Raw genomic sequence first — 72089 nt, 5'->3', positions numbered from 1 at the left:
CTCATAGCAAACGGGAAAAGCATGAGCCTGTAGACGTCAGGATCTACTCCATTAGTCTTAACAGTATCACAAATCTGCAAAAATTCAGTTAAGAACTGAAAAGGATCTTCAGATGGAAGTCCATGGAACTTGCAGTTCTGCTGCATTAGAGAAACTAATTGAGGTTTCAGCTCAAAATTGTTTGCTCCAATGGTGGGGATAGAGATGCTTCTTCCATGTAAATTGGAATTAGGTGCAGTAAAGTCACCAAGCATCCTCCTTGCATTATTATTATTTTCGGCTGTCATCTCCTCTTCCTGTTCAAAAATTTCTGAAAGGTGCTTGCTGGATTGTTGTAATTTAGCTTCTCTTAGTTTCCTCTTCAGAGTCCTTTCAGGTTCTGGATCTGCTTCAACAAGAATATTCTTGTCCTTGCTCCTGCTCATATGAAAAAGAGGGAACAGAAAAATAATAATAATAGGGATCCTTTTTGCCCAGGTATAGAGGTTCCCCTGTGTGAGTAGAAGAAGAAAAGAATGTAATGTAAAGAAGGGAAGAAGAGAAAATTCGAACACAGATGGAAGAGGGGGTTCGAATTTGGGTGAGATGAAGTGTTAGTAGATGAATAAATAAATAGAAGGAGATGAGAGAGAAAGAGGATTTTCGAAAATAAAATTTTGAAAAGGGGTTAGTGATTTTCGAAAATTAGGAATGAAATCAAATTAAAATTAAAAAATTGAAACAATTAGTTAATTAAAAAGAATTTTTGAAAAAGAGGGGGGAGATTTTCGAAAATTAGAGAGAGAGAGTTAGTTAGGTAGTTTTGAAAAAGATAAGAAACAAACAAAAAGTTAATTAGTTAGTTGAAACAAATTTGAAAATCAATTTTGAAAAGATAAGAAGATAAGAAGTTAGAAAAGATATTTCAAAGTCAAATTTTTGAAAAAGATAAGATTTTAAAAAAGATATGATAGGAAGATATGATTAGAATTAGTTTTGAAAAAGATTTGATTTTTAAAATCACAATTAATGACTTGATTCACAAGAAATCACAAGATATGATTCTAGAACTTAGAGTTTGAATCTTTCTTAACAAGTAAGTAACAAACTTGAAATTTTTGAATCAAAACATTAATTAATGAGAATATTTTCGAAAATTATAAGATAAAATTAAGAAAAGATTTTTGAAAAATAATTTTAAAATTTTCGAAAAATAAATAAGAAAAATGAAAAAGATTTGATTTTTGAAAAAGATTTTGAAAAAGATAAGATTTTTAAATTGAAAATTTGATTTGACTCATAAGAAACGACTAAATTTTTAAAAAGTTTTGAAAAAGTCAAACCAAATTTTCGAAATTTATGAGTGAAAAAGGGAAAGATATTTTTTTTATTTTTGAATTTTTAATGATGAGAGAGAAAAACATAAAAAAATGACTCACAACATGAAAATTATGAATCAAAACACATGATGCATGCAAGAACACTATGAATGTCAAGATGAACACCAAGAACACTTTGAAGATCATGATGAACATCAAGAACATATTTTTGAAAAAATTTTGATGCAAAGAAAACATGCAAGACACCAAACTTAGAAATTTTTCATGTATAAACACCATGAATGCAAGAATGCATATGAAAAACAAGAAAAGACACAAAACAAGAAAATATGAAGATCAAATAAGAAGACTGGTCAAGAACAACTTGAAGATCATGATGAATGCAATGCATGAATGCAATTTTTGAAAAATGCAAGATGAGTATGCAATTGACACCAAACTTAAAAATTGACTTAAGACTCAAACAAGAAACATGAAATATTTTTTTTATGATTTTCTAATTTTTTTGGATTTTTTGAAAATTATTTGTGAAAAAAAAAATAAGGATTCCAAAATTTTTAATATGAATTCTAGGAATCTTGCACTCTTAGTCTAAAGCTCCAATCTGAGGGTTAGACATGGCTTAATAGCCAGTCAAGCTTTAGCATGTAAATCAAGTGGATCAGGAACAGCAGCAGGTGGATTAGCAACAACTAGCTTGCTCTTGATAATGTTGGGTTGGAAGCCCCAGTCCAAATGAGTTTAGACATGGCTTTAAAGCCAGTCAGGCTTCAACATGCTTCATGAAACACTAGAATTCATTCTTAAAAATTCTGAAGAACATAATAGAAATTTTTGAAAAGAATTTTTAATTTTTTTTTTCGAGAATAAAGGAGAAATTTTTGAAAGATTTTTTAAAAAAAAATTTTGAAAACTTTTTGAAAATAAAATAAGAAGAAAATTACCCAATCTGAGCAACATGATGAACCGTCAGTTGTCCAAACTCGAACAATCCCCGGCAACGGCGCCAAAAACTTGGTATGCGAAATCGTGATCACTCAGATTTAGATTTGTAAAATTATTTGTTCGTTCTTTCCCTGGCAATGGCACCAAAAACGGATGCACAGAACCATGGTCCAAACATAACTTCACAACTTCGCACAACTAACCAGCAAGTGCACTGGGTCGTCCAAGTAATAAAACCTTACGTGAGTAAGGGTCGATCCCACGGAGATTGTCGGTATGAAGCAAGCTATGGTCATCTTGTAAATCTCAGTCAGGCGGATATCAAATAGTTATGGAGTTTTCGAATATTAATAATAAATAAACAGAAAATAAAGATAGAAATACTTATGTAATTTATTGGTGGGAATTTCAGATAAGCATATAGAGATGCGTTCGTTCCTCTGAACCTCTGCTTTCCTGCTATCTTCATCCAATCAGTCTTACTCCTTTCTATGGCTGGCTTTATGTAAGGACATCACCGTTGTCAATGGCTACTTTTCATCCTCTCTGTGAAAATAGTCCGATGCGCTGTCACTGCATGGCTAATCATCTGGAGGCATCACCGTGGTCAATGGCTGCATCCCATCCCATTGTGAAAAAGGTCCAAATGCTCTGTCACAGCACGGCTAATCATCTGAGGTTCTCGATCATACTGGAATAGGATTCACCCTCCTTTTGCGTCTGTCACTACGCCCAGCACTCGCGAGTTTGAAGTTTGTCACAGTCATTCAATCCCAGAGTCCTACTCGAAATACCACAGACAAGGTTTAGACTTTCCGGACTCTCATGAATGCCGCCATCAATCTAGCTTATACCACGAAGATTCTGATTAAGAGATCCAAGAGATACTCATTCAATCTAAGGTGGAACGGAAGTGGTTGTCAGGCACGCATTCGTAAGGGAATGATGATGATTGTCATGTTCATCACATTCATATTGAAGTGCGAATGAATATCTTAAAAGCGGAATAAGTTGAATTGAATAGAGAAACAGTAGTACTTTGCATTAATTCATGAGGAACAGCAGAGCTCCACACCTTAATCTATGGAGTGTAGAAACTCTACCGTTGAAAATACATAAGTGATGAAGGTCCAGGCATGGCCGAGAGGCCAGCCCCCATGATCTAAGAACTAAACGTCCCAAGATGTCTAATACAATAGTAAAAAGTCCTATTTATACTAAACTAGTTACTAGGGTTTACAGAAGTAAGTAATTGATGCATAAATCCACTTCCGGGGCCCATTTGGTATGTGCTTGGGCTGAGCTTGAAGTTTCCACGCGGAGAGGTCATTCTTGGAGTTGAACGCCAGTTTGTAACGTATTTCTGGCGTTCAACTCTGGCTTGTGACGTGTTTCTGGCGTTTAACTCCAGACTACAGCGTAGAACTGGCGTTCAACGCCCTTTTGCGTCGTCTAAACTCGGCCAAAGTATGGACTATTATATATTGCTGGAAAGCCCTAGATGTCTACTTTCCAACGCAATTGGAAGCGCGCCATTTTGAGTTCTGTAGCTCCAGAAAATCTACTTTGAGTGCAGGGAGGTCAGAATCCAACAGCATCAGTAGTCCTTCTTCTACCTCTGAATCTGATTTTTGCTCAAGTCCCTCAATTTCAGCCAGAAAATACCTGAAATCACAGAAAAACACACAAACTCATAGTAAAGTCCAGAAATGTGAATTTAGCATAAAAACTAATAAAAACATCCCTAAAAGTAACTAGATCCTACTAAAAACATATTAAAAACAATGCCAAAAAGCGTATAAATTATCTGCTCATCAGTCATCTAACCTAAGTTTATACAAAACATTATATATTATATACGAGAAACCGAAACCATACCTTGGCCGATTTCTCGTAAAACCTGGAATGTCACAATTTGTCACCGTTCCATGACACCCAAGGTTCCAAAGTCTCACCAAACGGGTCTCCGGCTCCCCAGAGTCCAATACCAAGTCTCTAACACCACCAATTTGTTTCCAAAGTACACAATCCAAACTAATTTCACAAAATAACACTAAAATTACTATAGGGTTCACTAATTAGATAACTTGAAAAGGATTAAACATTCCTCACCTTGCCAACATGAAATTGGGACAAAACCCAGTAAATCCACAAAGCTAATTTGCTCCGAAACACCAAAATTCAATAAACTCTCAACACCTAATCTCAACAAATTTCGAAACTGAGATGAGAATATTTGGGTAAGAAAAATCGATTTTCTTACCAAATAGTTGAATGGGTTTTGTAGAGGATTCTAAGACGAATGCGTGGCCGCTGACGGCTTGTCAATCGGAGCTCCGGATCAAAAGTTATGGCAATTTGATTATGGGGTTTGGTTGCATGGAAGTGTTCTTCCTCTCCTCCAATTCAGTTTCAGCGTGCTTCCCACTTTGAAAGGGGAAAGAAGGCTGATCCATGGGTTTTAATGTGTTTTGGGTTGGAGCTTGGGCCCAATACGGATCCGGTTCACTCGGTTCGGTCCGTTTGGCCCAATCTTGGGCCAAATTCTTTAAAATTAGTGTCAAAATTCCTATTTTAATTTTCTTTACTCTATCAAACTATAAAATTCCATTTTCTAATTTCTTAATTAATGACTAATTTATTTACTAATTACTCAGAGTTTACATTCTACCCCCCCTAACAAAAATTTTCGTCCTCGAAAATTCGCGCTCAAATCTACATATACACTCTTTCAATACCAACCAACCTCATACCCAATTTCTACCATTCTCCAATATTAATTCAAGCACAATTCCACATTCTTCATTCTCATGTGCAAGTTTATTAACTCAACCAAATTCAAGCCTAAATTGTACCCGTTTGTTTCATTTCTTAGTTTCGTCTAACTCTTTCTCAATGACCACAACTTCCTTAGCCTTCCAGAGTTCCATCAAAGTCAAATTAATCTCAAATTCTTCTCAACTATCTCGAACACTAATCAATTTTCCAATCTTTTAGTCTAATTCAATCCATTATAGCCTAAATCACACACTCACACTTTCCATTTCTGACCTTATGACAGCCATCGAAATCGTTCCATATCCCAAGTCTCCCTTCTCTCGTCTCTATAATTCTAAAGCCACCAAATCCACTGTGCTTTCACAGCATTACTCTAATTATAAGCCACTTAAGAACTTAATCACTCGTCTACTCTGTAAGAACATTCCTTGAATTCCCTTATCTCTCTAACTAGCACTATCGACCTTTACTCCAGCTACACAAGTTATAGTCCCTTGGTTTAGTTCATTACCAGGTCCATTACTGCCTCCATAACCATTCCTAATTTGTTCGCTCCATCCCTTCAGCAGAAGCTTGCACATCAGCAGTCAGGGAGTCAATCATATTTCCTCACTCGCACCCATGAGACGCCATTTGGGTCTTGTCCACACCGAATAACTGATATTAAGGTGATCAATCTTAATATCTAAAGTCTAGTGCTTTGAATATCCAAAAGTATGCTCATGAACATTTATGCTATATATGTCAAGCAGACATCCTAAATAGTATGTACACACAGCCAAAGTATGCCCAGAAGCATAGTTAGTCCATTCCCTAGGCTCTACGGAAACGAACTGTTCTGATACCATAATGTAATACCCTACCACACAGAGTCTTATGCTTAAGTCATAAAACAGAGGTGGTGAGATATTACGACCTCTAAAAGTAAAATTATATATATGTAATATAGTTGAAAAAGATTTTTTTTAACTAGGAGCCTTTTTAAAGAAGTTTTATAAAGAAAGTGTAAGCAAAATAGCGCGTCTGTCGTGTAAATGTGAACGTAACGAAGTAGGATAAGAGAGTTTCAAGATATAGATAACAAGGCTCCTAACCCGACTCGAGAAGTTAAAACCGGACAGAGCATATAAACATATGTACATATATAGATGAGAATCCCAAAATGAACCAAAGCAGATAAATGACAACTTGTTTCTCCAAGTCAACCTCTAAAAGGGACAAACATAAAATACAAGGTGGAGAATCTATATTCCTGCATAAATATAAACAAAATACGCCCCTGAGTCCCAAGAGTTCTTCGCTTCATCCGAGTCTCCAGAATATAGAGTGGTGCTTCTCAACCTGCATCTGAAAAAAATACTGTATGGGATGAGAAGCGGGGGTTCTCAATATGGTTAAGGTGCCCACATAAATAATAAATAAGGTCCTAGGAAAGTCGAAGGTAATCCTAGATTATAAAGCTTAAAATACTAAACAGCAACCATAGAGAAGGGTGATCTTCTAAGGGTTATTCAACCTAACTTAAACTTAATTTAAATACTAAACTATTTCACCTTTCCTCCATTACTCCATCTCCACTAATTCGCATAGACAAACAAACAGACAAGGCAAGCACAGGTAGAAAATAAGTAGTTCAAGTAATAATTACAACAGTTAGCAGAATATAATCAATTAGGCATTCCCAATTAATGTATATCAAACAAAGCACACATATGCATATGAGGAATGTCTATCCAACTGGCCGTGAGCTCACGTGTCGGTTACTTTGCCAGAACCCGACACATCTGGTAGCTAACCCAGACATTGGTCTCTAGGTTATGCATCTCCAAGAGGATCATAAACAAAGGAGAGTGGATTTCCACATCTAAGGAGTGTGCCTTCCCGCCTTCTCCTGGAGGAGATACGAAGGAGAGCGCTTTTCCACATCGAAGGAGCATGTCTTTCCACCTTGCAACCAGAGAAGAATGTGGGGAAACAATACGAAGGAGAGTGCCTTTCCACTTTTCCCACTTCCTCATCACGACAAGAGAGGGAACTTCCGTCCCTAACTTGTCATCCGAATACATTTTCAAGTTAACAAGCAAGCGGGATCGCACCCAAACCTTGCCCTCTCGACCATTCCGGCCCCACACACATCTCGACCGTTCCGGCCACACACACATCTCGACCATTTCGGCCTCACACAGTCATCCCCAATCTCATCGTTTTCAACATTTACTTTATCTCCAAGTTTCCTTAATTTCCTAACTCTATTTTATTACTAAACTTACTTTCCAAATTTAGAACTAACAGTGTGAAAACAGAGGTTTAGGAGGACAAATTGACTTAAAAACACAAAATAATGATTTGCTGAAAAACAGGGGTATGCGTACGCATGCAAGAGGTATGCGTACGCATACGCACTGGACAGAATAGAACGCATGTGTATGCCCCCTGTATGCGTACGCATGCAAGGACATTTGGCAAAAAATTTGGCTAAGTCTGAAATCTACAGAATTTCAATTTAAACCTCAAACTTCCGACACGCATAATTTTTCGTTTTAAATCATTTTCCATCCGTTCTTTGAACTGTGTAAACATCACGGACCCAATTTTATACAAAACAAGTTTGAAATCATTTGGGGGTCTGGAAGCCAAGTTATGGCTTGCCGAAGTTTGGTCAAAAATCATATTTTCACAAAGCTTTTCAAACCTCTATTTTCACCAATGTCATATCTCAATACTAAAACTCTAAACCTTTTTGACAATATCTAACCTTATCAAGTCACATTTCAATATCCAATTTATGTCCCAAAACATCCCTAATCAATTCTCATTGTCAACTCTCTTAACCCTCTTCAACTCAAGCCACACATAAATCATTAGTCATACAAGCATCACTCTTATAAATTCAATATCATCATTATCATCGCTTATACAAGCATCATTCACCTTTCTTACCTTTTTCCGGCCTCTGGCCCAATTTCACGGCCTCCGGTCCCAATTCACGGCCTCCGGCCCAACATTTATCAATTTATTAACATTCATAAGTTCACATTCAAAATCCTCATCCATTAGCATCAAATCATCATATAGTATCCTATTTTCATCATATAATAATATTCACCAATTCATACTCAACTTAAATCAACAATCATCATTAAGAACACTAAACCTTTAATACAATCATGCATTCCAACCTATCCTATGGTCATCTAACCTAAATTTTTACAAAACATTATATATTATATACGAGAAACCAAAATCATATCTTGGCCGATTTTCCGTAAAACCCGGAACGTCATAATTTGTCATTGTTCCACGACACCCAAGGTTCCAAAGTCTCACAAAACGGGTCTCCGACTCCCCAGAGTCCAATACCAAATCTCTAACACCACCAATTTGTTTCCAAAGTACACAATCCAAACTAATTTCATAAAATAACACTAAAATTACCATGGGGTTCACTAATTAGATAACTTGAAAAGGATTAAACGTTTCTCACCTTACCAACACGAAATTGGGACATAATCCAGCAAATCCACAAAGCTAATTTGCTCCTAAATACCAAAATTCAATAAACTCTCAACAAATTTTAAAACTGAGATGAGAAGATTTGGGTAAGAAAAATCATGTTTCTTACCAAATAGTTGAATGGGTTTTGTAGAGGATTCCGAGACGAACGCATAGCCGCTGACGGCTCGTCAATCGGAGCTCCAAATCAAAAGTTATGGCAATTTAATTATGGAGTAGGGGTTTGGTTGCTTGAAAGGGTTCTTCCTCTCCTCCAATTCAGTTTCAGCGTGCTTCTCACTTTGGAAGGGGAAAGAAGGCTGATCCATGGGTTTTAATATGTTTTGGGTTAGGTCTTGGGTCTAATACGGGCTCGGTTCATTCGATTCGATCTGTTTGACCCAATCTTAGGTTAAATTCTTTAAAATTAGTGTCAAAATTTTTATTTTAATTTTCTCTACTCCATCAAACTATAAATTTTTATTTTTTAATTTCTTAATTAATGACTAATTTATTCACTAATTACTCGAAATTTACACATAACTCTCAATTTTTTAATTAACTTCTTTAGGCTCATTTTAAATTTAGCTTTTAATAGGGGTACAATTGCCAAAAAAGTATTTAGACAACTAAGCATATGAATTAATGTTAATTTGTTCACTTGGTGTATTATTAGTGATCCATATAATATAAATATTGCATACTTTTTCAAATATTAGGACATGGGAGCAATCACCTAAGTTTATTATTACCCCGTCTTAAAAAAATAATGAATTTATTATCCCCACACACAAGACTAAAATATTAGAAAGGTAAAGATTTTCATGAATAGATGTTATGTGATGATAAAATTTCTGAAATCTTAAGAGATCTTTGTTAGCTCAATAAGAGATCTTAAGTTCATGTTTTGGATATGCAAGTGTGTCAAAACTCAAAAGGAATAATTTGAAGAGAACAACTCGAGTTTCAACTAGAAGAAACCTATTGAAATGCCACTTTTGCATTTGAAGAAGCCCATGAAAATCCCATCATTTGTGACCTTATTTTTTGTCGTCTAAGCGTGTCTCTAGCATTGACCTGTCCTGCACATAATTGCATTTCTTCTAAGGCCTTCCCATGCTTGAGGAGAAATTTTGCAAGTGTAACTTCATTCTCACAATCCAGAAACCCATGGATTTTCACCACTTTCAAGTGTTGTAAAAAGGGCTTTAGACTTGGTATTTGAGATTCCCAATATTGCTCTTCCTCCGTGCTTGTCATGTCCCACAAGTCCCTGTTCCATTGCTGAAGTGCATGAAAAATGAAATCAAACTTTGAAAATGTTCTTCAAATGTGAGCAAAGAAAGTCTTGGGAGTCAATTAGAGTTGTATATTTTAAATCCAAAATATGATTCATCCTTTAAAAATTCATAACCACATTTTGGATAACCAGTATTTTAAAAGAATTTTAAAATCCATAACCAATTAACCAAAACCAAATTTCATCCTACCATAATGTCAAACTGTTTTCACTCTCGGCAAACACTCTCCCCAAGTCTCTCGGTTTCTCCACTCTCTTCTGCTCTACTCTCTCCACCTCGGCCTCCCATGCTCGCCGCTATTCTGATTTTGCCTCTATTTCTCCTTCTTCCTTTTTTATATCAACTATTTTTGGGGGACAATGATGATGATAAATGGGTTTTTGGTCAAACTTGAAAATTTGTTTGCTTTCTTCTCCTTTAGAATGCCGGATTCATTTCGTGTGTCACATTTGGATTCTTGAACTTGTTCCGTTCAATTGAAGTTTACTGTTTGTGTTGCATTTGGTAATAAGGAACTAAGGATATGTAGATCGACGGATCTAGAAATTTTAAATCCTGGGGCAAAAATATATAACACATGAAACTAACAATTTTTTTTTGTAAACTTATCAAAGTATGTAGACTTAAATAACATAAAATGTTAAATATTAAATAATTTTTTATTTATTCATTATTAATACTGATATATTAATAGCTACTAACGTAGTTATTAATTTACATTTTTATAAATTAAATACATATAATAATGGTAAGGAGGAGATTAATCAAGATAATAAATAGCTTATTTTTTAATCAGAACATTTTTTATACAAGTTTTCGAAATAGCAAAATATGATTTTTATGAATTATATAAGATGAAAGTATTTAAAAGAAAAATACACTAAACTCTTCATATCCCATTATATATTTTATAGTTTACCTAATAATTATTTAACTATTTAATAAAAAAAGACAAAAATAAATTTTTGATTTAGTAACAATATCACTACCAAAAACAACATCAATAAAGTTTGTTGGTTAAATAGATAAATAGGTAAATAAATAGAAATATAAAATACTTTATTGATTGAACTAATTTTTAAATAATTTTTAATTTGATTTCTGTTTGAGAATTAATCATCAAAACTGAATACAAATTTTTTTAGTTTACAACTAAATATTAAAGTTTAATAAAAAAAATTTAAGAATATAAACTTCAATTAAATAAAATTTCTAATTAAATGGTATCATAATATTCTATTTTTATTAAATTAATTTAATATATATTATACTTTTGGATGAAATTTAATAAAAAGATTTTATTATTGTGTGAGATTAAATTTAATAAAATATATATTATACTTAATTTGGTAAAACTTTTACTTTTTAAAAGTAGCTTATAAAAGCTGACTTTTAAAAGGCAGCATTTTAAAAGCTACGGTATCTGTGTTTTGTAAAATCAAATAAAAAATTATTTTCGATAAGCACAAACACCATACTTATATTTGGTAAAATAACTTTTAAAAGTTAAATAAACCATAATAGACATATATATAATAAAAAATAGGTTTAATTACTCTGCTGGTCCCTATAGTTTCGCAAAATTTTCAATTAGGTCTCTATACTTTTTTTTTCTTTTAATTGAGTCCTTGCACCAATTTTTTTTTAATTGGGTCCCTACACTTTTTTTTCTTTTATTTAGGTCCCTGTACCAATTCTTTTTTTCTAGTTGGGTCCCTATAAAATTAAGCCAATTACTACTAAGAGGGACTTAATTGAAAAAAAAATTTAGTGCAGACCTAATTATAAAGAAAAAAAGTATAGGGACCTAATTGAAAATTTCACGAAACTATAGAGACCAAAAGAGTAATTAAACCTAATGAATAATTTCCTTTTTTTGTGCTAATAATTAATAAGGATAATTTTGGATATTTATTATTATATAAGGTCATATTGAACTTTTTAATTTTGATAAACACAAGTCAACTTTAAAAAGTTTCTCTTTAGATGCTTTTAAAAGTATCCCTAATTTTTAAAAGCTACATAAACACATAAGCTTTTAATTTGCCAAATATAAAATGAAGTGCTTGTGCTGTTAAAAAGCACAAGCTCCTCTCTAAATGAAATATCTGGTTTTTTTTAAGGAAAAACTCAGTTTTCAAATAAAAATATTTTTAAAATGAATTTAATTTTGATGTAATGTCAGCGTAAAATAGTTTTACATGTGCTTCCAATCACATCATGTCATATCATAAAAAATAATTACTATTTTCATTGATTGCATGTATGGTCATCTAAAAAAAGGGATAAGATTGTACGATTATGCAAAATATTTTACATTATAGTGTATCAAAATTAAATTCTTTTAAAATTATTTTTTATTTTTAAAATTGGTTTATTAATTTGTAATTGGTCAATAACTAGTTTTATTAATGAAAACCAATTTGGGTTCTCAATGTAAATCAAATTTTTAGTTAATTAAAACTCGGTTTAGTTTTTTTGTTAACCTTAATTATGTGCAACCCTAGAGTGAATATCTCTCCACCGATATTGTAACTAACATTATTCATCACTTGAAATTGAACATAAAAAAAATTTTGAAGCTTAAATAAAAAATATTTGAAAGTCAAATAAAGTAAAATCAATTTTAAAGTATAGAACTTAAGATTTATAGTTTAAGATTTAAAATATAAAATTTAAAATTTAGAGCAATTGGAGGTAACAACGGTGGTAGCTGGCGAAAGAAAAACGAAATTGTAGTGTTAGAAAGAATAAAAAAAATGAAAAAAAAATAAAAAACATAATTTCTTATAAAATGCTTTTTTTTTTTCTATTTGTTTTATTGAATTTTTTGGCTGACAAGTAGTTATTAGCCAAAGATATTGGCTACAATATTTGTTCCTTTCATGGTTGAAAGAGAAATTTTAGAAAACTAACTCCATATGTAGCCAAACAGTTAATTTTTTAAAAAATTTTGATTTTTAAATTGTAAAAATTAATTTTATGCTAAAAAAATATGCAGTTTTCACCTTCTTCAACTCTCTTCGCTTCTTTCATGTCTCCTCTTTTTTTTCTTCTTTTTTTTTTGTGCCGCCTCTTCCTCCCTGCTGGTTCTCCTCCATTTCTTTTTCTTTTCGGATCATTTTTAGAAGTTCTTATACAACATTTTATTATATGTTTCTTTCTGTGATGTTTTAAATATTTTTTTTGTTATGATTTGAATATTCTTTTTATTATGATTTTGGATGTTTCTTTTTATTTAATTTTAGATATTTTTTTGTTATATTTTAGATATATTTTTATATTTTTTTAAATCAAGAAACAATAAAAAAAATCAAAACATAAAATCATCATCTAAAAACTCTAAAAAAGCATTTAAAATCATAAATAAAACAACATCCAAAACCTCCCAAAAAAATTGAATCTACTTCCCTCCAAATGCTCAAATAAAAAATCTAAGAAAGATTCACAGTAAGTCATAGAACTTGGAGCTTCACAGTGGCAATGAAGTAATGGCAGTAGAAAAAAGCGCACATACAGCAAAAGGAAGCGCATAAATGGTGGAAGAAAGCGTTGCGGAAGGAGGGTTTTGTTTTGGAAAGAAAGATGTGGGAGAGAGAAATGAAGTGATTAGGAATTTTTTATTTAAATAAATTAAAAAATATTTTATTTACTAAAATAAATAATTTTTAAAATTATTACGAAAATATGTAGGATGACTTATCTCGTTTACCGTGTAAACGAGATAAGTTTATAGGTATCTCGTTTACATTATAAACGAGATATGGCAGTGCGCGTGATACGTGTATATCTCGTTTACAGTGTAAACGAGATAAGACTGGATGAAGTCTATATATAGATGTCGTTCACTGCGACCTTATAGGCCTCATTTCCAACCTTTCCACCACTTTCTCCTTTCTTCTATCCTTTTCTGACCATATTATTGAGTAAGACGAAGATGGTGCGCGCAGATGCACGTAATCCGGATATCAATCGACTGAACGCGACATGACACGTCGCCGGGACAGCCGACTTCGCGGTTAGTTTTGTTATCTTGACGTTTATGTTATCCCATATATGTATAGCCATGGTTGGGATACTTGCCAAGAACTAAAATATAATTTACGATTTAGGTGGCTAACTGATAAGGTATGATTTTAGGAATGTGGTTCTAATTTTTTTGTAATTAAGTTTTTAAGTACATAAATATTAATTTAGATATTAAATGTTGTGGTAGGGATATTCCAACCCTTGAAGTTAATTTATTAGTTGCATGTTTCTTAATTTATTAATGGGTAAAGTATATTTATTGTCCATGAAATTTGGCAAAAACTTTAAAAATATCTTTAAATTTTATTTTGTTTTAATTTTGTCCTAAAAATTTTTTATTTGCATCAACTATACTCCTGGCCCCTAATTTTTCAAAAAATTTAGGACCAATTCAATAACAATTTTATAAGAATAACCTTCAATACAAGCAAATCAAACATAATTTTCATACATTTTTGTTGGATTGGCCTTAAATTTTTTGAAAATTTAGCTATCAAGGGTATATTCGATGCAAATCGAAAACTTTTGAAAAAAAACTGAAACAAAATACAACTTAAGGGTATTTTTGAAACTTTTGCTAAATTTTAAGGATAAAAAATATATTTAACCCTTTATTAATTTAGTTATTAACTATCCAAGTAAAAGTTATTTTTTAAGTGAACAATTATATAATTTTGTGTCTACCTAAATTAAATTATTAAGTAAAAGTTTGTTAATTAGATTATTAGTTACTTTAGTTAATGTTTTTATTTTAAGTAATGTATTGAGAAAATATTTATTAATTAACTAAATAAATATTAATATAAAAAGTTTTATAAACATAAATTCAATTAGTACATATGTATAAATTTCTGAAAAATAAATGTATATAATCGTTAACTCGGTTTGTTATGTCAATGCACGTATAAAATATTTTTCTAATTGTGATTTTTTTTTTTTGTCAGAGTTTCGCTTGCTTCTGTCTCGACGAGTGAGTCACACGGAGACTCCATGGACATCCAATTGCAGCTTGGCGGCAATACACATGGTACTTTAATCGATCCGATTCGATTACTCGGTACTCAGCACTTCTGCGAATGTTGTAGTTCTTCACACACTACATCTCTACTTTTGAATTTGTAGCCGACCCGAAAATCCACACCACCGTTTAGGTTGTAATCGTCTTTCCATGTATTGGAAAACGGAAATTTCTCATGCATTGCGTCTAGATCCAATGCATGATAGTGACTTGGTACATCTGATAGTGCCAAAATCGGATGGGAAGGAGGCAAAACATAGTACACCGCTGTCTTTACTGGCGTCTCTAGTACGAACTCCTCCTCCTCGTCATCATCTTCAGAAGAACCACTTTCGTTGCTATCTGCAACATAATCTTCATCGGAGTCTTCATCATCCACGTCCATGTCTTTCATTGGACTAGCAACATAAATCGGAGGTGGTGCGAGAGGTGGGTCATCTTGTACAAAGGTCGAGTGGACAGATCCACTGCCACCAACATCACCAGCCTCGACAGAAAGCTCCATCACATGTTCCGCCATTATTCTCTCATGGATGTCAAACATGAGGCGCACATGCTCGTCCTCCTGGAGCTGAAACAAACGAATCCGAAAAATTCCGTTCCCCAATGGTGCTAGCAACCTATACCCCATCTTTCTGATCTCTTTTCTTCCTACACCACCAAGGTTACTCAATATCAGACTCTTCAACTCAGACAAGGAACTTCCTCGCCGAGTGTGCAGCAGTAATGGATTATCACACTCAAATATCACCCCATTGTCACTGTTTCTAATATGACAATTGAGATACACACAGACGGGAATGGATCCTCTCAATTGTGAAAAAAAATTGAGAGTGTAAAGTGTGATCTCTAACCTTTTATTGCTCTCTCTCTCTCTCATATTTATGTTTGGTCCCACTTATAAAATTAATGGTGTGAGATCACACTTTACTCTCTCAATTGTTAAAAAAAATTGAGAGGATCCATTTCCCACACAGACAACCATATATTCGCTACTATACTGGACATTTTTGCCTATTTTTTGGAAGAAAAACAAAGGAGAAAAAGATATGAAATGTGTGTGGAGAATGTCAAGGGTGTTGTACATCTTTTTATAGCTGTTAAAAATTTGTCTTAATGTATTTCGTTTATACTGTAAACGTTATAATTTACCACGTATCTCATTTACAGTGTAAACGAAATAAGTTTACACGTATCTCGATTACACTATAAACGAGATATACACATGTCATACACACTGTCATATATCGTTTACAGTGTAAACGAATTACACTGTAAACGAGATAAGTAGTCATTCTACGTATTTTCGTAATAATTTTAAAAATTATTTATTTTAGTAAATAAAATATTTTTTTAAGTTATTTAAATTAAAAATCTAGTAATTAGAGTTTTAGATGGTTTTTATTTTTTATTGTGGTAATAAAATTGATTTTTTGGAGTGAATTATATGTTGTTTTCGGAGTTTTTTAAACTTTTTTGCAACTCAACTAATAGTTCACTATAATTGACTGGTATTCTAATTGGTTTTCTAGTAAGATTGTTGTTGAAAATATAATAATAGCATAAAATATAATTTATTCTGAACTTTTAGTTATGTGCAGTTTACTTTCTAAAATTTTTTAAATGTGTAATTCGATACATAAATTATATACACAAAAGATTTAATGTTAAGAGTTAGAGGGTCAATTGGCGATTTTAAAAGTTAAGATCAGAGGATAAAACAGCGCAGCACATGAATAAAAAATGAGAGGGTAAAATATATTTTACCCATAAATAAATTCAAGGTGCAACTTACTTTTCTTTCAATCTGGAAATCGTTAATGATCTTGAGAATTAGAGTGTGGAGTGTAGGAGAGCTCCTGAATAGGCATGCTAATCCTTGAACATTACTTTTGTTGAAACCAGTATGCAGCTCTAATGATTTAAGACTATAAAATGGCTGAATAAAGAATTTATTATTTGATAGAACCTGAAATTGAAAGCGAGGGGGGAAGTTGTTAAATCTATTTTCACTTTCAAAAGAGAAATACACGAGTGAATAAGAGTAAAATTATTATCATGTACTACCAGATTTTTATATCTGTATTAGATTTTGCTCATGAAATATATTCTCTAAGAAAACAAAGTTTAAGAAAAAAAAAGACTTAAAAATTAGGAAGTAGTCAATCTTTTAGTTATAAGATATTAATAATTAATAGAATAAACTACTAACAGTATTAAAAAAAATTTACTGTTGATAAAATCATTCTAAAAAACTGAAACTAATTTATATTTTACAACCTCTAAAGGATGACAATTATTTAATATAGTGGTCCAATCATCAACTTGAATCTAATTTCATTGTTATCTATGGTTATTTAGCATGTTAAATCTTAACACTAATATATTTGTGTGATAAACGAACTTTGATTGACCTTAATGTTCCAAAAGAAACCCCTAATCTGTCAACTCTTATAGCTTTTCAATTTTTCCCAACACATTGAGCTATTCTGTCAAATATTTGATGACAACTTTCGAAGGTCATCATATTAATTTTTTTAACTATGTTATATATACACTAAAAATTAGTTATTAAATTAGTTATTAATATAAAATATATATTAAAATATAAAATATACATTAAAAATAAGTTAAATAATACATATACTTATAGTTATACATAAATATATGGGCAATTTACTTAAATAAATAGAATAGAGAAAACCTTTACCTAAATGTGCAAAACTAGTTCTTGTTACCTGCATGTGCAAAAAGCCATTTCTATGTAATCCGTGGCAACCCACCACGGTTTCAAAATGTGCATAAACCGTGGCAGGTCCCAGCGGATTATGGCCAAAAGATATAGAGTGTAAACCGTGGTAGGTCACCACGGTTTACTAAGGAGAGATGGCGTGCATAAACCGTGGAGAGTCACTACGGTTTATGAAGAAACTTGTTTGCACATAAAACCTTGTGGGTCACCACGATTTATGTGTGGTAAATAATGGCCAGAAAACCTTGTTAATTTTATGTCCAATAGAAAATAAATTTATTAGCACAATAAATTTATGAGCAGAATCTTAAATTATGTCTTATCAACAACAGCTTTTTATAATAGAAAGAGTACAATAGAAAAAAAAATCAGATAATACTAAGAAAATGATTTTTATAGTGCTTAAAAAATTGATGTCTATTTACTAAAAAATAAAAAATTAATATTTAATTTAAAATGATGAAATTTAATAAATTTAAAATATTTAAAATTTTTTATGTAAAATAAATTAGAAAAAAATTAGACTCCAATAATAAACACCATGAAATTTTTGGATTTTTTTCTATTATAAAATAAAAAAATATTTTTAAAAATAAATTACACTAACATTAATGTTTGGAATCTGTGTTTTTATTTTTTATTTTGAATTTTTATGAAGTTTTCAAAATCTTAGACGAACTTATAAAAACTACTCAAAAGTTCGTTTAAGCTTAAGATGACCTCTCTCATTATATTCATCTTTATTTTTTCATTTATAAAATAAAGATTCATTACACTATAACATATTAATGAGCACAATAAAATAATTACTTGTTAATATTGGTATATTAATATTCATTAACATGCTTATTGATTAAATCTTTTATATAGATTTAATAAATTCACATATAAGTGTATATTGATACATTAGTATTTGTTAAATTTAAAATAAAAAATATTTATTATATTATAAGAATATTAATGAGTATTCTAAAAATTATTAATAAGTAATTATTTTATTATGTTCATTAATATTTTTTATAGTATAATAAATATTTAAATATAGTGTAAAATGAAAAATAGGGATAAACATAATGAAAAAATAATTGATAATACATGTAAAAATTTTATAGTATATATTAGTCAATAATACATAAAGAGAACGAAAAAATTTTATTATAAATATTCAATAGAAATAGATGATTTTTTTTTTCTTTATAAAATGTACTATACAGTGTGTATTTATTAGGCTGCCTTTGTTTTTAACAACAAAATAGGATAAGACACTGAAAATAGGATAGGACAAGACACTGATGGACAGAGACACAAAATTTTGTGTTCTTGTAATTCTGCTTGGTGATAAACTAGAAAAAATTATGAAAATCTAATTTATTCTCATTTTTTTCATTAAAAAAATTTGAGATGAAAAATATAATAATAAAAAATATAATTATAAAAAATTAACAAGAATAATAAAAAAAATAAAAAATAAGTTGTGTCTCTTGGACATAAAATTAACAAGATTTTCTGGCCATTATTTACCACACATAAACCGTGGTGACCCACAAAGTTTTATGTGCAAACAAGTTTCTTCATAAACCGTGGTGACTCTCCACGGTTTATGCACGCCATCTCTCCTTAGTAAACCGTGGTGACCTACCACGGTTTACACTCTATATCTTTTGGCCATAATCCGCTGGGACCTGCCACGGTTTATGCACGTTTTGAAACCGTGGTAGGTTGCCATAGAAATGACTTTTTGCATATGCAGGTAACAAGAACCAGTTTTGCACATTTGGATAAATATTTTCTCTATTCTATTTATTTAAGTAACTTGCCCTAAATATATTATAACTAATTTTTAGTATGTATATAATATTTTTGTATTTTTAAAAGTCGAAATAATCTAGTCTTAAGACAAATGTAGAATTTATTATTTTTAATATTTTTTAAAAATTATTTTGACAACCATAAAATCTTTCTAAGAACTATTTGACTAGTTTACTCTTTTCACTAGTTTGTTCTCTAACTTGAAATAGGAAAATATATTGGCATGCCTTTGTAAATTAACATCTCAACAAACTACCAACATAACAATGAGAATGGAATTTCATATTTGATAGCAACCATTAATTATTCCTATGCACGCATAACTTGAACTACTTTACCTCAATGGTTTGGCTTTCAAGAGTCAAGGAACGAGCATGAGAGAGTCCAGACAAAAAATTATTCACACTTTGAAGCTTACCAATACTAACATCCTCATTCAGTATGAAGAAACCAACTGAAGCATCACCACAGAACAACGAAAATGAATTCGACGAGGACTGATGATGATAATGATCCTCAAACATACTCATATCTGTAACCGCATTATAGTGCCAAACCAAATTTTGAAGCTTCGGGGCACTAATTCTCACCCAACTCTTCTCACTATAAGCGTCAAAACAACTCGCCACCTTCAAATTCTCGAGCTTCGCACACGAGATATCCAACCCTTGTAACTGAAAACATTTCTGTAAACTGAAATCTTCAAGAGCCTTGCAGCCAACACGGAGGTATTTCAAACCGAAACACATGTCCAGGTGCAAATTCTTGAGAAGAGGAAACGATGATTCGGAGAACAAATCGGAGAGAAAAGGCTGATTATACAGAATTACTAGCGATAACGAGAGTGTTTGCAAAGACTGGAAACCGTCCCTCATGATAGAGGACGGTGGGAGACGAAATCCGGACTTCAATTTTAACACTTTTAAGGATTGGCTGCCGATGACGCAGCGAGGGAAGTTGAAATAATCATCTGTAACGACTTCCGTTGCGACTTCGACGTCCAGTTCTTTGACGTTGTGACGGATGGCGCTTCGGATCAGGTTGTTGAGCCTTGAGAAGCTTAAACGGGCGCGAAAACAGAGGACTCTGATGTCGGAATTCTTCTCGCGGATCGAGAAAACTTGCGTGATGAAATCCGGCTTTCTTGAGGAGGCAGAGTGGCGGTTGACGGTTGAGAATTTGTAACGGTTTTTTGTTGTCGGCGGGGATATTGTGAAAGGGCTGATGGTGGTGAAATCGAGATCTGGAAACGTTGTCCAGAGGAATCTCCACCTCTTTGAAAGAACACTCATCTGTGCAATGCATTTGATGGGAAGGAGGAAGAGAATGCGGTGAAGAATCGCGTCAGGGAGATCACTGATCCTATCAATGGCCTTCTTTTTGTTAGCGCCTTTCGCTGTCGTTTGATTCCGATGAGCAATCTTCTTGCGCTTTGTGGATCGTGTTTCCATTGCGGATCTTTTCTTGACTTGCTTGCTCTGATTTGGTTTGCGTTATGAAACACATGCAGCAATAATAATAATGTAGGAGCAGTTTTTGTTCTTTTGGTTCTTCGTGTTTTTGTTGATTGTTAGATTTTGAAAATTTCAAAAGTAAACACAGTTAATTAGGAGAGTTTGTTTGAGATCTGGAAAATGAAACTGTTATCTACGTAGTGAGTGAAGAATCACAAATTCTATCAAATTAGTCTGAAGACTCGGACCTAAAAACATATTTAGAATAATGGTATATACACAATTTTTTTCTACATATTTTTATAAGAAGTAAAAGAAGATAAAAAGTTTATTTTATTTTAAGAAGAGAGTAGGACTAGTAAATTTTGTGATTTGTAGTCATTAATTAATTATTATAGGTGTTTTTAATGGTGTGAGATTTCATCTAATAGTGTGAGATTACTCATTCTTCTTTTACTAGTTAAGTACTAGCCAAATTTTAATAAAAATGCTCGTCTTCTAGATTTGCTCTTCTTTTACTATAAAAAAACTAAAAGAGTATATAAAAAAATGTATAAAAAGTGTTATAAATATTATTTCTCAACAATATATGATAAAAAAAAATATATAAACTAAAATTGCTAGGTTATATGGTTTTTTTTTGTGGATCTTATTAAAAAAAAAAAGGCCACGCCATTCAATAATTTTTAGTTATATAGCATATATAACACAATTAATGTGTAGATTTTTTTTATCACGTGAAGAATGTGTTATTTATTCTCAGTGAATACTAAGAATAACAAGATGTTATCGATATTTGTTATAACTCCATGTGACAACAAGATCTTAAATTTTTATAATGATTCATGATATTTACATAATTACTTGATTTTGTCTTCGAGATTTCAATTTTTTTTATAGTAGTCTCACCATAGTAGTTTCTATTGTTATTTCTAATGCTTAGTCAGAGTTTAGAGTATTGATATGACCATCTTGTGCCACGCTGGACAGTCCCAAAACGACGTCGTTTTGGTTTGACACTCAATCTTGGCCAAAACGACGTTGTTTAGAGGTTTCTTTTGCTAAAAAATACATTGTGATCAAATACAAACATTCGTTCATCTTATTCACTTTCACTCTTCTTCTTCTTTTTTTTTTTCATCAACAACGCTACTTTAGGGCTTGGTTTCTTAAGCTGCATACCTCACGATGACTACGACAACGTTGAAGAACCGAGTGATATCATCTGCTCCTTAGTTGAAAGGTTAGTGTGGCTCCAACATCCTTGACAGTGAAGGTATGATTCAAAATTTTTTTTTCGGCAATGAAGTAACGCTTCTTTCATGCAATCGTGGTGTAAATATTGTTTGAAAACTGTATTTTTGTTTGTTCTTTTTTGTTACTAGGGTTTAATTGTGTTATTGCTAAGTTGGGGTTTATGCTCTGTTTTTTTGAATAAAACAAGGGCAAAGTGCATAGGCTAGAGTAATATGGTTTATTTGGTTTGTGATATTGTTACATTATTGTAAATAGCCAAAAAGTTCAATTGTTTTCACTGTTATTGGATTCTGGAGTAATCATTGTAGAAATATTTGCATATAGATGAGCTACTGGACATCCTGTTTCACCATGACGGTAGTTTCAAAAAAAATGAAGAAGGAGTGTTGGTTTCTTCACCAGATCGATAACAGGAGCTGTCTCGATGATCTAAATGTAGACACCTTGGATGTGTTCTATGTAAGAAACTATTATAAAGACCTTGGTTACAGTGAAATAAAGCATTAATGGTGGCATGATCCTGGTAGAGGGCTAGAGAATGGTCAAAGAAACTTGAATAGTGACAAAGAGCTAATTAAAATGGTGAGATGTGGTAAGAAGAATGAAGGGGTAGTTGACATATATTTTGAGCATGGTATATCAGTTCCAAAGATATTAAAATGCGCCTTATGATGGTCTACAGATCCATCAGGGTTGTATTTTACTTTGAAAACACATTTGCATCCTATAGCTTTCTTCCCAGGTGGCAAAGAGGTGATCTTCCAAGTCTTGATATCATTAAGTGAATCAAGTTAAGATTTAATAGCCTTTTTTCAACAAGGTTGAGACATAGCCTCTTCATAGTGCTTGGATTCATTATTTGTGGACAATACAATCAAAAATGCTCTATGATTTTTAGAAAGTTTTTCATATGAGAAAAAATTAGATAGAGGATACTTACAGTGGGCATTGATGGAAGATATGGGATTGGTGGTGAGATTTAGGTACTGATAGTGTTAAAGATAAGAAGGAGTCTTATTCTCGAGGTCCTTCTTTGCGTATTCTATTTAGCAATAGGTATTAGAATACTTTTTTTATTATTAGCATTAGTGTTAGAGGTAGTAAGTGGTGGTGAAGTATTAGAAAGTTCAATTTGTGTTGAGTCTGCATTATTGAAAACATCATTATGTGAAGAATGACCAATAAGTTCATGCTCGTTTGGGTGTGACTCAAGATTAGCTAAATTTTGGTGTTATATATATATATATATATATATATATATATATATATATATATATATATATTAGAGGGTCCATAAGATTGAAAAATGTCATATGAAAAGGGATCGATACTCATAGATTGTTGCTCATTAGATGCAGTAGTAGTTCAGGAGTCAGGTTCATGAGAAAAAGAAAAGTGATCTTCATAAACATAGTTATAAAACTGAGCTGGACTGGTCGATTTGACCAAAAAGCCAATAAACTAGATTCTAAACCAGTTTGATTTACTTCTTGGACCGTTTAAAAAAGAGAACCGGGGTGAACCAATAAAAACCGGAGAAAACAGGTCAAAATCGATAAGAATTGTAGCCAAAGTTCAAACCAAGAACCTTAGTGTTGCAGCATCTTCCCCTTACCAGTCAGTCATCATGCTTCTTATTATTATATATGACAAATAGTAATTATATAGTATACATTTAATTACATAATTTTATAGATATCTAATTTAATTAAATTTTGTATTCTCTATTTTTCGAATTAATTATATTTTAATTATGTATCATTATTAATATAAATATAAATTTTACTAAAAATTTATTAATCTGCTTGATCTATTTTAATGCTAATATTATGATTAAGGTTATTTGTTTTGATGCTAGTGCTAAAATATACTGATATTATAGTTAGATGATAGGTTTTGTGAATTAATTGTTACTTTTATTGTGTAACACCCTAACTTTTAGCACGTCATGATCGTGCTAAAAGTAAGGCATTACTAACCTGTTTTCCTTATTAACTATTTAATATTGAGCCTTTAGTTCGATATCACGTTTCAGTTTTTAAGAAAATTTTAGAAAATAGATTTTAGTATTAAAATCACATAGCAAAAGATCTTCAAATAATAATAATCACATAATTACTGATAATAATAGAGGTTATACGATTAAATTCAATGTAAAACTCAAATACAATACCTATCCCTCTGGATAAAATAAAAACCCTAAAGCAACAAGGACGAGGGAACTCTATAAAAACAACAGGAATCACAAGTAAATCTACAAATCGTCTGCAACTTCTTACTGAGTCTCCGAACCTGTGTCACTGAAAGGGTGGAAGATTTGGGGTGAGAACAAACCACACGTTCTTAGTAGGGAATGGGAATGCCGTAAAAGTAATGAAATAAAGTGCAGATAATTAACTTTACTCAATAAAAATATATTTTTATCAAACCCTTTGAAAATACTCTTGGTTCTACTTTAGATAATTAATTACCTCCTTTTAAAATCTCTTAACTCAAAACGAAACTTAAATATAAAATTAGTCACATTTTCTGTCTCTCAGCCACATATTAATCCTCAGTCAAATGTCAACTCGTAATCACTTTAATACACTCACAAACAAGTAGTGCAAGCAAGAGATTCAATTCAATGTACAAACAAGTCACAACAAGACAAACAATACAATCACAAAGTAATAAGATAAGCAAGCGCAATCAAATGCAAATGTGCAAACAACATGATGCATGTCTATCCCTAACGCAGGGCATGAGCTCATGTGTCGGTTGCCTACCCGCTCCTGACATTACCCGGGCACAAGTCCCAGATATGGCTTTCCAGATGCATCAGTGTGCTTATAAGTCGTACGACTAGGCCGCATCAGTGTGACTTTCCAAATCAATAAGCGTACATCTGGAAAACAGTTCTCAGTGTGTGGGCGTCCCCACTTTACATTTGGCACTAAGGCCCAAATAATGTCACCTCTGCTCTCCTGTGGCAGACACTTCATTAATTAATATATTCTTTAAATCCTTGTTCTCTGCTCTCCTGTGGCAGAGATTTCTTTTCTTAATAAATCGAGCTCAAATCTTTACTTAAAACAAAATCTCTCCTTAAAAGATTGGGTTTAAAACATTATATTTTTCTTAATAAATCAAACTTTAAAATAGAGTAAATATTTTCTTAACTAAATATATTTTAAATAATTTAATTTTCCAAAACCAAATCTTTTAAAAATAACTTTTCAAATAAAACCTCAGATTTTATAAAATTTCGGCGGCATTTTCTCTAAAATTCGGTCTAAACCACCCTTACGGGTTCCCTATTCCTCAACAATTCACCAGCCCTTTTCTCAATAATTCTCAAATCAATGAAATTCTTAATAATCAGAAAACAGTCACATTCACAGCAATAATCCATACTCAATAACATTACTATTATATATATATATATATATATATGCAATTATTCAATTAATTTTGTAGGCATTCTAAATTAAAAACGTTTATCTTTAAAAATAAATCCCCTACTTCCGTATGAAATCAAAGTCAACAAAAATTCTGGAGGAGCTTTTTGACCGAGCTGCTGAAAAAGAAAACGTCAGAAATCATCTGTGCTTCCTAGAACTCCAGTTGGTCGAAGTCAAGAGGAAGGAGAGCTACGTCACCATCAACTTCTACCAGACAAAAATAACGCTAACGTGTAGAAGAGGAGGATACGAACACTTTTACCGGATTAAATTTTTTTATTGAGATTACGAATCGGGAGAAATCGAAGGTGGAAAGCCAAAGAAGTCGCGGTTTCCCTCCCTCGCCCACGATCTCTCTTTTTCTTATTTTCCTTAAGCTTGGTTCGGTGGTAAAATGAAAGGAACAAAGGTGATTGATGATGATTCCTCCAAGTGTTATTAGTTATTAAACGAATGAGGTATATGTGTCATGATCACATACATACATATATAGCCAGGTTGCTTCTTTTAATTTTCTTTGATTTTTCTTAATGGCCTTTGCCAAATATAAATTAGACTAAGAAAATAATAATAATAATAATAATAATAATAATAATAATAATAATAATAATAATAATAATAATAATAATAATAATAAATTTAAATTTTTATCTAATAAAATTATTTCTAATAAATAATTCAAACTAGTAAAATAAGTAATAATTAAATTAAACTTCATTAATCATAAAATTCTATTTAATTATTTTTGTTAAAAATAATTTTCTTAACTAAATAAAATCTCAACAAATATAATAACTCATAAATAACTAATTATTTAATTTTCGAAAACTTAGGGTCTTACATATTGTGTCAAATTAATATACTATTGTAGTAGTACTGACAAATTTTATATTTTTTATATTAGTTATTTTTAGAATTTGAGATTTGATTCTTTATAAAATGTTAGTGAAGATATGTATTTCAAATTTTAGTTTAAGTTTTTTACTATTTTTTATTTTTTATTTACGTGAGATCGGTTTTACCGGTTCAACCAATAATTTATCGGTTGAATCAATAAACTAGTGAACCAGTAGCTTGACTAGTTCAATCACCGGTTCGATTCTGACAACAATGTTCATAAAAGTGTACATGTCTTAAAACAAAATTTGTCTAGTTTGTAAGTCCATGAGTACATAACGTTTAACACCCTCCCTGAATTCCAAAAATACTGATTTTCGAGCTCTTGAATCAGGTTTTGATCTATTTGAGGTGATGATGCTAGCATAAGCTAAGCAACCAAATACTCTAAGAGTCGAGATATCAGGGGTGGTATTATGTAAGATTTGAAGTGGTGATTGATTGTTTAGAAAAATGCTTGGAACTCGATTTATGACATAAACTACATGAAGGATCGCAAAATTCCAATATCATTTTAGAATTCCAAATTGAAAGAACAAACTGCTTGTGACAGCTAATATATGTTGATGTTTTCGCTCAACAATTTCATTTTGTTGAGGAGTCTCAACACAAAAAGTTTGGTGTATTATCCCAGTTTCAGCATAGTAAGTTTTCATTGAAAATTCTGGTCTATTATCTATTCTAATGTACTTTACTTGGCTGCTGAACTGAGTTTTTGCAAATTGAACAAAATTTTTTACTATTGTGCTAGTTTCAGCTTTGGTTTTCATTAAATGAGTCCAAGTGAATTTGGAGTTGTCATCCACTATTGTTAGAAAGTATCTGTGACTAACAACGGAGGAAATTGCAAGAGGTCCTCAGATATCAATATGAAGAAGTTCAAATATGCTTGCTGAAACAATATTGCTATTTGAAAAACTCAATTTCTTTTGCTTTGAAAAATGGCATGTATCACATGGATTAATTTATGTGTTACAATCTATAAAAGAAAAAATAGATTTCATTACATGGAGTCTTTCAAAAGGTAAATATCCTAACTGAAAATGTCAAAGATTTATTCATTTTATTTCTGACTTTGGCAAGGTAAGAATGCTTGCTATTTATGCAAAGTTGGGCCTCATTGCTTCATTGTTCAGTGTGTAAAGTTCCCGACAAGCTCTAGCTACTCCAATCACTTTGTCCAAGTTGAAATCATGTATCTTACATTTTTGGTCATCAAAATTCATATGACAATGCAGATGTGATGTGGCCTTGGAAATAGAAATTAGTTTGAAATTAAAAGAAGGGATGTATAATGCATCAACAAGGTAAAGTTCATTTGTGAATATGATAGTTCTAGCAATTTTACAAGGATTAGAGCTATCTCATGATATGCATGAAAGTCATTGAGTGAGTAAGACACATGATCAATTTCCCCGTGTCCATTACCCATGATGTAGACTTCTTATTTGAAACATTTAATGCGAGAATGTTTGATGTGAAATGCATAATATGTATTAACTTACTTGGATGAGGTGTTGGCAAAGGCTCTTTGTGAGGATCAACACTATGACTTGGGTTTTGCACTTCCTTATTGAGAAGTGCTAATAAGGCTGATTTTTGTTCAGATGTAAAATCAAAACTTGTTACATCACTATCTTATCCACTGTAAGCATTTCTTAGATTTTCATTGCTTTCCTCAGATTCAGTTGCACTCATGTTAGTGAATGCTGTGTTATATCTTTGCTTAAGATGTAGTGACAATCCATGCTTTTTGTAGCATGTATAAACATGTCCCATCTTGACACAATATGAGCATTGCATCTCGCCTCTTCCTCTCTGTCCTCTTCCAAAGCCTGGATTTTTGCCTCCTCTGCCCTCCCTCTCCTTCTGCCTTGAGAGGCCTCTGTAGTGTTCAAAAGAGTGGCAGGTTGAGTGATTGTCTGAGCTAACATTTTTGGTTTTGAGACAAAATCTAGGCTTTGAAACTGTCTTTCTTATTTTGTGACAAGAGAGAAAACAGTGTTGATATTTGTGAGTAGATCCATAAGTATGACTTGTGACCTAACTCCAGTATATTGTTCATTCAATCCTTTAAGAAATCAAGTAACCTGATCTTAAGTTCTAAAGTTTCTTATGACTCCTAGTCCACAATTGCAATTTCTTCCACACTCGCATGATGGAATTGCTCTAAAGCTATCCAGATCTTTTCATATCGTCTTCAATTTTGTGAAGTACACGTCACACTCATGTCTCCCTGCTTAGTCACATATAACTCTTCCTGTAGCTCAGCAATTTGAAAACGGCCACCTTGGTAATACTTATGTTTTAGGTCTTCCCAAAGATCTAGTGCTATAGTTCTAGCTCACACTTTTGAAAATGTCAGGCTCTAGTGAACGATTGATCCATGCAACTACATATGTGTTACATTGTTCCCACGCCTCAAATAGGGAATCTTGCTTTTCTGGCTTATTTAAGCTACCATCAATAAACCTAAGTTTGTTCTTTTATTTTAGAGCAAGATTCATAGCTCTACTTCAATCTCCATAGTTCCTTCCATTTAGAATTTCATGAGTTATGGATATACCTAGATTTTCGGAGGGATGTAAGTAAAAGGGACTCGTAGGATCTTGGCTTGGTCCTCTGTTGCTTTTATTTATGTGCGCTTGAATTACAGAAAGTTGATTCAAAAATACTGAAATTACTTGAGGATCGAGATTCTCCAATGGTGATCGTGCCTGTAACACCCTAATTACCCTAAGCCTTACCTCTAGCCGTAAGGCAAAGGTTAATCAGAGGTTACGACAGTTCTAAGCCTTATACATATTGATATACAGAAGGAAATAATATATTCTAGAAGCCCAATGAAGGATACAGCTCAAAAACAGGATTTCAAAAGCGCAAAACGTACTAGCGAAGCTACTAACTTAAAGTACCAGAAACAGATACAGTATAATAAAAGATAAGTATATAATGTCGTAAGAAACTAGCCACGGCTCGTGGAGTTTAAGCCGGCTAGCTATATATAGACTAAAAGAATAGCTTATACAATTTTTTTCTCTCAAATACAAGCCTCTAGGCAGAACAAAATACAAAAGTGAGAAACGTATACAAAATAACCCATCATGACTCAAAAGAAGTGTCTGGATCTTCCGCTTCTATCACCAACCAGACAACTCACCAAGGTGGGTTGCGACCTACATCTGAAAAATACAACAGAAATACGGTATGAGAATCGGAGGTTCTCAGTATAGTAACAGTGCCCAGTGATGTAGGATATATGACCCGGAGATGCCAAAGGCAATCATAGACTCCATATCCATTACAAGAATTTAACTTAAAGCATCCTAAAACAACAAAACATAATATATATAAATCTTAACATAGTTAAACAGGGTACTCTATCTTAATGGATTTCTATTCTAACCAAACACCGCTGTCCCACAGCCTTTACCAACCTATCCTCCATGCGATCTCATCGCTACCGGCTACCTAACCTCCTCAGCACCGGACAATCACAATTAATACAAACAAATAAAACACAGATAATATTCATATACGACAAGTAGGTCAAGAAGCAGGTATGCATGTTATACAATTAGGCAAACTCAAGTAAACAAAGCAAGCAAGCATATAAAAGATGTACATGACGAATGTCTGTCCTATTGGTTGTGATATAACATGTTGGTTAATGCCAAACCCGACAGAAAATCCGGCCGACAACTCCCAGATTAGTCTCTCTATTGCGCATAAGGAGGAATAGTTCCGAGGGAGAGTGCCCTACCACCTTCTCCTTTCAGAGAAAAATATTCCGAGGGAGCATGCCCTACCACCTTCCTCTGGTTGCCGCGTAATTCCGTGGGTTAGTGCCCTACCACCTTGCAATCAGAGAGAAATCGCATTTTCAGGAGAAATAATTTCGAGGGATGAGTGCCCTACCACCTTCTCCTTTCAGAGGAAAATATTCCGAGGGAGCGTGCCCAACCACCTTCCTCTAGTTGCGAGAAATATGAGTGAGATGCCCAGCTTCAACTCTCACATCCGAACGTAGGTGGGAGACTACCACAGCCCCTACGACGGAGAACACTACATATCGTAATTATATATTCCGTCTTAGAGGCCACTCCTCTAAACACACTTTCCCTCATACTCATCACAACCATCATCAAGTCATAAGTTCCATTTCAAACTCTCTAGTTCATCAGTTTCTCAATTTCATTATCAGAAATCACCATATTCACCACTCTTCCATCTCTCTCAACCAACTCATCTTCACTACACCAGAAACCTAAACCTCCGTTTTCTAACTTTTCAAAGTAAAACCCAAATTAAACCTCTTAAGACCTTTCCCATATTCTAAAATCCAAAATTGAGCCCAAGAGTCTTAAAATGGTGTATAGAAGCTTACAACCTTGTTGGGAAGATAGAATAGTTGAAAATAAAGAAAAAATTGAGAAACATGGCGTGTGCGTCCGCACAAGGGTGTGCATGCGCACGCCCAGGATATTATGAAAGTATGCGTACGCATAGGAGTGTGCGTATGCACAGGTATAAAAACTTGTAAGGTCTGTTCACTCGCATAGGGTGTGCTAGCGCTCCCAACAGACGACCCTTTTGAATTGTGCATGCGCACAGGGCTGTGCATCCGCACAGGTTGCAATTCTTCATTGATGTGCGCACGCACAAGCTGTGCTAACGCTGCAAGCAGTAAGCCTTTACCTACCTGTGTGTACGCACAGGTCTGTGCGTCTGCACAGAATGAGATTTTTGCAGGGTTGTGCGTGCGCACATATAAAAAATCCTGAAATTTTGCAATGTTGCAAAATTTCAGATTTTCAACACCAACTTTGAATGATCATAACTCCCTCTACAAAATTTCAAATTTCACAAACTTTATATCGATTTAAAGGATTTTCAAAGATCTTTAATTCTAGATAAGTTTCATCAGATTTTGAAAACTGAGGCAAAAGTTATGATCAGACAAAGTTCACAAAAAAACTACTTTTACCAAAATCACAATTTCCATAATTTCTTTGTAAGCACACAACCAAAACCAAACCAACCCATTCCAAACTCCATTTCTCACCCAAATCAACCCTATAGGTCATATCATACCAATTTTACCACATTTTCCCTTATATTTCATCATCCTCAACTTCAACATCAACATATCACTTATATCACATTTTGATCAATCTCTTTTCTCATTTTCCAACCATATCATCATTTCATTAATTCCAACATCACACAAATTATCACATTTCACTTTTCAAATTCACACAATCAGTCATCATCACCATATCATCATCAAATCATAATAATTCATCATACATCAATATTCACAACTCATCAACCATTATAATTCAAACCTATCCTATAGGTCACTAGCCTAAGTATCCATAAATATTATATACTACATAGAGAAAACTGAAACCATATATTGGCCGATTTCCAATATGTCCTTAACTCACAATGAGCACCACAAGGTCACCAACAAGCTTTCCAACACAATCCAAGCTTCCAATAATCATCAACAAGCTCCAAACTCACAATAATCAAACTATATATGCATAAACCACCACAAATCAACCTAGGATTCCATTTAAACATAATATCACAAGGGTTTAATATCTCTTACCTCTTCCAACATATTTGATAGCCAAAATCCAATGCTAAGCAAGAATTAGAGCAAACCTAAACATCCAAAATCATAAAAACTCACTTAATCAAAAACCCTAAATACCCAAAATTTTGAGGAGAGGAAATGGAAAGATTTCAAACTTTACTTATCAGTTTCTTATATGGGTTTTGTAGTGCTCTTCTCAAGGAATGCGTAGCCACAAACGGTGCGGCGATCGGAGCTCTGTAGCTCAAGATATCGCGAAAAGAAGAGAGGTGTGAATAGTGAAAATGGAGGTTCTCTTCTCCTCCTTAGCAGCTACGTGAGTGTTGTGTTTTGAGAGAGTTATGGCTGGTGGGTTCACTTAATGAACCCATTTATATGTGAGGCTTAGGTCCAACTTGGGCCCGGTCTAACCCGTTAGCATTTTTTTAGCCCGTTTGGCCCAACTTCGGGCCAAACCTTTAAAATTAACGCCCGATTTTTCATTTCTAATGTTTTTCTATGGTTGTGGACTTTTTCCACTTGTTCTCGTGTGGTACCAGGTATACTTGAACCGGTTCAACTGTCGGTTTGTAATTTTTCACGATTTTTCACAGAAAACACATTTTCTTACTCGAAAGGACCTACTGAGTCAAAAAATCATATTTAAATCCCCAAATTCTCATCCTAACTTTCCGGAATTTAATTTATGCATTTAAATTATTTTTATTCGTAAGAACCAACATTCTCGCCTCCTTAAAAAGATTTTCGTCCTCGAAAATCCGATTCACGCGATGTAATACATATATATATTACATATTCTCCACGAAGCATCCTACTCCCAACGTTACCAACCCAACAAGTTGCTAAAGCATCTCATTCTCCAATTCCCAAGTATGCTCTCCAAGTTCTGCTCTTCTCCAAGCAACCTTAACCAATGAAACTTCGTTTCCTCATAGCTTCTTCACACGAGTGTCGTCGATTCATACTGGTGTCACTTGGAATGTCAAGTTCTCTCTCAAGTCGACCGACTCAGGCTCTAACACATGGGCCGCATCCGACGTGTACTTACGGAGTTGTGACACATGAAATATGTCATACAAGTTAGACAGATGGGGTGGCAAAGCTACTTGATACGCCACCGGCCCGAATCACCTTAGAATCTCGAACGGTCCTATATATCTCGGATTCAACTTCTTGGTCTTAATCGTCCTTCCAATCCCAGTTGTCGGTGTAACCTTTAGGAATACATGTTCCCCCACTTCAAACTCTAACGGTTTTCTTCTCTGGTCTACATAACTATTCTGTCGACTCTGAGCAGTCAAAATCCTTTCCCGTATCTCCTTAATCTCTTCTGTAGTCTCTGCTATCAAATCTGAACCCAAAACACTTGTTTCACTGGACTCATACCAACAAAGTGGAGATTGGCACTTCCGTCTATACAAGGCTTCATACAGAGACATCCCAATGCTCGCATGAAAGCTACTGTTGTACGCAAACTCCACCAATGGCATGTAGCGGTCCCAACTTCCAGGTTGATCCAAAACACATTCTCTCAGCATATCTTCCAACGTCTGAATGGTCCTTTCCGACTGTCCATCTGTTTGCGGATGATATGCGGTACTGAGACATAGTCCCGTACCGAAAGCTCTTTGGAAAGCTCTCCAAAACCTTTAAGTGAATCGGGGATCACGGTCCAATACTATGCTCGACGGCATACCATGCAACCTTACTATCTCCTTTAGATACAACCTCGCTAACTCCTCCATAGAACAGTTCACCCAGATAGGCAGAAAATGAGCAGATTTGGTTAAGCGATCCACGATCACCCAAACCGCATCAAATCCCGACCTAGTCTACAGTAAACCAGTCACAAAATCCATTGCAATTTCTTCCCACTTCCATTGAGGAATTTCAAGAGACTATAGCATCTCCGACGATTTCTGATGCCCTACCTTCACCTTCTGACACGTCAAACACTTGGATACCGTTGAAGCTACATCACCTTTCATCCCAGGCCACCAGAACCTCTTCTTTAAGTCTTAATACATCTTCGTGCTTCCTGGATGAATAGAAAATCCGCTGTTGTGAGCCTCCGACAACAAGTCTTGCCTCAAACTCCCGACATTCGGTATGCAAATTCTTCCCTTATATCTCCACAACCCTTCATCTTCCTTGGTGAATTCTCCACGCCTCTTATCACCCACTGGTTGAAACAATTGCTGAAGCTTCTGTTCATCTTGCTGAGCCTTTTGAATCTCCGTCTTAAACGTATTTGAAATTTGCAACTGACACAAATAAGCTCTTCCGATGATTTTACCAATATTCAACTTAAGATCCACAAACTTATCCATTAACTCCTCCTCCTTGATTCTCATCCAAGCTATTGTCAAGGACCTTCGACTCAATGTATCTACTACCACATTTCGGTGTTGCATCCACACGCAACCCAAACCCTTCAGAGAAGCATCACAGTATATTTTAAATGGTTCATGCGGTTCTAGCAAGATTAAAACAGGTGTTGAAGTTAACTTCTGCTTCAAAGTCTGAAAACTCTCTCGCCTTCTGTTGCGTCACTCTGATTAGCGTGGTTAAGAATCCGAAAATTGTTCCTTAAACCAAATACCGATTTTTCAATATTTTTCAAAATCTTTAAAACAAGTTCAATCTAAATGAGTCCATTGTTAAAACCTTACCAAAAGAGTCAAAACCTTTTATTCATAAATCAATCACTTTGAAGCACAATTTTTCTAAATTCATTAAAATCCTTAAATCAAAACCTTTCCATTTGAATCTCTTTTTGATAATTCATATTTACAAACTAAAATTACAAGTTAACAAAATCTTAGAACTTACTTTCCTGTTTAAACCGTGTCATTTGATCAAAAGTTTCTAGTGCTAGTTTCCAAACCAAATCATTCAAACCAGAGTTTTCAAACCAAGTTTAAAAATCAATTTGAGCTTTAAAAATTTTTCAATACGAACGACGATAGTCTATACTATGAAGATAAGTTGAGGTTTGGTCATCGGCTTCATAATTATCTCAACCCTGTTGTTGTGATCTATCTGCCCCACGTGTTCCTCGGTGTGGACAATCTCTAACCAAATGTCCGGGTGCGCCACACTTGTAACATAGTTTCTTACCCAACTGGCATGGCCTATTCGGATGGTATTTCCCACACTCCTGACATTTCATATCAAGGGAGTAAGCTCTTGACTGCTTCCCTTCACCATATCTCCTGAAGTTCTGTCCCCTTGGCCCAAGGTAATCGTCGCATTCTCTAGTAGTGTTTCCTCCATGAGTGTCCCTTGACGAGGCTACCGTCTTTGCATATTCCTCAACCACTCTTGCCTTGTTCACCAGATCGGAGAAAATCCGAATCTCCATAGGAGCCACAGCAGTCATGATGTCGTCCTTCAAGCCCCTTTGATACTGAACACACTTCCAACTTTTGTAGGTCTCCGGGGCACCCCGACACGCCCTAGAGAACCTACAGAGTTCCTCAAATCGGCTGGTGTAGTTCGCCACCGATAAGGAACCTTGCTTCAGCTGCAAAAGTTCCATCTCCTTCACTTTCCTTTCAGACTCAGGAAAGTACTTCTTGTAGAAGGCCGTTCGGAATACATCCCAAGGAACATTGGAGTTCTGAAGTTGAAGAAAGCGGCATTCTACCCGCCACCAATGCTGGGCCTCTTCCAGAAGTTGATAAGCAGCAAACTCCACGTATTGGTTGTTCGAGACATGCTGTGCTTGCATGCACGCTTCATAGCTTGGAACTAGTTATCCACTTCTGTGGTATTGGTCGATCCTCTGAAAGTCGGTGGGTGAACTTTCAGAAATGTAGCTAGGGTCATCGGAGCACCCCCAAGTCATCACCATTTCCGTCTCCATTCCCCACTGGTTGGCCTAACCTCTGCGCAGCTTGCAGAGTCGCAACAGCATTCGCCTCCATGGTGTTCGCAAGATTCGCCATTGCCGCCATGAACTAGGCATGGTTATCGGCCGGTTGCTCGTTTCTACTCTCTCTACGTGAACGTGTACGACCTCGTCCGCGAGTAGCTATTAGGGTTTCTATCCATACCAAACAATCGATATCAAGATGATCAGTCTCAATATCAAAAGCCTAGTGTGTCAATTATCCCAAACAGGCACTCGCAAACAAGCATGCTATGCAATATCAAGTAGATAACCTAAATAGCATGAAAGAAAAATGACCAGAGTGTGCAACGAAGCACAATCGGTCCATCCCTCAGGCTCAAGAGAACGAACCGCTCTGATACCACTAAACGTAACACCCTAATTACCCTAAGCCTTACCTCTAGCCGTAAGGTAAAGGTTAATGAGAGGTTACGACAGTTCTAAGGCTTATACATATTTATATACAGAAGGAAATAATATATTCTAGAAGCCCGATGAAGGATATAACTCAAAAACAGGATTTCAAAAGCGCAAAACATACTAGCCAGAAATAGATACAGTATAACAAAAGATAAGTATATAATGTCATAAGAAACTAGCCACGGCTCGCGGAGTTTAAGCCGGCTAGCTATATACAGACTAAAAGAACCAGACAGAGTTAAAAACAGCTTATACAATTTTGTTCTCTCAAATACAATCCTCTAGGCAGAACAAAATACAAAAGTGAGAAACATATACAAAATAACCCAACATGACTCAAAAGAAGTATCCGGATCCTCCGCTTCTATCACCAACCAGACAACTCACCGAGGTGGGTTGCGACCTGCATCTAAAAAACACAACACAAATATGGTATGAAAACCGGAGATTCTCAGTATGGTAACAGTGCCCAGTGATGTAGGATATAAGACCCCGGGACGCCAAAGGCAATCCTAGACTCCATATCCATCACAAGAATTCAACTTAAAGCATCCTAAAATAATAAAACATAATATATATAAATCTTAACACAGTTAAACATGGTACTCTATCTTAATGGATTTCTATTCTAACCAAACACCGCTGTCCCACAGCCTTCACCAACCTATCCTCCATGAGATTCCATCGCCACTGCCTACCTAACTTCCTCAACACCGGACAATCACAATTAATGCAAACAAATAAAACACAGATAATATTCGTATACAACAAGTAGGTCAAGAAGCAGGTAGGCATGTTATACAATTAGGCAAACTCAAGTAAACAAAGCAAGAAAGCATATAAAAGATGCACATGATGAATGTCTGCCCTATTGGCTGTGATATCACATGTCGGTTAATGCCAAATCCGACAGAAAATCTGGCCGACAACTCTCGGATTAGTCTCTCTATTGCGCATAAGGAGGAATAGTTCCGACGGAGAGTGCCTTACCACCTTCTCCTTTCAGAGGGAAATATTCTGAGGGAGCGTGCCCTACCACCTTCCTCTGGTTGTCGCATAATTCTGTGGGTTAGTGCCCTATTACCTTGCAATCAGAGAGAAATCGCATTTTCAGGAGGAATAATTCCGAGGGATGAGTGTCATACCACCTTCTCCTTTCAGAGGGAAACATTCCGAGGGAGCGTGTCCTACCACCTTCCTCTAGTTGTGAGAACTATGAGTGAGAAGCCTAGCTTCAACTCTCACATCCGAATTTTGGCAGGAGACTACCACAGCCCCTACGACGGAGAACACTGCATATCGTAATTACATATTTAGTCTTAGAGGCCACTCCTCTAACCACACTTCCCCTCATACTCATCACAACCATCATCAAGTCATAAGTTCCATTCCGAACTCCCTAGTTCATCAGTTTCTCAATTTCATTATCAGAAATCACCATATTCACCACTCTTCCTTCTCTCTCAACCAACTCATCTTCACTACACCAGAAACCTAAACCTCTGTTTGCTAACTTTTCAAAGTAAAACCCAAATTAAACCTCCTAAGACCTTTCCCATATTCCAACATCCAAAATTGAGTCCAAGAGTCTTAAAATGGTGTATAGAAGCTTACAACCTTGTTGGGAAGATAGAATAGTTGAAAATAAAGGAAAATTTGAGAAACATGGCGTGTGCGTGCGCACGCCCAGGAAATTATGAAAGTGTGCGTACGCATAGGAGTGTGCGTACGCACAGGTATAAAAACTTGTAAGGTCTGTTCACTCACACAAGGTGTGCTAGCGCTCCCAACAGACGACCCTTTCGACTTGTGCGTGCGCACAGGGCTGTGCGTCTGCACAGGTTGCAATTCTTCATTGATGTGCACGCGCACAAGCTGTGCTAACACTGCAAGCAGTAAGCCTTTACCTACCTGTGCGTATGCACAAGTCTGTGCGTCCGCACAAAATGAGATTTTTCCAGGGTTGTGCGTGCGCACATATCAAAAATCCTGAAATTTTGCAATGTTGCAGAATTTCAGATTTTCAACACCAACTTTGAATGATCATAACTCCCTCTACAAAATTCTAAATTTCACAAAATATATATCGATTTAAAGGATTTTCAAAGATCTTTAATTCTAGATAAATTTCATCAGATTTTGAAAACCGAGGCAAAAGTTATGATAGAACAAAGTTCACCAAAAATCTACTTTTACCAAAATCACAATTTCCATAATTTCTTTGTAAGCACACAACCAAAACCAAACCAACCCATTCCAAACTCCATTTCTCACCCAAATTAATCCTCTAGGTCATATCATACCAAGTTTACCACATTTTCCCTTATATTTCATCATCCTCAACTTCAACATCAACATATCACATATATCACATTTTAATCAATCCCTTTTCTCATTTTCCAACCATATCATCATTTCATCAATTCCAACATTACACAAATTATCACATTTCACTTTTCAAATTCACACAATCAGTCATCATCACCATATCATCATCAAATCACAATAATTCATCATACATCAATATTCACAACTCATCAACCATTATAATTCAAACCTATCCTATAGGTCACTAGCCTAAGTGTCCATAAATATTATATACTACATAGAGAAAACCGAAACCATACCTTGGTTGATTTCCAATATGTCCTTAACTCACAATGAGCACCACAAGGTCACCAACAAGCTCTCCAACACAATCCAAGCTTCCAATAATCATCAACAAGCTCCAAACTCACAATAATCAAACTATATATGCATAAACCACCACAAATCAACCTAGGATTCCATTTAAACATAATATCATAAGGTTTTAATGTCTCTTACCTCTTTCAATAGATTTGATAGCCAAAATCCAATGCTAAGTAAGGATTAGAGCAAACCTAAACATCCAAAATCACAAAAACTCACTTAATCAAAAACCCTAAATACCTGAAATTTTGAGGAGAGAAACTGGGAAGATTTCGAACTTTACTTACCAGTTTCTTATATGGATTTTGTAGTTCTCTTCACAAGAAACGCGTAGCCGCAAACGGTGCGGCGATCGGAGCTCTGTAGCTCAAGATATCGCGAAAAAAAGAGAGGTGTAAATAGTGAAAATGGAGGTTCTTTTCTCCTCCTTAGCAGCTGCGTGAGTGTTGTGTTTTGAGAGAGTTATGGCTGGTGGGTTCACTTAATGAACCCATTTATATGTGGGGCTTGGGCCCAACTTGGGCTCAGTCCAACTCATTAGCGTTTTTTTAGTCCATTTGGCCCAACTTCGGGTCAAACCTTTAAAATTAACGTCCGATTTTCTATTTCTAATGTTTTTCTATGGTTGTGGACTCTTTCCACTTGTTCTCGTGCGGTACCGGGCAGACTTGTACCTGTTCAATCGGTTCAACTGTCGGTTCGTGGTTTTTTACGATTTTTCACAGAAAACACATTTTCTGACTCGGAAGGACCTACTGAGTCAAAAAATCATATTTAAATTCCCAAATTCTCATCCCAACTTTCCAGAATTTAATTTGGGCATTTAAATGATTTTTATTCGTGAAAACTCCGGTTCTTACAGTGCCTCTAGTTGTGCGATTCTGCGAACTGGTTCTATCACTACACGCTAACTAGCGATTCAGAACTTGCGTTTATGATTATCAAGTCTGAATGATTAAGCCCCTTCTTCAATTCAATCTCTTGGTGCATTCTTCGATTTTCACATTCACCGCATCATGTGAAAGAAGGTGAGCGAAGCAGAGAGAACACACGCTAACAGAGAGAATTGAGAGAAGAAATGGAATTGGCATATACTCTATCTGCAGTGAAGGAACTCAACTAACTATCGCTATGGCAACAAGCTTATATAGTGCTAATTCAATTCTAACTAATTACTTCCAGATGGAAATAATAGTAACAAACTCAATAACTAATCTACTTAAGTTATAATCTGCTGTGTGTTGCTGCATGATATGTATATGAGTCTGCATAAGATTCTCTACAAGTAACAGTTTATTCTTAAAAATTACTCATCTTGTCACCTTTTTTCTTCCATCATTTGTTCAACCTCTGCCTATCTGCCTCATCTAATTCGACCCAAGGTGATATCTACCAAGACTATGCTGCTCTTCACTAACGACACTAGTATTTTTTTGTACAGTAAATAGATTGAAATAATTATCTATATCTAAGTATATTGTTATTATGAAGAATTTCAACTGCAAACATTCAATTTTTATTGTGGTCACAAGTTCTCTCCTTAATAGCACCTCTTTTTTCAAGTTAATAATGAAAGAAAAAATATATTATGGATTAGAAGTACAACATAGACAAGAGTTCAAGAAATAGAATGCATGGAAATAGAAGAACCAAAATTTTGAAGAAATAAATACTGAAAAAAGTAAAATTTATTAGACAAACAACTAAGATAACTCAAATACTAACCTTATAGATTAGCATAAAAGTTGACTGTATCATATTACCAACTACGGTGAGATATTCTCTAGTTTGCATGTATAGCACTAGTGTGGGAGAGGGAGATGTGAGAGCAGATGAAACAGACAAAAAGAGGATGACAAGTGTCGGGATGACAGCATATATCTTACATGCAGGTATCCAATCTTATCTAATCTGGTCGGATAGGGTTGTCAATTCGATCATCCACACCCTATATGTTATAAAAATATGTTATAAGTAGGTGTTGAACCAAGGACCTCTTAGTACAAAATTTTTTAATCATTGAGCCAAGATCATAAGTTAATAATTTAACATTTTTATTTATATAAAAACCATTTCTATTATAGTAATATATAAATACATTATATCACAATATCTTATTTGTATTTATATTATTACTTTAAGTAAAGACTTTTATATAGAATTGAACATTTGATAATTATATTATTTATGGGACCATTGTGCTGAGATGATTATGTTGTTTGTATTGAATTTTTAATTTGCATGCTCATTCGGTTATATAATAATATTGCATATTTGTAAAAAAATTCGCGGATAAAATCGAATACCTACATGTTGACCACATATAGGGTTAGGGTTAGGTTGTTTTTAATCCGCAAATAGGATAGAGTTAAATTTTAATAACAAATTTAACCTGCAGATAGGACTAGAGTTAGGTTTAAATCCTATCCTACCCCATTATCACTTTTAGATAAGTGAGAGGGTTAATTTTATCTTTATAAAAACAAAAAAAAAAAATAGACAAGTAGAAATTCAAAAATATTAAAGTATCTTTAATTTAAGAACGAAATATTTTGTTATATCAAATATTTTTGTTATAGTAGAGACCAATTAAAAAAAATTTTAAAAGTTTAATTAAAAATAAAAATATAAAAACTAAATTAAAAATTTACCAAAATTATAAGACTAATAGAATAATTAACGTTATTTTTTAATAGATTTAATTAGTGACCTTCAATGAATCCTTACCCTAATAGCAATGCGCATGAAGCACCATTTTGAAAAGGATCCATACTAGACAAGCTCCTTCACTTACCAGAAGAGTGCACAAAAATGCCAGAGAAACACAGATCAGCACCAGATCAGAACCACATCGCAGACGCAGAAAGCAGCAAAGAATTCATGAATTTTCAGCCTTCACAAGTAAAGAAGAAGAAAAGAAGCACATATTAATTTTCTTTTTCTTTTTGTTTTTCAAAGAAATAAAAGAAAGAGTGATGGATAGAGAAATAGAGAGGTTCCTGAAGAGGCTATCGTTCGTGGCCATAGCAATAGCATCCACCACTCTCATACTTCTCTTCCTCCAAACCCCCGACACGTGTGTCCCTTCCGACGCCCCACTCAAACCCCACCTTCGGTTCCCCAAATCAACCTGCGATTTTACCACGCGCATCCACGCGCCGCTCCATAAGAAGAACCAGCGCCTCTGGTCCACGCGTGACTGGAACTCCAAGGTCCAGTCCTTCTCCTCCGCCGTCTTCCTCCCGCTTCGCCGCCTTGGCATCCTCGCCAACCACTCCAAGGTTCTCTGCGTCTCAGCCGGCGCCGGCCACGAGGTCGCCGCACTCTCCGGTTCCGGCGTCGAGGACGTCACCGGTGTGGAGCTCGTCGATTCGCCGCCGCTCGTCCAGCGCGCTGATCCGCACAACCTGCCTTTCTTCGACGGTGCGTTCGACCTCGCGTTCTCCGCAAGGCTTGATGAGGCGCTGTTCCCGGCGAGGTTCGCGGCGGAGATGGAGCGCACTGTCAGGTCCGGCGGTTCGTGTGTTGTCGCTGTCGCGGAGTGCGGGGACGATGAGGTGAGGGAGGTCGTTGGTCTGTTCAGGAAATCGAGGTTTGTTAGTTCCAGTAATGTTACCTTGATTGGAATGAGAATGACAAGTATTGTTATGAGAACTAGTAAATCTTCTTGATTAATGCTTAATTTTTCATTATTTTTTCCTTCAAATTTTGTATATTTGGTTTCATGTGTTTTTGTACATGTCTTTCTGAATTTATATCTATAATTGTAGGTGTTGATGTTGTACTGTAAATTATGCATGGGGTTCAATTAATCAATTCTAGTGATTTGAATCAAATATTGTTCAGATTTTTAGGGTAATTAGCTTGTGAATTTAGGGCCTTCTAACACAATGGTTCTGTATTTTGAAATAGGGTCTTGGTTTTCTTGTGATTTGTGGGATCTGATGCAAGTGTTATAGTTATTAGTGAGGAGGTAGAAGTAGGATAGGTAAAATCTTATGAGATCTTAGTCTACATTTCTTTACAATGGTGTTACTCTCCATGAAGGGAGAGGAAACTTGAGGAAGAAGAAAAGAGCTTGAGATTCTGGAGTAGTGTGTTATTGCAGAAATGAACAATCCAGCTCTCCGAATTCTGTGGTGTACATTGTTTATATACTCTCTAGATGAGTTACATAAACAACTAACTATAACTAGTTCTAAGCTCTATCGACTATCATAACACAGTAGCTAATGAGTAACTACTTTTAACTACCACATCTTTGTGCAATTGAGTTATGAAACAAAAATGTGGACAGTTGGTTAAGATTATTTTTATGCATTCACTTTGATAAATTCCTTTTGTAGTTATAAGATGGAGATTTGGTGTTGATTGCTTATAAAAAAAAGAATAAACTAATCATGTTGTTGATTTGCTTTATTATTTCCTATTTCAGTTTCTGTAGCAGTTTTTGAATGGACTGTGCATCATACTTGATAATATTATAGGGAAAACTTATAAACTTGAACCTATTGTCCTGGTCCTGATTGGTTTATGAAATGCATGTAAAGCTCTTGTTCTGTATGAGTCATGAGCTTATGTTCTGGATTATATGAATAATGTTATTTTTTTTTCTTTTAAAGAGCAAGATGGAGGTCTTTCTTATACTAAGTTGATATGAACCCATGGGTTTGCATTGTATGTTCTAGAAGGAAGTTCAGTGAGTAACTAAATTAGGAGGATCGGAAGAACTGTGTCCAGGGGACTCAAGTCCTAGTGTGCATAATAGAATCATGAGCTGGTATGGTGGGAGGGAACAGAGAGAGTGGACATTGCGTGGTTCGGTAGAATCATAGATAGTGAATGTATGGGAAGGAAAAAAAGGTAGGCTGAATATTGGAACCAGGCCTGGAGAGATTGATCTGAGTAGTGCTCAGAACTTGTTTTCTTTTGTTTGTATGGATATCCATTCCTGTACTGATTCCTCGCTAGAGCCAGATTCAGAAGAGTAATGTGTATGATCTTACGTTACTGTTACAATTCAATAAGGAATCTGTTTTCAGTATTAGAAACAACAGACTAGAATAAAATGATGATTATTCAATGAGTGTATTGTCTGCTTGCTGCTGTAAAGAATTGATAACAAATTATGGCCGGTTGTGAATATTGAACACAATGCGATTTGAACTATCAAGGATCATATATTTATATTGAGGAAGTTACATTGCTGTTTATTTGTTAATTGAAAAATTGTCACACATTATATGAGTTCAATGACTTGATTGACTGAACTGTGTTCGGATCATTTCAACACAATCTGTATCATTTGAATGTCTCTTCTCTGAAGCTGGGCTGGGCAGGGCAGGGCAGGGCAGGACAGGGCAGTTTTATTTAGAGGAACCCTAATAGTAAAGTGCTTAGATTCAAATTTTGGTGGATGGATATGTAGTATTCTTTTGCAATAGGTCTTAATCTTTCAAGAACACCTAATATACTGTATCAACTCGTATGTGTGACTTGGGGTAAGTTGTCCAATATTTGCTACTTTCATGCTTCAAATTAAAAGTTGTCGTTTAAGTTATGGTTAAGATTACTTCTATAGAAACTTAGGCATCTCTCTATTTGAACTAATTTATGGAAATCTTAAGAGGCATTTTACACATATGAGAAGTAATTAAGGGAGCTATAGTAATAATTCATATAGTTGAGTGAGAAGCAATATTGGAGGACCTTGAAGTTTCTTGCTTAGCAGTTGTTACGACCCCTTTTCCAGATTTTACAGCACCCATAGTCCGACTGAATAGCTTGTGTACAATGTAATACCTCGAATGAAAAAACAAAAGTCTGTATAGCAAATCATTGATCTTAATCTTCGAGTAGTGGGATTTGGCAAGTATTCTAGCTGAGTAATATTAAGCTCCAAAAAACCCCGGGATTTACAAATTAGTCAAAAGTTAGAATCCCATAAGCTTCAATATCTTATGCCTTTCATGTCATCAGTTTTAAATATCTTCAAATCGGGCATCAACTTCTTTGAGAAAACTGTAGCCGATAGCTGAGTGATAACATAATTCTCAAGCATGGCATAGAGGTACTTGTCACATTCTATTTAGTAAATCAAAACACTTATAAAATGTTAGGGGTGATAGCAGAATGTAGTAAGTTCTAGAATATCGTTAAGAGTGATTGGTTAGGGAAGTTAGTTAAGAGTTTGTTATGACAGCTAGTAGTCTAACTTACTATAAATATGTTGTAAGGAACCCGCTGTAACCAACTAATCATTTGTAACTCTTAATAAGAGTTTTCATAGCTCTCAATTCTCTCTCAGCTCTCTCTTCATTTCGATTGTTCTTCATCCTCTATATTCTTCTTCCCCCAACTTCTTCATTGCCTGATACCTTTCATGGTATCAGAGCTCTAAGTTCTGATCAATCATGGCAGCAAACATACCAATCGAAGTTCCTAGAGCTCAAACGAGCTCAACACCTAATTTCACGTCTTCTCTGATCTCTATGAAGCACAATGAGGACAATTTCCTTCAATGGAAAGATCAAGCAAAGTCAACAATCGAAGGGCATGATCTTGAGTCACATAACAGGAGAAGGTATACCAGACCATTCTGATGCATTGGGAGTGGCAAATCCAGAGTTCTTCAATGGAAGAGACAAGATGCGTTGCTCAAGTTGTGGCTGTTGGCCTCAATGACAAAACCGTTCACCACGAGGATGGTATGGTGTGTATACACTTATCAGATTTGGAAAAGGTTAGAAGATCACTTTGCATCTCAAATTAGAGCTTAATATGCAACTAAAGAGTAAATTGAGTAGCATTCGAATTGGAGGTTCAGTAAATGAATATGTCTTAGCGTTGAAGGAAATGATAGATGCATTAGCATCGGTAGGTGAACCAATGAGAGAAACAGATTATATTAATGCAATTCTTCATGGCTTAACAGAAGAGTATGCTCCATTAATCACTTCTGTAGTTGCCAGATTCACAAGTATATCTGTTGGAGAGTTAGAGGCATGGCTTCTTGCACATGAAAGCATGTTAGAGAGGTTTCGAAGGTCAAAGTCACCTATCTTAGCTAATACTGCTCCAAATTCACATAATTACAATATGAAAGGAGGTTTTAGAGGAGGTTCTCAAGGTGGCTATAGAGGAGGTAGATTAGGAGGCAGGTTCAATAGGTCGGATGATCAATTTTAGTATGGCTCTAGCTCGAGTTTTGAAGGAACTGAGGCATGATTTGGAAATGATGCAAGGTTTGGCGGATATGATGCACAGTTTGATAGTCGTCGTGGAAGGTTCACTGAATCACTGGAGGTGGTTCAAGATTTAGTAGAGGAGGTAGATTTTATATAGGCTATGGCAATGGAAAAAGAAGATTTCGTAATAGATCAGCAGGCAGGTTCAATAATGGAGCCAAGGTTATGTGTCAAGTGTGTGAAAAATTAGGACACACTGTTCTAAGGTGCTGGTATAGGTATGATGATTCTTATGATGAAAGAAGTAGTGCTCACAATAGTTCTAGTTCCAATTTCAGGTCTCAACAGAATTTGACTCAAATACAAGTGCCACAAGCACTACAAGCTAATCAAGCCAATATTGATAACACCATAGCTACACAAACAGTTTATGATCAAAGTTGGTATCCTGACTCAGGTGCAACTCACCACATGATTCTAGACCCTCAAAATTTGATGGAAGGAGAGAATTATGAAGGCAACAACCAAGTTATCGTTGGCAATGGCTCAGGTTTGCATATCACCGCTGTTGGTAAAGCGTATTTTCAATCTGATTTGAACTCAGAGATTTTTATGCAAAAGTTACTTCATGTAATTGAGATAACAAAGAATCTGCTAAGTGTGTACAAGTTTTGCTGTGACAATAAAGTCTTTGAATTTTGTGCTGACAAATGTTATGTCAAATCTCAGAAAACTAGTGAATTAGTCCTACATGGAAGAGTAGCAAATGGAATGTATAAGTTTGAGAACTTCACAGTTCACACGCTCAATAAAGGTTGTTGCCTATCACACTACCTTGACTGCAAATGATAAATTTCTTCTCTGGCATTCCAGATTGGGACATGCAGCTCGTGCTATTGTTGCCTCAGTTTTAAAAGCTTGTAATATTTTAGTTGATGAGAACAAGTCTGTGTGTACGACTTGTATAGAAAAGTCTCATCAGTTGCCTTTTCCTGTATCCAACACTGTATATACTACATCTTTAGAACTTGTCCATTCAAATACATGGGGTCCAGCACCAACCTCAGATCTGAATGGAAACTATTACTTTGTGAATTTTATAGATGCTTACTCTCATTTCACTTGGTTGTATCTGACTAAAAATAAATCTCAGCTCAAATGGTTGAATCGCAGCTTAATGCCAAGATCAAAATGTTTTAGTCTGATAATGCAGCTGAATATCTCAGTTTCTCTAAGGATTTCCAGGCTCAGGGAATCTTCATAGGTTCTCATGTCCATATGTTCATCAGCAGAATGGTTGTGCTGAAAGGAAGCATCGCCATGTAGTGGAAATGGGGCTTACTTTGCTGTCAGGTGCAGGCATGCCAATCACATATTGGGAGCAAGCTTTTACTACTGCAATTCAATTAATCAATACTTTTCCTACTCCAGTGTTGCATCATGTCTCTCGAACTGAAAAACTGCTTGGGAAGGAGTCTTCCTTTGAGAGCCTAAGAGTATTTGGGTGCTTGTGCTTTTCACATTTGAAGCCTTACAATAGGCACAAGCTGGACTTTCGATCTGCTCCTTGTGTTCCTTGGCTATGGCACTGCTCACAAGGGATATACGTGCTTGACACAACAAGGAAAAATCATCATCACTAGGAATGTTGTGTTCAATGAAACACATTTTCCTTTCAAGAATGGTGACTTCTTGAACAAGAATCATCATATGTCTATGACTCATCTCAAATCAACTCCCATCATACCAATAATTCCAATACTACCTCCTTCTGTACCAACAATTTCTACTGCTCCAATTCCATCCTCACATCACTCACAACCTGCTTCAAATCAGTCACAATTTGTTCCACCAAATCACCCTTTACTTCCTACTCCACCTCATACAAACTCTCTGATTCCTCGTCTCAGCCATCCCTAGCTCATGATTTTAATACAACCCACTCTACTGCTGTCAACAAATCATCTCCAGCCCTCACCCCCTTGGTGCCATCAGCTACACCCATCATTGTTCCAATTTCAGACTTTGAAATGGTCTTACCTTTCTCGGATCTTACACCACAGCAGACTAACACTCATTCAATGATTACCAGGAGTAAGGCTGGTATTTTCAAACCAAGGTGCCTTAATGCAGTGCTTGAGCCTAGAACTGTTAAGGAAGCTTTGCTGCAACCACAATGGAAAGTAGCCATGGATGCAGAATTTGATGCCTTACAAAGGAACCACACTTGGAAGCTAGTGCCATTACCACCAAGGAGAGATGGTATTGGGAGTAAATGGGTGTTTCGTGCCAAGTGTAACTCTGATGGGACTCTTCAGAAGTATAAAGCATGGTTGGTGGCTCAGGGTTTTTCTCAAAGGCATGGCTTTGATTTCAATGAGACCTATAGCCTCGTGGTGAAACCAACCTCTATTCGCATGGTCTTGTCCGTAGCATTAGCGAATTCTTGGTGCATTAAGCAATTAGATGTAAATAATACATTTTTGCATGGTGATCTTATTGAGGATGTGTATATGAAGCAACCTCAAGGCTATTCGGTTGGAGACTCAAATTTGGTTTGTAAACTAACCAAAGGTTGTATGACCTGAAGCAGGCTCCAAGGGCCTGGTACAGCAAGCTGTCCACAGTTCTGAGGCAGTTGGGTTTTTCTTCCACAAAGTCTGATGTTTCTATATTCAGTAGATTTTGCAAAAGCTCAGTATTATTTGTGTATGTGTATGTTGATGAAATCATCATCACTGGAAGCTTAGAAAGAGAGATGGTTGAGGTTATCAAACAACTGAGTGTCAGGTACTCTTTGAAGGACATGGGTGATTTGCACTATTTCTTAGGCATTCAAGTAACAAAGGATGCAAATGGAGGGTTATTGTTAAGTAAGGAAAAGTATGCTACTGATATATTGATCAAGGTTGGCATGAAATGATGAAAGGATGTAGTTCTTATAAAACCCCTCTGCCTTCTTCAATGAAATTCTCAGCTCTTGGTGGTAGCGTTTTTGAAGATCCAAAGCTATATAGGTCTGTTGTTGACAGCCTTCGATACTTGACTGTACAAAGCCTAAGATCTCTTATTGTGTGAGCAAAGCCTCTCAATTTATGCAGTCTCCTCTAGATACTCACTGAGAGCTAGGGGTGTTCAAGACCAACCCAGCTCGAAACCTGGCACGGACCCGATGCATATTTTGTCGAGTTCGGATTTGCCATTTCTATCCGGTATTATTTTCGAGTTGGGTTAGGTTATGCTTTGGTCACCTTGCCCGGCTTGAAGTTTTTTACAATAAAAATATATATTTTAGAGTGAAATTAGTAATATCATATACTTTTATATTTCAATTACTATTTTTTATATTATATGGTATTATTTTTGTTTTAAAATAATTTATTTTGATATAAATATAATATAACATTTGTTAAATTTTATTTTTAAAATAAAATTTTATTATTTTAATATATAAAATTTACAAATTTGTATATACTAATTTTATATCGGTTCGATTCGGTTTAACCCGGATTATTTCGGATCACTTTCAGGTCAGGTCAAAATGGACCCGGCCTCGCCCATGAACACCCCTACTGGCAGCTAATCAAGCGAATTTTGAGGTATATTAGTTGTACTTTGAGCTATGGATTACACTTACACAAGAATAGCACACTTGATCTTACAGCATATAGTGACTCCGATTGGGGTGGAGACCCTGACGATAGAAAGTCCACCCTGGTTTTTGTGTGTTCTTGGGCAAGAATCTGGTTTTGTGGTCATCCAAGAAGTGTAGTGGCAAGGTCCAACACTAAGGCTTAGTATCGGACCATGGCAGACCTTGTAGCTGAGCTCATTTGGGTGAAAAATCTCCTATGTGAGCTCAAGCATGCTGTTTTTGAACCTCCAATGATTTACTGTGATAATTTGAGTGTTATGTTATTGGCTGCTAATCCAATACTTCACTCAAAGTCCAAGCGTTTTGAAACTGATCTGCACTTTGTAAGGGTATAGTATAGTTAAGGTCAGTCATGTGACGAAAGGTATAGTATAGTTAAGGTCAGTCATGTTCCAGGCTATGTTCAAATGGCTGACGATTTAACAAAAGCACTGCCTTCAGCAGCTTTTCTTAATTTTCGGTCATCCCTTCAAATTACAAATGTAAATGTTGGTTTGGTGTCAATGTTTTGGGCATATAATCCTTCAAAAAGTTGTGCTGTACATAAAAAATTGTGTACACCAAAAATTGTGCTGGGCACCAAAATTTATGTGTTGTGCATTAAAATTTTTGTGCTTTAGTGTTTTGAACATTTATAGGAGAAGAAAATGATGACGACCAGAATGATGATGATGATGATAATGATAAAAGAGGACGAGGAGGAAAAGAAAAGAGGAAACGAAATTAAATAACAAGACATTAGTGGTAACAGCAACGACGAAAGCAACGGTGGCAACAGTGATGAAGGCAGCGGTGGTGGCAGCGATAACGACCATGTTGAAGCTTGGACGCTTTATTGATAAGAATATATCATATTCTTTTTTAGAAATTTGGAGAGAGGGGTTTCACGGGAACAAACTTTTTGTTTTTGGAAAGAATTAAGTTTCATGGAGATATCTTAATTCAAACACAATATTAGATGTTAATGGTCCAAATAAAAAATATATAAAATAATTTTACAAAATGTTTTTTTTTTAATCTCCTTCTCGATCATTTCTTCCATGATAATACTTCTGCAACTACTATCAATAACACCAAGAATACTATTAGTGGCAGCACCACCATTGCTCTCGTTTTTTTTTTCCAAGATTGTTTTTGTTGTTATACATCCAAACTTTGAGAACACCATGATCAACGCCAACCTCACCACAAAACCACGAATTCATCATCTCTCTTCTGCATTCTTTGTTGGAGATGCTTAAGCTGCGGCGGCAAAAATTGGTGGCGCGGTGCTCCACAGTGGCATTGCGATGCCAGCGCTGAAAGGACAAGAAGCATGTGAGATTCTACTGAGGGTGGTAATAATAAACAGAAAGAGACCGGCTACGAATACTGAGTTATGCCTTCGGTTTGGCATGGGAGAAGGTGGTGGTGATCTTGTAAATGAAACTCGAAAGCGGGGGAGATGAGCCAGTCCTCTGGCTTACGGCAGTGAAAATGGTGGTGGTAGTAGCAGGTAGCACTAGATGGTGCAAGATCGTCGACAATAGCAGTGGGTGTTGGCAACTTGGCATGACTTTCCCGTAGCCGTTGAGAGTGTGGCCGTTGAAAGCAACAATATGGTTCTTCAAGCATTTCTCATATATAACGAGTTGTTGGTAGTTAGCAACGGTGATATAGTGAGGATTGGAGTGCCGATGAATAAGGAAGGTGTTTTAAACTTTTAATAGTGGTGATACTGATTCTGATTGTATGGAGTGGGAAAAAGAAAAAAGAAAGAGAGAAGGACAAAAATAAAATTTCACAATACAAGTGTTTTTAAAATATTTAAATATAAATATTGATTATTATATAATTTTAAAATGTGTTAAATTCTAGTCATCAATTCAAAATTTCAATAGCCGTAATTTATAAGGAATCTTGATCTTTGAAGGATCAAAATATACTTTCTCTATTTAAGAAAATTCTTTCAAAGTGCAACTACAAGCCACAATAAATTTAGCCACACCAATAATTATAATATTGGTGTGTTTTATGGTGTCTAATTTTTCAACTATTTTATACAAAAATAAAGAATGAAATCCACCTTTATTTCTCTTAATTTTTAGGCAAATTAAACATCTATATATATATGTTAGACATCATAGAATTTTCCTATAGTTTATTATAAATTATCTAAGGACACATGTAGATCCTTTACTGCCTTTATGGGTTTTTAAGTGTGATAATATCCTATTTCATTTTTGTATTCCAACTTTTGATAAACCCGACTTTCAGATTTTTATCCTATCATGTGCACGATATCTAAACCTATTTTATTCAAATAATTATGTTAAGTATACATTAAATTAAAATACTAAAATAAATTATTAAATATAATATATTAAAATATAAAATATATATTAAAAATAATTTAAATTATACATATTTATACACAAATATTATGACTAATTTTAATATTTACATATTATTTTTGTTGCTCAAATTATGGGAAGTACCTCTGAAGAATCATAAATTCATATATTTGGTTTTGATCATCTTAGTGTGTTTTAGTGTAATTGTGTCAACCAATTTCCACTTTGCTATACTGGGCCGAAGTTAAAAAAAAGAAATAACAAAACAAATAAAGTTATTTAATATTACAATCAATGATTTGATCTAACTAGAGTTTGAAATGGGGCTGATAATGGTTAAATCTGGGCGATTTAGTATCAATTCCCTTGAGTAATTAACATATGTCTAGCCAATAATAAATTAATAAGTATTTTTGAGCTGTATTCTATATTAATTAATTATTATTTATTAATAATTATTTAAATTTAGTTGGTTAAAAATTATTTATTTATATTTTTTCAATTAATTTATTAAAGAATGATGTCATCCAATAAACCAAAACATGTACTCAAATCAGAGTCACAACCACAAATTAAAACCCAACCAAAACTTTTTTTAGTAGATTTTGGTGAACAACCAAGAGAAAAAATAAAAAAACAGAAAAAAAAAAAGAAAAAAAATCAGGTTCTTAACCGTAAGAGAGAATAAATTGTTGGAATAAATTAATTTTCAATAATCCAGATCATCCATATTGAATCACCAAAAATATATATATCATACTTGAATGCGGAAGCGTACCTGAATTCATGAACATGAATTATACGATTGGAAGAGTTTGGATCTTGTGGTTCTTTCGATCTTCCTCAACCAAAGCCTTCTGTATTCCTAGGAGGCTGAACTGCAACTCTTTTGATGGGGAAAGAGTAATAAAGACGGCTTTGGTATATTGGGGACCGAAACCCTGAAGGTCTATTTATATTTGAGCATGACACCCATTAAACCCTTAAGCCCAAATAAAATAGTATCTAAAGCCCAAAAGATAATATATCTAAAATCCAAAAAGATAATTATCTAAGGAACAAAAGATAATATCCGGTTTTATTCTCATTTAATTCCAAATCAAAAGTAATAATGACTTATTCAATTAGCATTTAAAACAATAAATGAGATCACCATTATATAAGTCATTTAATTTGAAATAGCATAATTTGTGATTATAATTAATATATGTATTGCCCATAAATAAGTTAAGAAATCAAATAATTTCCTAACAATCTCCCACTTGGGCTATACATATATTATTTCTTGACATAATCACATCTTTATAAACTTTATGCGCGCATCTGAATGCTATTTCTCTCATTACTTTAACAATCTGGTCCGTCTCATACATTAGATATGGAACTACCGTAGCTTTTATCACATTAAATGCCGTGACTAAACCACGCCAATCACCATCCTAATATACTCAACGACATAGATCAAATTTGGATGAGTAATATGGAAATTACATGCCAAGTGATCTCATGCATGTCTATTTCCATCTGGTCCAACTTTATTGAGATCAAACACAATACAAATATTGCAAAATGAACATTTCACATAACATGAAATAAACCATCAACTTAATTCTGCAGAAAAATAACTCAATATCTGTCATAGGACATATAGCATAAACTCCCACTAAACCAAGGCATCACAAATATTGATACCCATCCGAGCAGTGTGCTCATGAAAAACTTTAGGGGTCAATCCCTTGGTAATGGGTCTGCTAGCATATACTCTGTTCCTATATGTCTTATGAAAATCTGTTTTTCTTAAACTTTCTCCTTGACAACTAAGAACTTGATGTCTGTATGCTTCAATTTTGTCAAGCTCTTATTGTTATTGGAGTATAGTACTGCTGACTTATTGTCACAAAATATCTTTAATGGCCTTTCAATGTCATCTACTATATGAAGCTTAGTGACAAAGTTTCACAACCATATGCCATGAAATCGGAATCAGAGTGCCCAATGATCTCCAAATTTTTCTGATCTCCGATAAATAAGCATGTAATCCTTTGTTCTCTTTAAATAACGCATTACGCGTTTAACAGCTATCCAATGATCCATATCCGGATTGCTCAAGTATCTACCCAACACTCCCACTATAAATGATATATCGGGATGTATGTAGACTTGAGCATACATTAAATTCCCTAGTGCTTATGCATAAGGCTTATCATGCATTGCTGTCCTCTCAAGATCATTTTTAGGGCATTGCTTGAGACTGAACTTGTCTCCTTTAACTACGGGTGTGTCCATTGGTCTACAACCTTCTATGACATATCTACTTAAAATCTTTTCGATATAGTTCTTTTGTGACAATCCAAGAATACCTTGAGAGTAATCTCTTAGTATCTCGATTCCTAATACAAAAGAGGCATCACCAAGATCTTTCATTTCGAATTTGTCCGATAGAAATTTCTTAGTTTCATGCAATAAGCCTATATCGTTATTGGCAAGTAGAATGTCATCAACATATAAGACCAAAAAGATATTTACTCCCACTGAACTTGCGGTATACACATTTCTCTATAATATTTACCTCAAAACCATGAGGTAATGACTTAATTAAACTTGTGATACCATTAACGGGAAGCTTGTTTGAGACCATAGATGGATTTTCTTCTTTTTCTATTGGATCTCCTTAATGACACTTCTTGAGATTGTTGAGCTTGCTGTATGGGTTGGGATTGAGGGGGATTCTCATTATTTTTCTGTGCTGTAGCAGTATCTTGAGCAACAACGATATTCTCATTGTTCTCTTGTACTGTAACTGAATCTACAGTAGGATTCTCATTGTGCTCTTGTACTATAACTGTGTCTTGAGCAATAATAGGTACAAAGACCTGATCATTGTCAGTTATATAATCCTCATCAAAAGCAACATTCCTAATATTTTCTTCCCCCCAAACTCAACATCCTCAAGAAATCTCGCATTTCCCGTCTCAAAAATAGACCTTGATGCAGGATTGTAAAACTTGTACCCCCGTGAACGCTCAGCGTAACCAACAAAGTAGCAACTAATTGTCTTTGAGTCCAATTTTCTTTCATGCGGCCTATAAGGTCGCGCCTCAACTGGACATCCCCAAATATGCAAATGCTTTATACTAGGCCTTTTCCCAGTCCAAATTTCATATGGGGTTTTGTTAACTGCTTTGCTTGGCACCCTATTAAGGATGTACACTGCGGTCTTTAAGGCTTCTCCCCAGAGTGATTCAGGCAAGGAAGAATGACTAATCATACTTCTCACCATATCCTTAAGAGTTCGGTTCCTTCGCTCTGCAACACCATTCATGCTAGGTTTACCTGGCATAGTGTATTGCGGAACAATACCACACTCCTCTAGGAAAAGAGCAAAAGGCCCAGGACGTTGCTCACCTAAACCGTCATATCTTCCGTAGTATTCACCACCACGATCAGATTTGACAGCTTTAATTTTCTTTCCAAGTTGAAGTTCAACTTCAGCTTTGAAAGACTTGAAAACATCCAAGGCTTGGGACTTTTCATGAATTAAATATAAATACCCGTAACGAGAGTAATCATCTATGAACGTAATAAAGTACCGTTGTCCATTCCAAGAGACAGTAGGGAATGGGCCACATATATCGGTATGTATTAGTTCTAAGACATCTTTAGCTCTCTCGGCACCTAATTTCCTTTCGTTTGTCCTTTTCCCCTTTATGCACTCAATGCAGACTTCAAAGTCCGCCAAATTTAGGGGTCCGAGAATTCCATCCGACACGAGCCTCTGAATTCTCTGTTTAGAGATGTGGCCTAGGCGTTTGTGCCATAACGATGCCGAATTCTCATTCAGTTTTTGTTTTGTACCCGTTTGCAGTATTTCATTATTATAGGAATTTAAGTTAAGCCTATATAGATTATCCACCAAATGACCAGAGCAAATATTATTCGAATTGTAAAAGAGACTGACTTTATTGTCTCCGAATGAACAAAAATAACCTGATTTGTCCAAACGAGAAACAGAAACCAAATTTCGTCTAAATGACGGTACATAAAATGTCTCTAATAAATCCAAGTAAAATCCACTCGTGGAACATAATCTAAAGGTTCCTATAGCTTCGACTGCAACTATATTGCCGTCTGCCACGTAGATGTATCTTTCAGCATCACTTGGCGGTCGGCTCCACAGGCAACCCTGCATAGTGACACTTACATGAGTAGTAGCAGCAGAATCTACCCACCAAGTATCAACAGGTGCATAATTTAAACTAGCCTCAGAACAAACGAAAGTAAGAATTATACCCTTCTTTACATGCCAAGTGGCATATTTGGTACAATCCTTCTTCATGTGTCCCACCTTCTTACAGAAGAAATAGGTTGAAACTTGATCCTGTTTCTTAGCCTTTTTCTGCTGAGAAGGCGCATCCGCAGTAGTATCACACTTTCTTTTATAGTTTGAAGATAAAGCCATGTGAGCACTGAATTTCTTAGTAAAGAATTTCTCAACATCCTTTAGGAACTGTTTGGCATCTTTATCCTCGGTATTTGAGCCCCGAAACGCCTCAGAAATTGAGCGTTTCATGATCATAATGCTCATTCGATTGGATCTTTCCCACTTCTCTATTTTAACCTCATTGAGATTTTCCGGAGTGGAAGTGGGTTTCTCCTCTCGAAGAGCTATATCCAGATCCATACAACCGAGGACAATCTCCACGGTATCCTTCCAAACTTTAAAGTTTGAACCATTCAGCATAGGAATACTGCTAATTTGCGCAGAAACATTGGTAGCTAAAGCCATAGTTTCTGGATTAGAACAAAAGGAACATGCAGTAAATATTAGTTATTAATGGGTAAGAATCCATATTGAGATATCTAGCACAACATTAATTTTCAATCTTTGGATAGAAAAATTAACTGTAAGTGATACTCTCATTGCAGTAATCAAATATTGTCAAAATTCCTGTCACACATTAAGCCTTTCTTTGGACCGACTTAATGCGCACATGGAAACTTAAACTTCGCAACCTATTTATTACCGCATATATTTTCTATTAATTGGCCAAACAATAACCTTCCTTTGGGCCGATTATTGACCGCATAATTAATAGAAAATAAACAGAAGTATGCAATGCTTATTATTTGGCCAAACAATAAACTTCCTTTGGGCCGATTATTGTTTGCATAAATAATAAACATTACTTTATTCTTAATTAGTTACCCAAATATTTATTTACCATTAATATGTGTATGTAATTCGGCCAAATATAGGCCTTCCTTTGGGCCGACCAATATTCGCATGAATTACATATCACCATATTCCTAATGTTTTAAATAAATCAATTTTCACAAAAGAGGCTACTTTGGCAGCATAATGTTCAATCAATTTATTTCAAAATCAAATCTTTAGAATAGATGGGTATAATAATCCAAATTGTTACTAGTTTTCTTATGTAACAATTAAAAAAATATATATATATTTAAATTTCAAAAAAAATTAAATCTGAATGGTGTCCTTTCTCGACCCTAAAGAAAACCATAATTATAACATTGAAACAAATTTATGTGCCAAAAAATTCTTGATCCGTTAAAAATTAAAATCAACCATTATAATTCAATAATACTCTATTAATGTTTTAAAAATAAATCATTAATTTTATGAGTATCAATTTATATATATACAAATAAAGCAACCATAGCATGCTTATATTTCACCGTAACAAACGCACAATATATATATGTATGTAATCGAACAAATTAATAATGCATATATATAAAGTTACAAACGGCCAAAACTTTAAAAGCAATCCAAATGGCCACAATAATATGCCTTGTGGATCGGAACAATTCTAAATTCATATATATATACACACACGCACAGTCGCTCACATAATACATACATATGTAGATTTTTATATATCCAATATCATAATGTAAGGAATACACATATACATCGATCCATATATTGATTTAATAGAAAATAAAACTGAATATTTTCGATGATCAAATTATGGATGGCTCTGATACCACTTGTTGGAATAAATTAATTTTCAATAATCCAGATCATCCATATTGAATCACCAAAAATATATATATCATACTTGAATGCGGAAGCGTACCTGAATTCATGAACATGAATTATACGATTGGAAGAGTTTGGATCTTGTGGTTCTTTCGATCTTCCTCAACCAAAGCCTTCTGTATTCCTAGGAGGCTGAACTGCAACTCTTTTGATGAGGAAAGAGTAATAAAGACGGCTTTGGTATATTGGGGACCGAAACCCTGAAGGTCTATTTATATTTGAGCATGGCACCCATTAAACCCTTAAGCCCAAATAAAATAGTATCTAAAGCCCAAAAGATAATATATCTAAAATCCAAAAAGATAATTATCTAAGGAACAAAAGATAATATCCGGTTTTATTCTCATTTAATTCCAAATCAAAAGTAATAATGACTTATTCAATTAGCATTTAAAACAATAAATGAGATCACCATTATATAAGTCATTTAATTTGAAATAGCATAATTTGTGATTATAATTAATATATGTATTGCCCATAAATAAGTTAAGAAATCAAATAATTTCCTAACATAAATCACTTTTGGTGGTTGGTGCGAAAGAACCTCATCAGTTCCACTACCTCCAGATCCTATCTTTGCCAACCGATCTGTCACGATATTAGCTTCTCTCGGAATAAGCTCAAAACGAATAAATAAAATAAAATAAAATAAAACAAATTAGTACTCACTAATAAATAAAATAGGCATTTTATAAGGAAGATGAAAACAAACAAAATACGTTTTTTATTAGCAAAAATCTGCAATCAAAATAAAAAATAATAAAAATATCTTTTTATTTTGATCGTGAATTTTTCTAACCCAAGTATATTTTATTTTTATCGCGAATTATTTTTTTGTTAACAATAGTTGCACTTTTACCAATAGTTAGGGGTTCCTTAATATTCTTATTTCTTCATCTAAGAAATAAGATAATTAAGTGGTATACAATTTACATATATTTAATTAATCTGCTGATAACAGCTTATGCATTTTGTTATCATTTTCAATTTGATGATTCATTAATCCAATTGATAGAAAATTATAAATGGATAGATTTTTTTTATCTTTACTGCAGATTTAGAGTAGATGAACTCTCTATAAGATCCATTTTATTGACGGAAGTTATTACCACCATAGCTACTTTAGGGACTCAACCGGTTACTTTATATTTCTTATTGTTCTATGGAAAAGTATATGGAATCAACTCCTAATCAGTCAAGAATGGAACAATTTAATTAATTATTAATAATTAATTTTAAATTTTTTAAATTCAAAATTTAAAAAATTTAAAATTAATTAAATAAACCTAATTAAAACCTATAAAAAACTTCCTCTTCTCTCTCACATTAATCTACCCACCTCCAACAATCATACACACAGACCCCTCTCTCTCACCATCAGGCCCTCTCCGCCTCCCCACCCCGACCCACTCCTCTTCTTTGTTGACAACACCAGGACTCTACACTTATCGAATACTATCTTTCGATTCTTCTGCAATGTAACGATCACAATCTTGAATGAGTTTGGTGAATCTGGAATTGTCGGGAGCAAAAGAGGCACCGATTTGGAGTGCTACCTTTGCAGTTTGATACTCTTCCAGCTTAATGCACGCAGTTCCCTTAGCAAGGTAGAAGGACTCAATTGAATGGCTTTGTTCGCATCAGAAACGGCTTCTGTGAAGTTCTGGAGCTTGATATGGGCTTGGACTCTGTCGGCATAAAGAAGAGGGTTGTTGGGATCCAAGTTGATGGCTTCTGAGTAGTAATCTACGGCGAGGGCAAAATCGTCATCCAAGAATGTCTCTTTGGCTTTGTTCTCAAGTTCCTTCATCATTTTAAGACTGCAAACTACACACTTGATTTTAGTCAAAAGAAGTGGTGGAGCACGAATTGTTCTTGAACAATTACATAAATATAAAAAAATATTCATTTAATATGAAAAAAAAAATCTTAATACGTAGCAAAAGAAATATCAAGTTATATTTTAGCAAAAATAATTAATTATCTATAAAATTTAAAAAAAATTATAAAATTCTTAAAGAAATAGAGACATTCACATTTGCAATACAAAAAAATTCGAAAAATATATAAAAGAACATCCATTTAGTATGAAAAGGAAACATTTTGATACTTAACAGAAGAAACATCCATATATATTAACTTATTTTTATTAACAGAATTGTTATTCTATTTGCTTATGCTAGCAATATATAGCGGTCAAATAGGACCTTTTTTTTGTCAAGACACTTTTTTTTGTTTTTACATCCATGTGGGAAAAGAGGCTATAAAATTTATTTTATACATTGTGGGAAACTCTACTTTTTTATTAATAAGAATTCTAGGTATCGGTTTATATAGTTCTAATGAACCGACATTAAATTTTAAAACATTAACTAATCAATCGTATCTTGTGGTGCTCGAAATAATATTTTATATGAAAATTCTTTTTATTTTTACTATAAAATTGTCGATTATATACCTTACATACATGGTTACTGGACACCTACTGAAAAGCATATTACAGCACTTATATATGCTTGTCTATATGGATTTGTTCGAATTAATATGGAATTATTACCTCATGCTCATTACATATTTTTCCCCTAGCTAATGTTATTAGGTTCAATTCAAATAATCTATACAGTTTCAACAAATTATTTCTCATGGATTTATTGGTGCTGCGCTCTTTTTCTTGGCAGGAACAGGTTACGATAGATTATGCCTTGGTTTGGTAAAGCTTTTTGAAAAGGTGTCTCTATTTTTTAAAAGTTCAAACTCTTCATTTTGTGTTTGGTAAATCAAAATGACCATGTGCTTGTACTTGCAGCGTTCAAAATATAGGAGTACTTTTGAAAGCACCTAAGATAGAGCTTTTCAAAGTTGGCTTGTGCTTTTTAAAATTTAAAAGTCTAATATAACCTCATATATTAACTAATTTTCAAATTTAATGCTTACATTTATATCTATTATAGTATTTTAGATTTCAAAATCTATTTTATCAAACGTAATTGATGTTACTTGTGTTTATTGAAAGATATTTTTTATTTAATTTACTAAACATAAATGTTACAACTTAAAAAAAATATCTTTTAAAAGTTAACTTTTATAAGCTACTTTTGAAAAATAAAAGCTTTACCTTACATAAAATTGATTTTGCAAACTTGATTTTGATAAAAAAAAAAAAATAAGTTTCTGTTAAAGTAATTTATGTTTGGTAATTTTTGTATCAAAATGAATTATAATAAAATAAATACTGTTTGGCTTATACCATTTAAAATCACTCTTAGATATAAAATTACTAAAATAGACATCAACTTAAATAATTTTTTTATATTATCCTATCATTTTAATTTAGATATTTAAATAGATCTTATTAGTTAATTTTGTAATAAAATTAATATTTACTTACTAAAATAAAGATAACATATAAAATAGACAAAATATATTTTTAAATAAAAATAAAAAAATATAAATTATATATATAAAAGAATATTTACTCAAATATGTTACATTTTTTAAGTATTAACGTAAGAATGTTACTTTAGTATTTTTTACATCGTATTTTTATTCTAGTATTCTCAATAATCTTATTCTTAATATTAATTTGAAATCCAACGTTTATGATTTTATTATTATTTATGATTAATTTTTTATTAAATTTATCTTTTTTAATGAAATCATAATCTATATTATAAAAAATTACACTAAAACATAGTATACGGAAATTACAATTATAAAAGAGAGTATTAAAAATAATAAAAAATTAAATATTTACTTTGTAGTGATTGAAACAAATTTAAAAGTTCTTGATGATCTTTTTATATAGTATATTTTTAATATTTTTAGTACTCTTTTTTTAGTATGCTATAATTTTTTATTATTATTATTTACAGTTAATTTTTTGTTTAATTTACTTTATCTAATAGAATCAATAAATCATATTATAAAAAGATAATAACAAACATAATACACAAAAATCACAATTATAAAAGTGTATAATGTCAAATAAACAGTTGAAAAAAATAAAAATAATAAATAATAGAAAAATAGAGTTCATATAAATAGAAATAACAAGAATTTTATAAATAATACAATAACATACATAAAGGATAAAGTTGGTAAAAGGTAAATAAATGGTTAGTATCTATGGCTAGGAAAATCACTTATGCGTTCATGAGAAAAAAATTTGCCAAATCAAAAGTTGAAACTTTCAAGAAGTCTAAACGTGTTTCTTCCCTTTCAACGGGTTTTCCAAACACACCCTAAGCTTTACATCTTCTTTATCTTAACCAAATGGGTGGAATGGCTATCTCAGTGCCCAAAATATTCACAGTTTCAGTATCTTATCAATGGCTTCTCTTGCATTGCCAAGTATGAGCGATTTTGTTGCAGAATTGATGATTGTTTTTGGAATACTAACCAGTCAAAAATATCTTTTAATGACAAAAATACTAATAATTTTTTTAAACACAATTAAAATTATATTAACTCCTATTTATTCATTATCCATGTTACGGCAGATGTTCTATGGATATAAGCTTTTTAATACACTAAACGCGTATTTTTTTTATTCTGATCCGCGAGAATTATTTATTTCGATTTCTATCCTTATACCTGTAATAGGTATTGGTATTTATCCAGATTTTATTTTTTCATTTTCGATTGACAAGGTTGAAGCCATTTTATCAATTTTTTTCTAAATCTTTTTTAATAAAAATTAATACAACTCCCAAAAAAAAGAAATAAACCACATAACAAAATTTGAATTAATTATATGTAAATATGTTTGTTGTTTGTGAGAACCCTTGAATCATTACATTACTACTTAATTTAAAGGGTTCTCGACAATTCCATTTTTTTTATTCTTTCTATATTCATATCAAATATATTATATATAAATAGATTATCAAATATAAACTAAAATTTTTTATATATTTTATATATTAATATATTAGATATGTATATATACTTATGTTTTTTTTATTTGTATTTGCTAGAGATTTTTTTCTTAATTATATTCAATTCAATTAGATGTAAATGAATCATAATTATATAATCCTATACCTAATAAATTGATTCCTAAATAACATATTTAAATTATAAGAAAGCCCAGAAAGACCGTTATTGAAGAATTTACACTTTCTAATTTCATATTTTTTCGAATATGTAAATAAATAGCAAATATGATCCAAGTAATAAAGGCCCAAGTTTTTTTGGGATCCCAATTCCAATATGGTCCCTATGCCTCATTAGCCCATACTGCTCCTGATAGAATACCTATCGTTAAAAAGAGAAAATCCATAATACTCATGGTAGTATGTGCGAGTGTGTTGTGTGGGTGTGTGAAGCATGGGCCTAATGCCTAGAATTGGAGGCTGTCCAATTCTTGACCAAAAAAAAAAAAAGAGAAAATCCAGACTAATAATACGATAACTCCATCCAATGATCGAGTTGTTGAATAAACTCAGACCTGTAATAATTTCTAGAAGAAGATTTTTTTTTTAAAACATTATTTCTTTCATTCTTATTCATGTATTGGATCTCAACAAAAGAAAAGGATTCATTTAAAAAATACAAATTATTGCTTTTACCCAAAATTTGTATGACTTTTCCAAATGTAATAACTAAGATTCCTACAAATAATAACGATCCACATAAAAGAGATGCATAGCCAAATATCATCATACTTACGTGCATCATTAACCAATTAAATTATAAAGCGGGTACTAATATTGCAGATTGATGCATTTCGGTTAAAACACCGGAAGTAGCAAAGCCTTGAGTAAAAATAACACTCGGTACGATTATTACACTTAAATTATTTTTATGCTTTTTAAAACAAAAAACTATATGAAAAATAGAAAAATCAGGAAAGAAAGATTAATGATTCATATAAATTACTAAATGGTAAATGGCCCGACAAAATCTAACGAGTAATTAACAATTCCGTTATACAGAAAAAACTTATTATCATATTATTTTTGGACGAATCATGAAATCTTAAGATTTCATTGACTAATAGAGTTATTAAATGAATTGAAATTATAATTGATACGACCGAAAACGATATATAAGTTAATATATGTTCTCAAGTTGAAAATATCATAAAAATAAAGTGTCCCAATAACTAATACTAGGAAGATAAATCAGAAATTGAATTCATTTTAGGACTTACTCTTTTAGAGTAAAAGATGCCATGTCGCCACTCGAACTCGAACCGAGATGCTCTAGCACTGCTTCCTAAGAGCAGCGTGTCTACAAATTTTACCAAGCGGCTTACCCGAAATCATAATAATCTATTTATTGTAAATCGTCAAGATTGAAAGAATAAATTCAAAAGATGCAATTTTTTTTAGTAATTAAAAATATTTAAAAAACAAAAGAATTATATTCTAATTATTTATTTTTTTTATAAAAATTATTAGAAATTAAATTATTTATTCACTTGAATATATAAATATATATTCAAATGAATAAGAAAAATTCGTATATATAGAAAGAGCTCAATAAAAGATATAAACATTTCAATAATAATAATTATTATTATCTAGTTTTTTCGAGTTTTTGTTTTATTTTAATATTTAATAATAATGGGAATGATTTTTTGTAGTTTATTCTCTTTTTCAAAAATAAGCACTATTCGATCTAGATAGTTCGCACTTTAATTCGGAAACGGAACAAAAAATTCATAATTTTTTTTATTATCAAATTTTTTTTATTTCTATTTCATTTTGGAATCCAAAGAGATGCATATTTTTTTCAATTAAAAGAAAAAAATTCAAATATTCTATTTAAAATATTTTTTTTCTTATAAAATAAATAAATTTTAAAATAAATATTTATATGAGTTATAAGTAAAAATTTTTATTTAATAGAATTATTTTTATTTAAAAATTCTATTAAATAAAAATAATTCTAAAATTCTGTTTCTTTGATTTTATTAAAAAATATAACTATTTGAAAGTATTTTAGTTAATATTACATATAAATTCTATATTTTATTAGAGAATAGAATCTAGCTAATTCAGAGTATTCCAATGTTTGTATTTTTTATACAAATTTTTTTTGAATTTTTCGTAGAAATTGATTGTGCTAATGAATAAATTCTTAATGCTGTCCAAAAACCTCTCCTTTTCCAAAGAGTTTTTCAGATTTTTTTTATCTCGAGGTGCGTTTCTTTAGAACTGTCATGCAACTGATATAGTTTTTTTTATTGCTATAAGTCATGTGAAATACATATCTTCTGTTCCATAAAACAAATAGTTCTTTTATTTGATTAAGGGTTAAGTACTTTTTTCGTCCCTAAGGTCTTGGCTCAAAATCAAAATCGTCCCCGACCTTTTTTTGTTATTAAAATTATCCTCAACGTTACAAAACGTTATAAAATCATCATTTTGTCCATAAACAATATTTTTTAGACAATTTTACCCTTAAACAAAAATTTAAAAAAAAATATGTAACCAAACACAGATCTCTCTTCTATTCCTTTCTCATTCACAACAAACAACTCTTCATCTTCTTTTTCTCATAACAACCCTTCTTCTCATCTCTTCTTTCTTCTTCATCTTCTTCTCCAGTCTCCACGCAAATCTTCAACAATAACCATACCAACTATTTTTTTTTATTTCAAAAAAATCAAACAGAATCAACAATAACAATATATCCAAATTCAAAAATCCATCACAACAACACCACTAATTATTATTTTTTAATTCCAAAAATATCAAACAAAACTAACACAGAATCAACAACAACAATATATTCAGATTCAAAAATTCATCAACAACAACACTACATTCAAATTCAAGACAAAAATTCAAAAATTCAATCCTTCAAACTCAAGAGAGAACGCATAAAAGAGAGGAGAGAGAATAGAGAAAAAAGAGAGAACATCAACCCCAAAGGTTCCAGATCTGAAGAACAAGTGTAACAGCCCAGACCACCCGCTAGCACGATATTGTCCGCTTTGGCACACAAGACCTCACGGTTTTGCCTTTGACGATAGGGATGCTAGCCAAAGCCCCCACACTCACTCGTCAAAACGCGTCATGCTAGGGAGAGGTATCCACACCCTTATAAGGCATGCTTCGTTCCCCTCTCCAACCGATGTGGGCCTTACAATCCACCCCCCTAAGGGAGTCCAGCGCCCTCGCTGGCACATCGATCCGGGTTCTGGCTCTGATACCATCTTGTAACACCCTACCATACAGAGTCTTATGCTTAAGTCATAATTCAGAGATGGCAAGGTATTACGACCTCTAAAACAAAAATTTAGTACGTATAGTAGTATGAATAATTGATTATAGCTAGGAGCCTTTGTAGAAAAAGGGGTAAACAAAAACCGTAACTCGAACGCGTACACTCCGATCGATAACGTAACGAGCAAAGGATAAACTAACGCAAGATCTTATATATAAGGAGTGTCAAAAACGGGAATATCAAGACTCAAAATCCGGCGGCGAAGATAACCGGTCCGAGCATAATAATATATACATATAATAAAATAAGGAAAACCCCAAAGGAAACCCAAAGGGACACAAATACATAAAACCTATTCTCCAAAATCCCCTCTAGAAGGAGTCATCACAGTTTGTATTATTTAATGGAGATAAAAGTATCTAAACAAGATATTTAACCCAAAACAGAGTCCCGAGAACAAAGGATCTTCGCTAATCCAGAAGTCTCCAGCATGCCTCAACGAGAAGCCTCGCGTCCTGCATCTGAAAACCACAAAATCCGCATGGGTGAGAACCAGAGGTCCCCAGTACGGTAACAGCTTCCACATATATAATACATAATAATAGAGGAAAGCCGAAGGCAATCCTAGAACTTCCCCCAGATAATATCAAAGCTTATAAACAAGCTAAACCATATAAGGGTATCTGGCTAAAGATTCTTCAGTCTAACTAATACTTCCCTTTCCAATTCCTTCAAACCTCCCAACCACCAGCAGGAGTATATTATAGCAAACACAGTTATATCAGACAAAGAATATACAAATAGGAGCAGTTAAGACATTTAGACAATTAGCAAGTAATATGCAGTCAAATAGGCAATCTCAAACAATTCACATAGTATGCATATGATGAATGCCTGTCCCTAGTGGCTGATGATATCATCTGTCGGTTATAGAGCCAACCCGACAAGTCTTGGTAGCTAACCATTGGACTGTCCCTCTGTCGCGCATCCCCAACTCGAGTTATACTCGTTATAAACTTGATCATAAACATGATCCATATCCATCACCCTCACTGGTGAATATTTCGGGGGCGAGCTCATCCGGGTCTTTCACAGTGCCCGGCCACACTTACGACATAGGGTCAACAGAGTCTCGAGCCTCCACCTGGAGCACGTGGTGGCTAGCCACTGCTTCCTCCCAGGGATCTCGTGCCTCTGATAGTGGAAGTGCAAATCTCAATTATCAATAATTCAGCATAAGCATGCATGAATTCTCATCCATGGATCAACATCCATATCAGCCATCCGGCTCACGGTTCAGTCCAGAACCAGCCAATATTCATATTATACACAGCCTTTCCGGCTCACGGTTAAATCCATAACCAGCCGTTTCATTAGCAACTATAGCCTTTTGGCCCATGGCATAACAAGCACTTCCACCACCATCCTCCGCATCTCACATAATCATCTTGATCCTCATTGATCATTCATTTTTCCCTTGCTTCACTCGCAAGTTACCTCATTCACTAGCCCCTTTTTAATAGCTAGGCATGTCATAATGATTTAAGACATAAATGGTGAGATCGGAGGCTTAGAAGTATGAGATTTGGCTTTTAAAACTCAAAAATCAACTTTGGGATGAAAACAGGGCCACGCGTACGCGCACTCCACGCGCACGCGTGGATGGCCTCAAAAACTCATCGACGCGCAAGCGTCATGCACGCTAACGCGTGGATTAAAGATTTGCCAATCGACGCGCACGTGCCAACCACGCGTACGCGCGGGTGTTCTCGTGCCCCAGGCACAACACTGGCACAGTTCTGGCATAACTCTCTGGAAAATGGCTGGGCATTGGGTGCAGCACAATCGGCGCGCCCGCGCACATCACGCGCACGCGTGGATGGCGCTTTCTGGAAGATCGGCGCGTACGCGCCAGGTGCGCCCACGCGCAAGGGGTCATTCTGCTAAAAATTTTCTAAGTTAAAAGCTGCAGAATTCACAGATTTAAACCCCAATCTTCCAACGGACATAACTTCCTCATTTTAAATCGTTTTTCACCCATTCTTTGAACGGCATGGACATCCCGGATCCAATTTCATTTCTAAACAGATTTGGTACAAAACGGAGATCCGTAGTCCAAGTTATGTCCCGCCAAAGTGTGCCCAAAAACCATATTTTCATACAAAACCACAAAGTGCCAATTTCAAAACAAGCCATTTCCAACTCTTTTCAAAACCAATCAAAACATGCCAAGTTCATCCCTTTTCTTTGAAATCAATCAAAATATATTAAATTCAACATCAAGCCTCCTCAACTCACACATTGACACATTACCACAAATTACCAAAATCACTATCTCATCATTTTACCCCACTTCACCCAAGTGGCTCAAACTCAAACACATTGACATATCATATACTATTCCTCATGCCAATTCTCAACAACACCAATTCCAATAAATTATTATTGTACACAATCAACATCATACTCACCATCAACATGGTTCAACCCACAATTCAACCATAACCAATCATCAAGTATATATCACAACATGCATATTTCTCATACATCATACCACTAAGGCATTAATAATCATCATCACATATATGACCACATCATATATCTCAATCATTCAATAACATCAACAATTCAATGCCTATCTTAGGGCCTCTAGCCTAAGTATTTCCTACCACATTACATATTAGATACGGGAAACCGAAACCATACCTTAGCCGATTTTCCCAAGCTCCCCCGGAGCACTTCCAAACCACTTATCCACAAGCTCTCAAGGCCTCAACACCTCCAAGAACAGATTTTTCACCACCAAACCCTTTCCAAGCTTTTCAAAGTCACCAATCAAGCTCCAATACCCACACATACACAACCTAAGCCACAACCATCATACCCATACACAACATCTCAAAACCCAAACATCATAGAACAACAAAATCACACTAGGGTTGAGAATCTTACCACACCCAAGGTCCAAGGAGACAAGATTAACCTTCTCCTTCAAGAGAGTTGGGTCCTATAACATCAAAGAACCCAAAATCTCAACATTTTACCCATGAAACTCGAAAATAAGGGCTGGAATTTCGAACAGAAACACGTGGCTTACCTCAAGATTAGTTGTATGGGTTTTGTAGAGCTCTCCGCGGTGAACGCGTGGCCGCAAACGGAGCGGCAATCGGAGCTCTAGATCAAAAGTTATGGTGGTTTGAAGATCAAGTGAGAGATAGAGGTTTGAGAGAGAGTTCTTCCCCCATTTTCTCTCTTTTTCAGCGTGTTTGGTGTTGTGTGAGGAGAGAGAGAGTGCTGAAAACTAGGGTTTTGGTTTAGTTATGTTGGGCCAAGGGCCCACTTTGGGTCCGGTTGGTCCGGTTTGGCCCGTTCGGTCCAATCTTGGTCCGAATTCTATAAAATTGGTACCAAAATTCTCGTCTCAAACTCCTCTATCACATTTAGCCATAAAAATAACATTTTTAGCTTTCTAGAATAAATTCTCATTTATGGGCTAATTAGCCGTTAATTAACCGGGTCTTACATTCTACTCACCTAATTGGGAATTTTGCCCACAAAATTCAAATTCAATTACCTGAGAATAAGTGCGGATAATCCGTTCGCATCTCCGACTCAAGTTCCCAAGTGTGTTCCTCAACACCGCCTCGACTCCAAGCCACTTTGACTAATGAAACTTCCTTTCCACGTAACCGTTTGATACTAGTATCATCAATTCTGACTGGAGCCACTGGAAGCGTCAAATCTTCCCTTAACTGAACCGATTCGGGTTCTAACACATGGCTAGCATCAGGGGTGTACTTTCGAAGCTGCGACACGTGAAATACGTCATGCAGGTTTGAAAGATGGGGTGGTAAAGCCACCCGATACGCCACCGGCCCAATCCTCTCCAAGATCTGAAATGGACCAATGTATCGAGGATTCAACTTCTTTGCTTTAATCGCTCTACCTACTCCTGTGGTCGGAGTAACTTTCAGGAAAACATGATCCCCTGCCTCAAATTCTAAGGGCTTTCGCCTTTGATCGGCGTAACTCTTTTGACGACTCTGCGCCGTAAGCATCCTATCTCGGATTTTCTTGACTTGTTCAGTGGTCTCAGCTATCATTTCCGGCCCCAACAAGCCTTTCTCTCCAGCTTCATACCAACATAGTGGAGATTGACATTTTCTCCCATACAAAGCCTCATACGGAGCCATTCCGATGCTCGCATGGTAACTATTATTGTATGCAAACTCTACTAACGGCATATACCGATCCCAACTCGCCGGTTGGTCCAAAACACAAGCTCTCAACATATCCTCTAGTGTTTGGATCGTCCTCTCGGATTGACCATCTGTTTGAGGATGGTACGCTGTACTCAGGCTTAATCGAGTTCCAAAAGCTTTCTGAAATGCACCCCAGAACCTCGAAGTGAAACGAGGATCTCTATCAGAGATTATAGTAGCAGGTACACCATGAAGTCTCACAATCTCCTTTATGTATAACCGTGCTAGCTCCTCAAGGGTGTAAGTCATCCGAATGGGCAAAAAGTGAGCTGACTTCGTCAGTCGGTCTACAATCACCCAGATAGCATCAAAACCAGTCCTAGTCCTTGGCAATCCCGACACAAAGTCCATTGCAATACTTTCCCACTTCCATTGCGGAACCTCTAAAGGTTGCAACATTCCAGAAGGTCTTTGATGTTCAATCTTTACCTTTTGACAAGTTAAGCACTTTGAAACATATTCCGCCACATCATTCTTCATACCCGGCCACCAAAACATTGCCTTCAAATCATGGTACATCTTAGTACTTCCCGGGTGAATGGAGAATCCGCTTTTGTGTGCCTCTTTTAAGATATCTTGCCTCAAAGTGCCAACATCCGGCACAATGATCCTACCCTTGAATCTCCATAACCCATCTTTTTCTTCCGACACTCTCCACTGTTTTCCTTGCTCGATAGCCGGTAACACCTTCCATAATGCTTCATCATTTTCATGAGCCTTTAGGAGTTCGGACTTAAAGTCACTCGAGATTTCTAATCGGCTCAAACACAAGGTTCCAGATACTTCTCAAACACCAATTTTTAGACTCTCGAATCCTTTGAGCAACTTCTCCTCTTGAAGCATCATCCAAGCCGCATATAATGACTTCCGACTTAACGCATCCGCCACTATATTCGCCTTTCCAGGATGGTAATTTAACTCAAAGTCGTAGTCCTTCAACAATTCCATCCACCTCCTTTGCCTCATATTAAGCTCTTTCTGATCAAAGAGATATTTCAAGCTCTTGTGATCAGAGAAGACTTGGAACTTAACCCCATAGAGATAATGCCTCCACACCTTCAAGGCAAACACGACCGCAGCGAGTTCCAGATCGTGCGTAGGGTAACTAACTTCATGAGGTCTTAACTGTCGTGAGGCATACGCCACCACATTATGATGCTGCATCAGCACGCACCCTAGACCCTTTAACGATGCATCACAGTACACCTCAAAAGGCTCGTTCGGCTCAGGTAACACTAACACAGGCGCAGTGGTCAACTTTTTCTTCAATGTCTGAAAGCTCTCCTCGCACTCGGGAGTCCA

The 72089-nt window shown here is 34.5% G+C and overlaps 2 protein-coding genes across 5 annotated transcripts; one reads left to right on the top strand and one right to left on the bottom strand.

Moving 5' to 3' along the window:
• Positions 1–19772: 19772 nt before the first annotated feature.
• LOC112735796 (putative F-box/FBD/LRR-repeat protein At4g03220) lies at positions 19773–20894 on the bottom strand. Its single transcript, XM_025785289.2, has one exon. The coding sequence runs from the start codon at positions 20892–20894 to the stop codon at positions 19773–19775; it is 1122 nt and encodes a 373-aa protein (XP_025641074.2).
• A 20911-nt stretch (positions 20895–41805) lies between these two features.
• On the top strand, positions 41806–50950 carry LOC112737579 (uncharacterized). Of its 4 annotated transcripts, none has more exons than XM_072211382.1 (3): positions 41860–42697; positions 49823–49891; positions 50568–50950. In XM_072211382.1, the coding sequence occupies exons 1-3, from the start codon at positions 42081–42083 to the stop codon at positions 50596–50598; spliced, it is 717 nt and encodes a 238-aa protein (XP_072067483.1). In that variant the 5' UTR covers positions 41860–42080; the 3' UTR covers positions 50599–50950. The 4 variants fall into 4 exon arrangements, 3 of the variants coding, with proteins under 3 accessions (XP_029147316.1, XP_072067483.1, XP_025643324.1); XR_011869423.1 differs by adding an exon at positions 43728–49309 and having other exon boundaries at positions 41861–42697; positions 49823–50950; XM_025787539.3 differs by having other exon boundaries at positions 49823–50950.
• The last annotated feature ends 21139 nt before the right edge of the window (positions 50951–72089 follow it).

This window comes from Arachis hypogaea, chromosome 13 (assembly GCF_003086295.3).
Source record: "Arachis hypogaea cultivar Tifrunner chromosome 13, arahy.Tifrunner.gnm2.J5K5, whole genome shotgun sequence".
Taxonomy (NCBI): Eukaryota; Viridiplantae; Streptophyta; class Magnoliopsida; order Fabales; family Fabaceae; genus Arachis; species Arachis hypogaea.
The sequence above is the reverse complement of the archived record's forward strand: the minus strand, read 5'-3'. Positions and strand labels throughout refer to the sequence as shown.

What these genes read in the sequence shown, in the direction of transcription:
- LOC112737579 (XM_025787539.3), top strand. Translation starts at nt 42,081, where the DNA reads ATGGATAGAGAAATAGAGAGGTTCCTGAAGAGGCTATCGTTCGTGGCC. An exon ending in GGTCTGTTCAGGAAATCGAG is followed by an intron (nt 42,698 to 49,822) that starts GTTTGTTAGTTC and finishes GATCACTTTCAG; the next exon opens with GTCAGGTCAAAATGGACCCG.
- LOC112735796 (XM_025785289.2), bottom strand. Translation starts at nt 20,894, where the DNA reads ATGGAAACACGATCCACAAAGCGCAAGAAGATTGCTCATCGGAATCAA.